Raw genomic sequence first — 72089 nt, 5'->3', positions numbered from 1 at the left:
CCCGATACTCAGCTCAACTTCTGGTAAGGAATTAACCTTGGAAGTCATCCAGGATATAAGCTCAAAAGTGTTTTATTTTGACTACAGGGTGACTGCTTTCTAGTCATCATCACCACCATCATTATCACAATCATCATCGTTACCACCATCACCATTCCCACTACCATCATCATCATCACAATCATCATCAACACCACCATCGTCATCATTATCACCTTCATCACCATCACAATTATCACAACCATCACTACCATCACCATCACCATCTTCATGATTATCACCATTATCTCCACCATCACCATCAGTATCATCATTGTTACCATCATCACTGCCATCATCATGACCTTCATCACCACCATTCTCACAACCATCACCATCATCACCATCATCTCCACCACCATCATCGCCATCGTTATCACCATCAGTATCATCATCACCAACATCATTGTCGTCAACGCCTCCACCATCTTTTGTCTGATCTTTGCTGTTGAGAAAGCATTTTCATGTGATTTCTTGTTAGATGTAAATGGCATGGCTGATTCCTGTCTTCAAGAATAGCAGGTAAAATGGGTGGGAAACTTGAGACTGATTAAAATGATCAAGAGTTAAGTGCTTGCATAATTACAATATATAAATACCCAGGAGTTTATAAGGGAAAGGGCCTTAGCGCTGAAGAAAAATGAAAGATGTTAGGAGCAAACTTCTTGGAGAAGTGAGAGAGTAAAATGCATTTTGGCTTCTTTTAGACATGTTGGCAGAAAAGAGCAATCACTAGAAAAGATTTCATGTTGGTAGAGGGTCAGCAGAAACAAGGGAAGCCCTCCATGAGATGGACTGACACGATAGCCACAAAAATGAGCTCAAACAACGATTGGCTCAAACATACAAACAGTCATGGAAATGACGTGGGATTGGCCATTTTGTTATTTTTGTTATATATAAGGTCTCTGTGAGTCTGAGCTGACTCAACAGCAACTACCAGCAACAGGATTCCCTTGAAAGCAGAAGGAATGTTTTGAGGGCAGGCCATTTATGTAAGAATATGATCCAAGGAAGCAAGAGTCTAAGACACAGGAAGTGAGATAGAGAAGGGGGAACAGCCAGTACAAAGATGCTTCGTGGGTGGCGCAAATATTTAAGCATTCAACTACTATCCGAAACAGCGTTTCAAACCCACCCAGAGGATTCCCAGAAGACAGACCTGGTGACCTGCTTCTGAAAGCTGACAGCCACTGAAAACCTTATGGAGCAGTTGTACTCTGCACACACACGGTCGCCATGAGTCAGGGTCCACTTTATGGTAAATAATAACAACAATGAAAGACTGATGCTCAGTCCACTGGGGACCTTCGTACCAACATTTTCAAATGCATCTCAGAACCGTCCACCTGCGGCACAAAGGGAGCAACAATGATCTCCTGACTCTTGTTGACCATCGGCCAAGAGAGACCTCATGCGTGTTTACAGCCGTATGACTTGAAGTTACATAACCCTGAGTACAAGGAAGGCTTTGTAGATGTCTCATTTTGAGATGTCATAGGAACCCCAAGGCAGGCAGAAGGAAAGGAACACTGTCCAATTGTACCCAAGCGAGTCACCGGGTGGTGCAAATGCTTAATGCACTCAGCTGCTAACTGGAAATTTGTTGGAGGTTCAAGTCCACCCAGAGGTGCCTCAAAAGAAAAGTCTGCAGGTCTACATGCAAAAAATCACCCACTGCAAACCCTATGGAGCACAGTTCTGCTCTGACACACGTGGGGTCCACATGAATTGGAGGCAACTCTACGGCAGCTGGTAAAGCACCGTAGCTGTGGTGGCTGGAGTTGACAGGATATTGAAGCAGTTCACACAAGATGCCTAACACGGCCACATTCTAGGGGTATCCATTCCATTCTTCATTAATGACACTATCTCAAAAAAATGCATACTCTTTGATAATGCCAATGATGCGAGAAATTTAACTTCCTTTTTTTCTTGACAGGCAACCTTAAGATAACTGCTCAGTCTCTTAAATGACAATGAAAAAGTTGTATTAATTGGAAGATTATAAATATAGCCAGACACTCATCTTATTTACATATCTACAGTCTACTTTTCAAATAAGCTAATGTATTTTTTATGACATACGGCCTTAACAAGGGTTTATACTGATTTTTAAATTTTTTTTTATTGTGCTTTAAGTGAAAATTTCCAAATCAAGTCAGTCTCTCACGCAAAAAAGTACACGCACCTCGCTATATACTCCCAAATGCCATCCCTCTAATGAGACAGCTCGCTCCCTCCTTCTACTCTCTCTTTTAGTGTCCATTTCGCCAGCTTCTAACCTCCTCTAACTTCTCACCTCCTCTCCAGACAGGAGATGCCAACATAGTCTCAAGAACCTCATTCCTCATCAGCATCTCTCTCCATCCCATTGTCCAGTCCAATCCCTGTCTGGAGAGTTGGCTTTAGGAATGGTTCCTCTTCTGGGCCAACAGACAGTCTGGGGGCTATGACCACCAGGGTCCCTCCAGTCTCAGTCAGACCATTAAGTCTTTGTTTTATGAAAATTTGGGATCTGTATCCCACTGCTCTCCTGCTCCCTCATGGGCTGTCTGTTGCATTCCCTGTTAGGGCAGTCATTAGTCGTAGCTGGGCACCGTCTAGTTCTTCTGGCCTCAGGATGATGTAGTCTCTGGTTTAGGTGTCCCTTTCTGTCTCTTAGGCTCGTAATTACTTTGTGTCCTTGGTGTTATTCATTCTCATTTGCTGCAGGCAGGATGAGACCAATTTATCCATTTTAGATGGTTGCTTGCTAGCATTTAGGACCCCAGATGCCACTCTCCAACGTGGGACGCAGGACATTTTCGTACTAGATTTTATCATGCCAATTGACTTAGAAGTTCCCTGAAATCTTGGTCCCCAAGCCCCCGCCCCTGCTACGCTGGCCTTCGAAGTATTCACTTTACTCAGGAAACTTCTTGCTTTTGGTTTACTTCAGCTCTGCTGATCTTGCCTGCATTGTGTGTGGTCATTCCCATCACCTAAAGTAATTCTTATCTACTGTCTAATTAGTGAATTCCCCTATCCCACTCTCCCTCCCTTCCCTGTCTTATAACAATCAAATAATATTTTCTTCTCTGTTTAAACTATTTCTGGAGTTCTTGTAATATTGGTCTTATGTGATATTTTTCCTTTTGCAACTGACCAATTTCACTCAGCATAATGCATTCAAGATTCCTCCATGTTATGAAATGTTTCACGGATTCATCACTGTTCTTTATTGATGCGTGGTATTCCACTTTGTGAATATACCATGAATTAGTAATCCATTCATCCCTTCATGGGCCCCTTGGTTGCTTCCATCTTTTTGCTATTGTAAACAGTGCTGCAAGGAACATGGGTGTGCATATATCTGTTGGTGTAAAGGCTCTTATTTCTCTAGGATATATTCTAAGGAGTGGGATTGCTGTATGGTATGGTAGTTCTATTTCTAGCTTTTTAAGGAAGTGCCAAATCGATTTCCAAAGTGGTTTTACCATTTGACATTCCCATCAGCAATGTAGAAGTGCTCCAATCTCTCCACAACCTCTCCAACTTTTATTTTGTGTTTTTTGGATTAATGCCAGCCTTGTTGGAGTGAGGTGAAATCTCATAGCAGTTTTGATTTGCATTTCTCTAATGATCGTGTGCATTTTCTTGTGTATCTCTTAGCTGCCTGAATGTCTTCTTTAGTTGTGTGCTACTGTGTTGGTTCCAGCTCATTGTGACACTATAGGACAGAGTAGAACTGCCCCATAGGGTTTCCTAGGCTGTAATCTTTACAGGAATACTTTGCCAGGTCTTTTCTCTTTGGAAAACCTATGGGGAGGTCCTACTCTGTTCTGTAATGTTGCTATGAGCTGGAATCAACTCGACAGCAATGGGTTTGTTTGGGGTTTTTCTCCTGTGGAGCTTCTGGGTGGGTTCAAACGCCTGGCCTTTTGGTTAACAGCTGATTGCTTAATCATTGCAGCACCAGGACTCCTTTGGTAAAGCAGAGGGCCAGCAAAAATGACAGAAACTCTGCCTGAGATGGGCTTACGTGGTAGCCTCAAAGGTGGGCTCAAACTTACCAATGTTTGTGAAGAGGGCACGGGACCAGGCAAGGAAAGATTCCTTCTGCTAAACATAAGGTCATCATAAGCCAGAGATGACTCAGTGGCAGCAAACAGCAATGGCAAAGACCATTCAATGGCAAAGGCATCTATTAAATGCAGACCTGGAAGCATACCTCCCTTTGAGGTGAAAAGAGAAGATTCTTATACGTGTATACGTTCTTATACATCTTACACATTCTTAGACTCTTTATGTAAGTGCCCCAGGAGGGAGGCTCAGACCTGTCTGCAAATCTGTGATCTGCTTAAAATGTGCCTGAGTGTATGGACAGAGCTCACGTCCTGTAAATACATTTGCCAAGCATGCAGACACACAGATATTTATCAGGCCATGGGCTGCCAGTTTTACATAGATCGGTGCTAACGATCTCTCCACCACCGCTCCCTCCTCTGCTTCTATTTAAGTAACTTTCATTTCTAGATGTCCATGGAGAATCCAAAGGGACCCTGGTGGTGCAACAGTTAAGCACTCAGTTGCTAACACAAAGGTCAAAGTTTGAACCCACCAGATACTCCACAGGAGAAAGGCCTGGGCATCTGTTCCTGTAAAGATTTCCTCCTAGGAAACTCTATGGGGCAGTTCTACTCTGTAACACACGGGGTCGCTATGAGTTGGAATTGACCGGGTGCACACAAGAACAACAAGAATCCATATAATGTCACCGTAAATCATCACCAGGACTTACACAAATATGTCAGTTGCTTCAAAGACCTCCCAAATTTAGAAACTCTTCTGGAATCTTGGTTGGGTAAAATGTACTGAAACATTTAATCGAATCCATAAATAAATTAACATGTAGGGTTTTATAGAGTCTCAAGGAGCCCTGGGGATGCCGTGGTTAAGCAGTCAGTTATTAAACCATACGTTGTAGGTTCGAGCCCACCAGTGGCTACACAGGAGAAAAGCCCTGGAGAGTTGCTTCCGTAAAAATTAAAAAAAAAAAAGGTTGCCTCCAAGTAGACTCAATTCTGACCCATAGAGATCCTACAGGACAAAATAGAACTGCCTCATAGAGTTTCCAAGAGACAACTGGTAGATTCAAACTGACGACCTTTTGGTTAGCGACCAAGTCTTAACCACTGCATGACCAGGGCTCCTCCATAAAGACTACAGCCTAGAAAACCAAGTGGGGAAGGACTACTCTGTCACATAGCGTCACTATAAGTCTGAGTCAACAGCAATACGTTTTATAGGGTGTCACCTAACCCAGTGCCATCGAGTTGATTCTGACTCATAGCGACCCTATAGGACAGAGTAGAACTGCCCCACAGAGTTTCCAAGAAGGGAGTGGTGGATTTGAACTGCCAACCCTTTGATTAGCGGCTGTAGCATTTAATCACTATACCACCAGGGTTTCCATAGGAACTCACAACTCCTTTTCATCTGGCAAATACATCCAAGCCCAAGACTATGGTAATAAACTCCAAATTATGGGTTTTGTTTTGTTTTTCATGTAAAAGCAGCGACTGTATCCACGTCAGAAGTTAATTTTCACAGTTCACCATCTCTTCCTTGAACTTTGTTTTGAAGAAAGAATGGATTGTAGAAACAGTGAACCAGAAGCAAAGAGTTGGACAGCCCACTGGGTATAATCCATCAGGAAGGAATGAAAGCAAGCATTACGTTTCTGGAAACCTTTCAGCGAGCTGAACCGAGTGCACTAAGCAGAAACGTATGTCGTCTAGCAATTTCCTTTCCTTGTTCCTTGACATCCTCAATATAAACTGCTGTCTTGGTTTCTTTAGCCCTGTGTTTAATAGATAATAATTCCTTTATAAATAAACTATCATAAATATCACTGTATTAAGAATCGGCATCCATACTATAATACCCTTTATCAGGTTACATGATCTCAAGGGAGCTCCATCATGGAAAATCATAGGATTACTGTCTAGACTGGTGCTGTCCGATAGAGCATTCTGGAATGATGGAAGTGTTCTATACCTGTGCCATCCAATATCAAAACCACTTGGCTCGAATGGTGCTTGAACTTGGGAAAGGTAGCTAGTATGCCTGAGGAGCTGAATTTTAAGTTTTATTTAATTTGAACAAATCTGAATTTAAGCTCAAACAGACACATGTAGCTAAATGTTTCAGGCAGTATATGGGGTCTCTACCAGTTGGTACTGAATTGGTTAATGAACAGGAATTATCCTGCTTGAAAATAATAATAATAATGTTTAGGTGAATTCTGTGTCTGCCAAGTGGCATAGATTGCATTATGGATTCTAAAATATGTGTTTGAATCCTAACCCCCATACATGTGGATGAGACCCTATTGGGAATAGGGTTTCCTTTGTTATGTTAATGAGGCCGTGTCAGTGTTGAGTATGTCCTGAACTTAATCGTTTCTGAGCCAGAGATAAGCCAACACAGAAGTGGAAAGATGCATGCCACAAGGAGATGGCCTAGGAACAAAGGGACTGAAGCTGAAGAGACAAGAATCTTCCCCCAGAGCCACCAGAGAGAGAGAGGGAGAGAGACTTTTCCTAGAAGTTGTCCCCTGAATTCAGACTTCTAGCCTCCAAAACTGTGAGAAAATAAATTTCTGTTCTTCAGGAAGGGACTATCCAATAAGCAATGTAAATACGTGCTTGGGGCATCAACAAAACAGGAGTACCACTTGTCCAAAGCAAAGACCCACAGATGACAAGCAGACAGGACACAAGGAAAATCGAGCGCCACAGTGGAAGGGGACTGGCAGGGCACTAAATGAAACTGATACTGCCTCCAGTGTGTGAGAATGTGATGGCCAGAAACAAAGTCCACGCAGGGTCATGAAGGCGCCCACGACCAGAGTGGTTTAAGCTATGAGGTACCTGCCACTTCTACACTTTTGTTGACTACTCAGTTCACTCCGGTGTAGTTGAAACTCCTTATCTCTGCAGGTCTCTTGGTCAATCTACTGTTTCATTCTAATACACAGGAGCCAGGGGTGGGGTGTCGAGTCTAACTCTGCTACATTCACCCCATATGCAACTGAATCCAACATGAGCTCTTTCTGGGCATGAATGGATTATGTTACAGATAACAGATCTTTGATCCATTTTGAGAGAACCATCTTGTACATCCATGTCTGCTGACCCAGTAACTCCAGCCAGGAGGGCCAGCAATGCTCTTTGCCATGATACAAACACAAGGTGTACCTGTGTGTGAGTCTGGGTAGATAACCAATGGGAACTGCAGTCCCACATGACACACAAGAGTGAGAGAACTCAAGTAAGTGAACCATTGCAATGAATTCAATCAAGTTACTTTTTAATTGCATAACATTTACATATAAAGTCATGTCCTAAGTTTAGGAAACAATAACATTCATAACTTTAAAATATGTTTGGCATACATACGGATGCAATGTAGCATACATTTAATATAATACCAACATGGGAAATAATTTAATAGTAACATAGCAAAAGTGAAAAAAGTACTGGAAATACTAAAACATATCTAACAAGGAAAATTTTAATTTATGTATCAAGTGAGTTTAGTTTTTTATTGTCTGTTGCACAGGACACAGTGCTTGATATTACTCTATATATGCTAATAATTGTGGTATTAGGACTATTCCTTTGAGCTGATCCCAATTCATACCTACCCTACAGGACAGAGTGGCACTGCCCTGTAGGGTTTCCGAGGAGCAGCTGGTGGATTTGAACTGCTGACCTTCTCATTACCAGCTGAGCTCTTAACCACTGCACCACCAGGGCTGCACTAGGCCCATTAAAAGGATGCAAAATGCGTTGTTTTATTTACCATACAAAATATGTTTCTGTTTTGCAACGAGTGTGTTTCTAAATTTTTCTCCCAAGAAAGCAACAAAAGGCAATTATCAGAGCTGTATAGTTTTATTTTAACAGAATATTTACATATCTCTTAAAGGAAAATGGGAGATTTCTTGAGGAAATAAATGAACATTTAGATAATAAAAAGTATATAAATGTATTTTATTTTCCATTTTCCTCATACTGACTCTTTCAAGAAACTGGTATCGTTATAACTCTGCAAAACAAACTTGCCAGTTGAGAGATACTACTATTGCTATATCCATTATGGGTGTTGAAGAATTTTGCAAGGAAATAAAATACACATTTTATAAATTTTGCATAAGATAATACTTACTGTTTCCTTTTCATTTCAGATCAATCAGGCATATATAGCCTCACATTCACCATGACTCATGACGTGGCTTGTCCAGTCCTGTGCAAAGTGAGCCAAAACACGTCTTAAGATCAAGCATACCCTTGTATTTGTGTCACGTTCTTTGCGATTGCTCTCACCACTGACAGGTATCGGCACTAGTCCAATTAACTTTGAAGACATGGCATCAAAGGACGGAACGAGAGTGCACAAGTTTTTAAGTATTTCAAGATGAAAAACACCTGCAGTGTTCTAGAAGGGCCTGCCGACAAACATCATAGGTCAAACTACTCAAATTATTTCTCATTACCTTGTAAGCACTATTGCTTTTGGCTATCTCAGACCTGAAGAACAAATTACATGGTCCAAATCAAATTTCTTTTTTTTTCCCTTTTTAAAAAAATTTTTTTATTGAGCTTCAAGTGAATGTTTACAAATCAAGACAGTCTGTCACATATAAGTTTATATACACCTTACTCCATACTCCCACTTGCTCTCCCCCTAATGAGTCAGCCCTTCCAGTCTCTCCCTTCATGACAATTTTGCCAGCTTCCAACCCTCTCTACCCTCCCATCCCCTCTCCAGACATGAGATGCCAACACAGTCTCAAGTGTCCACCTGATACAAACAGCTCACTCTTCATCAGCATCTCTCTCCTACCCAACATCCAGTCCCTTTCATGTCTGATGAGTTGTCTTCGGGAATGGTTCCTGTCCTGGGCCAACAGAAGGTTTGGGGACCATGACCGCCGGGATTCCTCTAGTCTCAGTCAGACCATTAAGTATGGTCTTTTTGTGAGAAGTTGGGGTCTGCATCCCACTAATCTCCTGCTCCCTCAGGGGTTCTATGTTGTGCTCCCTGTCAGGGCAGTCATCGGTTGTGGCCAGGCACCATCTAGTTCCTCTGGTCTCAGGATGATGTAAGTCTCTGGTTCATGTGGCCCTTTCTGTCTCTTGGGCTCATACTTATTGTGTGACCTTGGTGTTCTTCATTGTCCTTTGATCCAGGTGGATTGAGACCAATTAATGCATCTTAGATGGCCACTTCTTAGCATTTAAGACCCCAGACGCCACACTTCAAAGTGGGATGCAGAATGTTTTCATAACAGAATTATTTTGCCAAGTGACTTACAAGTCCCCTTAAACCATGGTCCCCAAACCCGCGCCCTTGCTCCGCTGATCTTTGAAGCATTCAGTTTATCCCGGAAGCTTCTTTGCTTTTGGTCCAGTCCAGTTGAGCTGACTTTCCATGTTTTGAGTATTGTCCTTCCCTTCACCTAAAGCAGTTCTTACCTACTAACTAATCAGTAAAAAACCCTCTCTCACCCTCCCTCCCTCCCCCCCCCATAACCGCTAAAGTATGTGTTCTTCTCAGTTTATACAATTTCTCAAGATCTTATAATAGTGGTCTTATACAACATTTGTCCTTTTGCCTCTGACTGATTTCACTCAGCATAATGCCTTCCAGGTTCCTCCATGTTATGAAATGTTTCACAGATTCGTCACTGTCCTTTATCGATGCGTAGTATTCCATTGTGTGAATATACCACAATTTATTTAACCATTCATCCGTTGATGGACACCTTGGTTGCTTCCAGCTTTTTGCTATTGTAAACAGAGCTGCAATAAACATGGGTGTGCATATATCTGTTTGTGTGAAGGCTCTTATTTCTCTAGGGTATATTCGGAGGAGTGGGATTTCTGGGTTGTATGGTAGTTCTATTTCTAACTGTTTAAGATAATGCCAGATAGATTTCCAAAGTGGTTGTACCATTTTATATTCCCACCAGCAGTGTAAAAGAGTTCCAATCTCTCTGCAGCCTTTCCAACATTTATTATTTTGTGTTTTTTTGGATGAATGCCAGCCTTGTTGGAGTGAGATGGAATCTCATCGTAGTTTTAATTTGCATTTCTCTAATGGCTAATGATCGAGAGCATTTTCTCATGTATCTGTTAGCTGCCTGAATATCCTCTTTAGTGAAGTGCGTGTTCATATCCTTTGCCCACTTCTTGATTGGATTGTTTGTTTGTTTGTGGTTGAGTTTTGACAGAATCATGTAGATTTTAGAGAGCAGGTGCTGGTTGGATGTGTCATAGCTGAAAATTCTTTCCCAGTCTGTAGGTGGTCTTTTTACTCTTTTGGTGAAGTCTTTAGATGAGCATAGGTGTTTGATTTTTAGGAGCTCCCAGTTATCTGGTTTCTCTTTATCATTTTTGGTGATGTTTTGTACTCTGTTTATGCCTTGTATTAGGGCTCCTAAGGTTGTCCCTATTTTTTCTTCCATGATCTTTATTGTTTTAGTCTTTATGTTTAGGTCTTGATCCACTTGGAGTTAGTTTTTGTGCATGGTGTGAGGTATGGGTCCTGTTTCATTTTTTTGCAAATGGATATCCAGCACCATTTGTTAAAAAGACTATCTTTTCCCCAATTAACTGACACTGGGCCTTTGTCAAATATCAGCTGCTCATATGTGGATGGATTTATATCTGGGTTGTCAATTCTGTTCCGTTGGTCTATGTGTCTGTTGTACCAGTACCAGGCTGTTTTGACTACTGTGGCTATATAATAGGTTCTGAAATCAGGTAGAGTGAGGCCTCCTACTTTCTTCTTCTTTTTCAGTAATGCTTTACTTATCCGAGGCTTCATTCACTTCCATATGAAGTTGGTGATTTGTTTCTCCATCACATTAAAAAATGACATTGGAATTTGGATTGGAAGTGCATTGTATGTATAGATGGCTTTCGGTAGGATAGACATTTTTACTATGTTAAGTCTTCCTATCCATGAGCAAGGTATGTTTTTCCACTTATGTAGGTCCTTTTTAGTTTCTTGTAGTAGTTCTTCGTAGTTTTCTTTATATAGGTCTTTTACATCTTTGGTAAGATTTATTCCTAAGTTTTTTATCTTCTTGGGGGCTACTATGAATGGTATTGATTTGGTCATTTCCTCTTCGATGTTCTTTCTGTTGATGTAGAGGAATCCAAGTGATTTTTGTATGTTTATCTTATAACCTGAGACTCTGCCAAACTCTTCTATTAGTTTCAGTAGTTTTCTGGAGGATTCCTTAGGGTTTTCTGTGTATAAGATCATGTCATCTGCAAATAGGGATAATTTTACTTCCTCCTTGCCAATCTGGATGCCCTTTATTTCTTTGTCTAGCCGAATTGCTCTGGCTACGACCTTTAGCACAATGTTGAATAAGAGCAGTGATAAAGGGCATCCTTGTCTGGTTCCTGTTCTTAAGGGAAATGCTTTCAGGCTCTCTCCATTTAGAGTGATGTTGGCTGTTGGCTTTGTATAGATGCCCTTTATTGTGTTAAGGAATTTTCCTTCAATTCCTATTTTGGTGAGAGTTTTTATCATAAATGGGTGTTGGACTTTGTCAAATGCCTTTTCTGCATCAATTGATAAGATCATGTGGTTTTTGTCTTTTGTTTTATTTATATGGTGGATTACATTAATGGTTTTTCTAATATTAAACCAGCCTTGCATACCTGGTATGAATCCCTCTTGGTCATAGTGCATTAATTTTTTGATATGTTGTTGAATTCTATCGGCTAGAATTTTGTTGAGGATTTTTGCATCTATGTTCATGAGGGATATAGGTCTGTAATTTTATTTTTTGTGGGATGTCTTTACCTGGTTTTGGTATCAGGGAAATGGTGGCTTCAGAGAATGAGTTAGGTAGTATTCTGTCATTTTCTATGCTTTGAAATACCTTTAGTAGTAGTGGTGTTAATTCTTCTCTGAAAGTTTGGTAGAACTCTGCAGTAAGGCCATCCGCGCCAGGGCTTTATTTTGTTGGGAGTTTTTTGATTACCGTTTCAATCTCTTTTTTTGTTATGGGTCTATTTAGTTGTTCTACTTCTGATTGTGTTAGTTTAGGTAGGTAGTGTTTTTCTAGGAATTCATCCATTTCTTCTAGGTTTGCAAATTTGTTAGAGTACAATTTCTCATAATAATCTGATATGATTCTTTTAATTTCAGTTGGGTCTGTTGTGATGTGGCCCATCTCGTTTCTTATTCGGGTTATTTGTTTCCTTTCCTGTATTTCTTTAGTCAGTCTGGTTTATCAATTTTGTTAATTTTTTCAAAGAACCAGCTTTTGGCTTTGTTAATTCTTTCAATTGTTTTTCTGTTCCTTAATTCATTTAATTCAGCTCTAATTTTTATTATTTGTTTTCTTCTGGTGCCTGATAGATTCTTTTGTTGCTCACTTTCTATTTGTTCAAGTTGTAGGGACAGTTCTCTGATTTTGGCTCTTTCTTCTTGCTGTATGTGTGCATTTATTGATATAAATTGACCTCTGAGCACTGCTTTTGCTGTGTCCCAGAGGTTTTGATAGCAAGTATTTTCATTCTCATTGTATTCCATGAATTTCTTTATTCCCTCCTTAATGCCTTGTATAAACCAGTTTTTTTTTCAGCAGGGTGTTGTTCAGTTTCCAAGTATTTGATTTCTTTTCCCTCGTTTTTCTGTTATTGATTTCCACTTTTATGGCCTTGTGGTCTGAGAAGAGGCTTTGTAATATTTCGATGTTTTGGATTCTGCAAAGGTTTGTTTTATGACCTAGTATGTGGTCTATTCTAGAGAATGTTCCATGTGCGCTAGAAAAAAAAGTATATTTTGCAGCAGTTGGGTGGAGAGTTCTGTATAAGTCAATGAGGTCAAGTTGGTTGATTGTTGTAATTAGGTCTTCCGTGTTTCTATTGAGCTTCTTACAGGAAGTCCTGTTCTTCTCTGAAAGTGGTGTGTTGAAGTCTCCTACTATAATTGTGGAAGTGTCTATCTCACTTTTCAGTTCCGTTAAAATTTGTTTTATGTATCTTGCAGCCCTGTCATTGGGTGCATAAATATTTAATATGTTTATATCTTCCTGGTCAATTGTCCCTTTTATCATTATGTAGTGTCCTTCTTTATACTTTTTGGTGGATTTAACTTTAAAGTCTTTTTTATCAGAAATTAATATTGCTACTCCTACTCTTTTTTGCTTATTGTTTGCTTGATATATTTTTTCCCATCCTTTGAGTTTTAGTTTGTCTCTGTCTCTGAGTCTAAGGTGTGTCTCTTGTAGACAGCATATAGGCAGATCGTGTTTCTTTATCCAGTCTGAGACTCTCTGTCTCTTTATTGGTGCGTATAGTCCATTTACGTTCAGCCTAATTATATATATATATGTGCTTAGTGTTGTCATTTTGATGCCTTTTTACGTGTCTTTTTTGAGAATTTCATTTTTCCACTTTATTTTTTGTGCTGAGACGTTTTTCTTTGTAAATTGTGTATTCCTCATTTTCATAGTATTTAACTTTATGTTTGCTGAGTTGTTACATTTTTCTTGGTTTTTACTTTGAGGTATGGAGTTGTTATACCTCTTTGTGGTTTCCTTAATATTTACTCCTATTTTTCTAAGTAAAAACCTAACTTGTATTGTCCTATATCGCCTTGTTTCCCTCTCCATATGGCAGTTCTATGCCACCTGTATTTAGTCCCTCTTTTTGATTATTGTGATCTTTTACGTATTGACTTCAATGATTCCGTTTTGAGTTTTTTTTTTTTAATTAAACTTAATATGTTTTTGTTATTTCCCTATTTGAGCTGATATCAGGATGTTCTGCTCTATGACCTTGTGTTGTGCTGGTATCTGATATTATTGGTTTTCTGACCAAATTTCTTTAGTATTTCTTGTAGCTTTGGTTTGGTTTTTGCAAATTCTCTAAGCTTGTGTTTCTCTGTAAATATCTTAGTTTTGCCTTCATATTTCAGAGAGAGTTTTGCTGGATATATGATCCTTGGCTGGCAGTTTTTCTCCTTCAGTGCTCTGTATATGTCATCCCATTGCCTTCTTGCCTGCTTGGTTTCTGTTGAATAGTCTGAACTTATTCTTATTGATTCTCCCTTGTAGGAGACCTTTCTTTTACCCCTGGCTGCTTTTAAAACTTTCTCTTTATCTTTGGTTTTGGCAAGTTTGATGATAATATGTCTTGGTGTTTTTCTTTTTGGATCAATCTTGAATGGGGCTCGATGAGCATCTTGGATAGATATCCTTTCGTCTTTCATGATGTCAGGGAAGTTTTCTGTCAGCAAATCTTCAACTATTCTCTCTGTGTTTTCTGTCATCTCTCCCTGTTCTGGGACTCCAATCGCATGCAAGTTATCCTTCTTGATAGAGTCCCACGTGATTCTTAGGGTTTCTTCATTTTTAAAAATTCTTTCATCTGATTTTTTTTCAGCTATATAAGTGTTAATTCCCTGGTCCTCCAGATTTCCCAGTCTGGATTCTAATTGCTCGATTCTGCTCCTCTGACTTCCTATTGCGTTGTCTAATTCTGTAATTTTATTGTTAATCATTTGGATTTCTGAATGCTGTCTCTCTATGGATTCTTGCAACTTATTAATTTTTCCACTGTGTTCTTGAATAATCTTTTTGAGTTCTTGAACTGCTTTATCAGTGTGTTCCTTGGCTTTTTCTATAGATTGCCTTATTTCATTTCTGAGGTCATCCCTGATGTCTTGAAGCATTCTGTAAATTAGCTTTTTATATTCTGTATCTGGTAATTCCGGGACTGTACCTTCATTTAGGAAAGATTTTGATTCTTTAGTTTGGGGGGGTTGTAGAAGCAGTCATGGTCTGCTCCTTTATGTGGTTTGACATTGACTGCTGTCTCCGAGCCATCACTAAGATATTGTAGTGATTTATTCTATATTTGCTTACTGAGTCTTATCTTGTTTTGTTTTCTTTCAATATACGTAGATGGGTACTAGATTGTGCTGTCTTGATTGTTGTAGCCCTTGACTCACTTATGACCTATTACCAGCTGGTTTGGGCTGTTACCAGGTATTTATGCCTGAGTCCATTCACTATTCTTGAGTAGAATCTGATTTTGGGTCATCAAGTGTGTGACGCACCCTATCACCTATCCACGGTGAGAAGTAGTGGTGATAGTTGTGAGCACCAGATTCTAGTAGCAGCTGGGGTTCACACTGCATTGGGGGCAGGATGCTGACAGGCTTCCCCCAAGTGTCAGTGAGGTAGGTGTGTCTCTATTCCTAAAGCACCTTGGTGGGAGGACTCTGCATTAGGCCCCCAATGCAAGTACCTCTACAGATTGGTAGGTGTCACCCTCCTTAGACCCCTAAGGCAGGAGGCTGGGTGGTCTGGGGGGAAGCTTCAGCCCTCAGTTCCCTGTTGTGGGTCAGTGAGGGCTCTGTTGAATATGCAGAGATATCAGACCGGGGAAACTTGTCTTTCCAGTAAATCCACTAAAACAAATGCAGTCAGATCCCTATCAGAAATGCCTTTGCTTTATAACGGCCACCTTGTTCCCTGTAGGGATGAAAGCCCAAGACTGTGGATCACATATGCTTGGCTGGAGCTGGTTCTGTGTTTTTAGTCCATTTAGGGAAGGATTTTTTGTCCCTGGGTTTTTTGTGGTTGCTTCTCTCAGGCCAGAAGAATGGGTTAGGAAAGACCAAAAAAAAAAGGAAAGGAAAACCGTAGAGCAGTTCTCCCTCTGGCTCAGGAAATTCCAACGTAAATGAAGCCGCCTGGGAATGGGAGGGGAGTGTTCAGAAAAACAAGAGAGAGTAGCACCCCAGGATATAGACAAAATTACTTATCTTGCTTGGGATGACTGTTTTATCTGAGATTCCTGAGGGGCACGTCCTCTGTGTGCACTGTCTGGGTAGAGATTGCCCCCGAGGGTCACGCCCATGACCCGTGCTTGTGCTGTCTCAGAAGCTACGGTTAGTTCCTCCGCTCCCAGTCCAAAGCCCAGCTTCAAGGTTCCCTGGCTGGGACGCTGCACTCCCGGATCCAAAAATAGTCTTTGCCTCCCGGTGACTTCTCCTGTCAGCCACAATGCTGCGCCACCTGTGTGCACTGGCTGGGCTTCCCCCGAGGTCAGTTCAGGGGGCTGGGGCTGTGCCCTGTGTTTGCACCATCACAGGATGTCGTGCTCAGCTCCCCTGCGCCCAGTCCAAAGCCCGGCGTCAAGGTTCCCCAGCTGGGACACTGCACTCCCGGCTCCAAAACCAGTTGCTGCCTCCTGGCAACTTCTCCCGACAGGCACGTCGCCGCACTGTCTGCGCACAAGCTGAGCCCTCTCCCGAGGTCACTTCAGGGGGGTAGTGCTGCGCCCCAGGTTTGCGCCCTCACAGGATGCCGTGCTCAGCTCCCCTGCACCCAGTCCAAAGCCCGGTGCCAAGGTTTCCTGACTGGGACGCTGGCTCCAGGCTCCGAAAACAGTCGCTGCTTCCCCATGGTTGTTCATTCTCCGTCTCTGTCACTCAGGTCAACTCTTTAAATCAGTGTTTGTTGGGCAGCATTCATAGATTGTCATGTATGTGATCAATTCACTTGTTTTCCCGAGTCTTTGTTGCAAGAGGGATCCGAGGTAGCGTCTACCTAGTCAGCCATCTTGGCCCCCTCGTTCTCAAATTTCTTTTTTACTTACTATTTTTCAAACATAAATTTTTGTGTTAACTTCCAAATTCGAATGTAAATTTTATTTTATAAATTTTACTGGTTTCGTAAATTTTCTTCATTTTCAGTTATTTAAATGTATTGGCTATGGACATGTTGTCAGGAGGGATCAGTCCCTGGAGAAGCATATCTTGCTTGGTAAAGTAGAGTGTCAGCAAAAAAGAGAAAGACCCTCAAGGATGTGGATTGACACAGTGGCTATAACAATGGGCTCAATTGTACAATGATTGTGAGGAGGGCACAGGATTGGGCAGCGTTTCGTTCTATTGTACTCAGGGTTCCTATGAGTCAGAACCTACTCGACGGCACCTAACAACAATAGTGGTAGAAACAAAATTTTTTTAAAAAAGTGCCGTAATGTGCATATACAATATAAAATGAAACAGCAACAATGAGTGCAAAAAATGAAAACCTGCAGAAGATATAAAGGATTTGTGAATCCCTAAAGACAATTCCAGAATTAACTTCCTTTTTAAAATATAATGAATGAGAAGAGACTTCTTCCCTTGAACACTCGAGTTTAGTGGGTACAGATCATTGTACTAGCACCAATAGTTCTGAAATTATGAATAGCAATACAAATATAACAGAATTTGTTCCAAATTCTGTGTCCATTCCTTGAGATAGTAAAAAAATAATAATGGTGTAGAAAGCGAAATGATATTAGCATCTGAAATTGTTGCGTCTGCAAACCTCGTAGATAACAGAAATGCAGATTCTACTTTGGGGAATAACTTTTCTTCTAATGATGTAAATTATTGGATTGAAAGAAGGCCAAGTGATTGTCAGCATCACAGTGGACCATCTGAAAATTCGTGTCAAAATTTTCTAGACGGCTAACAACCAAAATTCTGTAGTTAGAAGATGTTTCTATGGTGCAAAGCTAGAGGTGGGAATTATCAGAGAGAGTGGCTACCATCTTCTCTATCAGTGGACTCTGCATATTGTTTTGATTGACAACTATTTGCCCTAAATCATTTAATTTTTGATTTGCTAAGGGTGGGTTTAGGAACTAGCACAACTCAGATATGATCGATAAACATGAAAGCAGTTCAATTCACGAGATTGTATGTTGTCATATTTAAAATGAAGACCTGGTTTTGGTTTAACTCGTGAACTAGAAACAAATTAATGAAGATTGTCAATACTGGAAACTCATTTTGCAATGCATTATTGTTGTCATTCTAACAATCACTGAATGTGGACTACCATTTTGAGGAAGAAATGAAGTGTTTGGTTTCCCACAAAACGGAAAATTTGGGGGTTTACTTGAACTTGTTGCTCAGTTCGATCCACTTTTAGCAGGTCACATCTCAAAATATGATAACACAGGAAAGCAACCCATCGTATGTCTACAAAACCGTGTGAGAAACGAATAAACGTAAAAAGTGATAAAGTTTGATCAACTATTTTCAGCAAAATACGTATAGCTCAATCTTTCAGTTTATCTGTAGATTCCACTCATGACCCTTCTAATATAGAGCAGCTAAGTATTGTTTTAAGATACATATCTACAACAGATGGAAAACCCTGTTGAGAGATTTGTCACTATTACTAGCTTAAAAATTCATACCAGTGAAGGAGCTGCAAATCAAATACTTCATTATGTATGTGAAGTTTACAAAATCAGTTTTTCTAAGTGTTCAGGCCAGTCGTATGACAATGCTGCTAGTATGTCAAGGTGTTATAGAGACATGCAACAGAAAGTTTTAGAACATAATAAATATGCCATTTTCATGGCACATGCTATTCATTTGCTTAATCATGAAGGACATAGCTCAGTTGATTGTTGTCTAGAAACAGTTGAGTTTTTTCCACTGTTTAGTTACTCTACACATTTTTTGCCACCTCTACTCACCAATGGGCAGTTTTGAAAACATATTTAGGCAATAACTGAGTATTAAAATGTCTTTCTAATACATGTTGGAATACGCACATTGTAGCAACAAGCACAATTCTGAAATCCTACACTAAGTTTCTAAATGCCTTAGAAAGTATTGCTGAAGACCAGACACAAAAAAAGGATTCCAAAAGAGAAGGTGAAAACATTGTTAACAAAATGCAAATACTAGAGTATGTATTTATGATGGTTATGTAGGATAATATATTGAAATGCCATGGCTTGGGTCAGGCATACCTTAGTCCTCAAAGTGACGTCTTTGCTTTTGAACACTTTGAAGAGATCTTTTGTAGCAGATTTTCCCACTGTAATGCATCATTTGATAGTTTGATTTCTGGACTGCTGCTTCCATGTGTGTTGATTGTGGTGTTCCCCCAAAATATGTGTCAACTTGGCTAGGCCATGGTTCTCAGTATTATGTGATTGTCCACCATTTTGTCATCTGATGTGATTCTCCCAAGTGTTGTAAATTCTACCTCTATGATGTTAATGTGGCAGGATTAGAGGCAGTTATAATAATGAGGGTTGACTCACTCAAGATGATGTTGTGTCTTGAGTCGATCTCCTTTGAGATATAAAAGAGAGAAGTGAACAGAGAGTAAGGGAGACCTCACACCACCAAGAAAGCAGAGCTTGGAGCACAGTGCGTCCTCTGGGCCTGGGGTTCCTGTGATGAGATGCTCCTAGACCAGGAAAAGATTGATGAGAAGGACCTTCCCCCAGAGCCTACAGAGAGAAAAAACCTTCCCCTGGAGCTGATGTCCTGAATTTGAACTTATACTGTACCAGACTGCGAGAGAATTAACTTCTCTTCATTAAAGCCTTCTTCTTGTAGTATTTCTCTTATAGCAGCACTAGATAACTAAGGTAACCTCCAAAAACAAAAAGAAACCAGTGCCCTGGAGTCGAGCCTGACTCATGGTAAACCCATGTGTGTCAGAATACAACTGGGCTCTGTAGGGTTTTCAGTGGCTGATTTTTCAGAAGTAGATTACGAGTCTTTGTTTCTACGTTCCTCTGGGTGGACTCAAATCTCCAACCTTTGGCTTAGCATCTGACTTCCTTAGCATCCAGGGACTCCACAGCCATCAGGAATCAAAAAAAAAAAAAAATCAAAACTCATTGCTTTCTAGTGGATTTTGACTCATGGCTCCCCATGTGTGTCAGAGTAGAACTCTGCTCCATACAGTTTTCAATGGCTGGCTTTTCAGAAGTAGATCGCCAAGCCGTTATTTCATGGCATCTCTGAGTAGGCTTGAATTTCCCACCTTTGTGTTACAAGCTGCATGCTTAACCATTTGGTCCACTTGAGGACTCTACTTCGAGCCACTAAGTGGGTGGTCATTTGTTATGACAGCAATAGAGAATAATAATACCCAGCATGCACAGTTAATGAAGCCCTTTATGTTGTTAGTTGCCATCGGACCAGTCTGAATCATGGCGAAGAACTGGGCTCCAGAGGGTTTTCAATGGCTGTGACCTTTTAGAGCAGATTGCTGGGTCTCCTTCCAAGGCACTTCTGGGTTGGTTTGAAACACCAACCTTTCAGCCACTAGTCAAGAATTTAACCGTTTTCACCACCCGGGAACTCCTATGAAGTCCTTGACATAACGAATTAATTGGTAAAGTATGGAGGGAGCTGAGATTCTCTTAGTTCAATGCTGGAAATGTCGACATTTCCTCCTGGAACTTTAATCAGGTAGGAAGGTTATAAAAAGCCAATTTAGAGAACTGACCTGGAGTTATTTCAAATGGTTTTTATTGCCCTTGTAAGCAACTCTTCAGGTTAAAATGCTACTTTAGTCAAAGACCCAACTCAAAACCAGCCAGGGTGATGTCCAAGGACAATTTCCAGACCTAATTTACTCACAGAGCCTTCACCTTAGAGAATGTTATAAATCTCCCCCATCCCCAAAGGTCCAAGACTCTAGTGGAAGTTCTTTGTTCTTACTGTTGCTCTTGTAATTCACAGTATCACTTACAGAAAATTAGTTGTACCTCTATAGACTAGAGGGTTGATTTTTACTCCCTCCTGGGGTTGCCATGTGCTTCTTTCAGCACATCCTCTTCTGCCTACTTAGCCTCAGCCATTTAACACCCCATCAACATTTAAATTTCATTGTATTTTTCTGCTTTTGTTGTCAACAGAATCATTTAGCCCCAAAGAAATATGTTCAATTTTTGACTGCCAAGCTGTTGTTCTTGGGCATGGTGGAGTCTATTCCGACTCATGGCAACCCCATTTGACAGAATACGACTGCCCCATAGGGTTTCCTAGGCTGTCATTTTTCCTTTGGACATGTTATCCAGAGGGGCTTGTGCCTGGAGGAGGACATGTTTGATAAGGTAGAAGGTCAGTGAAAGAGAGGAAAGCCCTCAATGAGATGGATTGACACAGTGGCTACAACAATGGGCTCAAGCATGACAATGAATGTGAGGATGGCACAGGATTGGGCAGTGTTTCTTTCTGTTCCACATAGGGTTGTTATGAGTTGAAAGTGCTTTGACGGCACCCGATAACAACCGTCTTCACAGGAGCAGATTGCCAGGCCTTTCTCCCTTGGAGCCACAGGGTGAGTTTGAACTGCCAACCTTTCTGTTAGAAGCCAAGTGCTTAACCATTATGCCATCAGAGGTCCTTCATCAGTCTGCTATTTAATTTGTGTTCTACATTCTACAAATTCTACAAATGTTGTCTCAGTGCCTACCATATTCTGGGATGCACTAGAAGACTGTATAGAAATAAAGAGGAAGGAGTAACAGTCGAGTAGGGAGCTAGGCTTTCCAAAAGTACAGTGCATGCTACCTGGAATACAGGTGTGCCACCCACAATGCCGCTAAATCTTCTGGGGATGGTCAGAAAGGTGTTCTGGAAGGGGGAACATGTAATGGGTGTAGACAAGAAAGCAAGAGGTTCCCAAGAACATGCCAAGAGGAAGAACAAAACCACTCAGAGAGACTAACAAAGGAAATGCTGGAAGGTTTGTGAATAGGTAGTGTAGTTTGAGGCCTGATGTGTGTAGAGAACAATCCACTACCTGTCCATCAGTCTGTCCTACTGTGGTGGCTTTGGTGTTACTGAGATGCTGGAAGCTATGCCACCAGTATTTCAAATACCAGCAGGGCCACCCATGGTGGATAGATTTCGGCAGAGCTTCCAGACTAAGACAGACCAGGAAGAAAGGGCTGGCCATCTTCTTCCAAAAATCAGCCAGTGAAAAGTGTATAGATCAACACAGAACATTGTCCAGTTTGCTTGCCTTGGACACATCATCAGGAGGGGTCAGTTGTTGGAGAAGGACATCATGTTTGGTGAAGTAGAGGGCCAGCAAGGGCAGGGGAGACTACATTTTGTTTATCCATTCTTCTGTTGATGAACACTTAGGTGGTTTCCATCTTTTGGCTATTATGAAAAGCACTGTAATGAACATTGGTGTACAGGGTTCTGTTTGCATTCCTGTTTTCACTTCTTCTGGATGTATACCTAGGACTGGGTTTGCTGGATCTGGGGGTCATCGTATGTTTAACTTTTCAAGGCACAGCCAAAACTGTTCTGCATGGCAGCTGTAGCATTTTACACTTCCGCCAGCAATGGAGGGACGTGTGTTTGCTTTAGAATCTGCTAGAGCCTTCTACACAGGGGAAGCAAGATTCAAAGGCTTTGAAAACGTCTGACCAATAAGGAAGCTTATTTGTAAGTCTGGAGTGTGTGTCTGTCTGTCTGTCTGTCTGTCTGTGCGTATAGAGAGGGAGAGAGAGAGGCAGAGAAAAGAGACAGAGGCTGGGTTTATTCATGTTGGAAAAATTAAACATGATCTGCGGGGTCATTTTAATTCTAAGTGAGGAAATTCAATTTCCTGCAAAAAAATTTCTACAGCCAAAATTAAGAAAAGCATATCACCTGCTGCAGACATGTTTTGCGAGATTTTCCATTATGATGGGCTTCACAGTTACAGGTCTTGTTCCTGAGAGGTGAAATAAAAATGTTGCCGTTAGGAACAGCATATCTAGGAGACTTTTTGAGAAAAGAGGAAAGTAAATGTCTGTAAAAAAAAACAGACAGTTCTCATACAGACTTAAATATAATCGTGGCCCCCGCCTCCCCGGCCACCCGAGAGGGCTGCTTGTTCACTGTATTCCTGTGGTTGTAGACAGGACATTCTCTCACCTTCTCGTCCCACCTTGCTCAGAAGAACAATAATCAGAATAGACCCTACATTCTCAAGACGCTTTTATCAATACAATTCTTTGTTTCTAAAGAAATTTTTTGTCTAGTAACAATAAAATTACGTTAATTTTTTTTTTAATGCAAGTTTGGATTAATGTTTCAAAGTTTCCTTCTGGCACAACCTAAAGGTTCGTGGTCAAGCCCACCCAGCAGTGCTGTGGAATAAAGTCTCGGCACTCTGCTTCCAAGAAGATAACAGCCAAGAAAACACTGTGGGGCAGTTCTACTCTAAAATATATGGGGTTGCCAAGAGTCAAAGTCAACTGGCAACTGTTTTTGTTTTTTTAGGTGATGTAGGTGGAGTTCCTGCATGATACAACAGGATATACGTTTGTATGTATGTATATTTTATGTACATGTTTATGTATATATATATATATATATATATAAATATGTATAAGGAGCCCTGATGGCACAGTGGTTAAAACATGCTACTGCTAAATGAAAGGTCGGCAGTTTGAAAGCACTAGTAGCTCCATGGGAGAAAGGCATGGCAGCCTGCTTCCGTAAAGATTTACATCCTCGGAAATCCTCTGGAGTCACTACGAGTTAGAATCGACTCAACAGTGGTGGGCTTTTTTGTCTTTTCTGTATATGTGTGTATATACGTATAAAAATCTATCTATGTGTGTGTATGTGTGTCATTGTTGTTAGATGCCGTTTGGTCAGGTTGAACTCATAGCAGCCCTATAGGACAGAGTAGAACTGCCCGATAGGGTTTCCAAGGAGGGACTGGTGGATGTGAACAGCCCACCTTTTCGTTAGCAGCCCAGTGCTTAACCGCAGCCCCACCAAGGCTCTGTATATAAGCATATGCAAATGCTTGGCTTCCCCCACGTGTCTGTCAGTTTGTCATACTGTGGGGGCTTGTGTGTTGCTTTGATGCTGGAAGCCATGCCACTGGTATTCAGATACCAGCACGGTCACCCTTAGAGTACACGTTTCAGCTGAGCTTCCAGACTAAGACAGACTAGGAAGAAGGACCTGGCAGTTGACTTATGAAAAGCATTAGCCAGTGAAAACCTTATGAATAGCAGCGGAACGCTGTTTGATATAGTGCTGGAAGATGAACCCCCCAGGTTGGAAGGCACTCAAAAGATGACCGGGGAAGAGTTGCCTCCTCAAATTAGAGTTGACCTTAATGACGTGGATGGAGTAAGCTTTTGGGACCCTCATTTGCTGATGTGGCATGACTCAAAATGAGAAGAAACAGATGCAAACATCCATGAATAATCAGAACCTGGAATGTATGAAGTATGAATCTAGGAAAATTGGAAATCGTCAAAGATGAAATGGAACACATAAACATCAATATCCTTGGCATTAGTGAGCTGAAATGGACTGGTATGGGCCATTTTGAATCAGATAATCATATAGTCTACTATGCTGGGAATGACAACTCGAAGAGGAATGCTATTGCGTTCATCATCAAAAAGAATGTTTCAGGATCTATCCTGAAGTACAACGCTGTCAGTGATAGGCTAATATCTGTACGCCTACAAGGAAGATCACTTAATACAACTATTATTCAAATTTATGCACCAACCACTAGGCCAAAGATGAAGAAATAGAAGATTTTTATCAGCTGCTGCAGTCTGAAATTGATCAAACATGCAATCAAGATGCATTGCTAATTACTGGCAATTGGAATGCGAAAGGTGGAAATAAAGAAGAAGGATCAGTAGTTGGAAAATATGGCCTTGATGATAGAAACAATGCTGGAGATCGAATGATACAATTTTGCAAGACCAATGACTTCTTCATTACAAATACCTTCTTTCACCAACATAAACGGTGATTATACACATGACCTCGCCAGATAGAACACACAGAAATCAAACTGAATACAACTGTGGAAAAAGACAATGGAAAAGCTCAATATCATCAGTCAGAACAAGGCCAGGGGCCGACTGTGGAACAGACTATCAATTGCTTACATGCAAGTTCAAGCTGAAACTGAAGAAAATCAGAGCAAGTCCACAAGAGCCAAAATACGACCTTGAATATATCCTGCCTGAATTTAGAGACCATCTCAAAAATAGATTTGACGCACTGAACACTAGTGACTGAAGACCAGATGAGTTGTGGAATGACATCGAGGACATCATCCATGAAGAAAGCAAGAGCTCACTGAAAAGACAGGAAAGAAAGAAAAGACCAAGGTGGATGTCAGAGAAGACTCTGAAACTTGCTCTTGAGCATCAAGCAGCTAAAGCAAAAGGAAGAATTGATGAAGTAAAAGAACTCAACAGAAATTTTCAAAGGGCCTCTCGAGAAGACAAAATAAAGTATTATAATGACATATGCAAAGAGCTGGAGATGGAAAACCAAAAGGGAAGAACACGCTCAGCATTTCTCAAGCTGAAAGAACTGAAGAAAAAATTCAAGACTCGAGTTGCAATAGTTAAGGATTCCATGGGCAAAATATTAAATGACGCAGGAAGCATCAAAAGAAGATGGAAGGAATACACAGAGTCATTGTACCAAAAACAATTAGTCAATATACAATCATTTCAAGAGGTGGCATATGATCAGGAACCTATGGTTCTGAAGGAAGAAGTCCAAGCTGCTCTGAAGGCATTGGTGAAAAACAAGGCTCCAGGAATTGATGGAATATCAATTGAAATGTTTCAACAAACAGATGCAGCACAGGAGGTGCTCACTCGTCCATGCCAAGAAATATGGAAGACAGCTTCCTGGCCATCTGATTGGAAGAGACCCATATTTATGCCTATTCCCAAGAAAGGTGATCCAACCTAATGTGGAAATTATAGAACAATATCCTTAATATCACCTGGAAGCAAAATTTTCCTGCAGGTCGTACAAAAATGGCTGCAGCAATATATCAACTGGGAGCCGCCCAAAATTCAGGCCAGTTTCCAATGAAGATGTGGAACCAGGGATATCACTGCTGATGTCAGACGGATCCTGGCTGAAAGCAGAGAATACCAGAAGGATGTTTACCTGTGTTTCATTGATTATGCAAAGGCATTTGACTGTGTGGATCATAACAAACTATGGATAACACTGCAAGGAATGGGAATTCCAGAACACTTAATTGTGCTCATTAGGAACTTTTAACATAGCTCAAGAGTCAGTTGTTCGGACAGAACAAGGGGATACTGATTGGTTTAAAGTCAGGACAGGTGTGTGTCAGGGTTGTATTCTTTCACCATACCGATTTAATCTGTATGCTGAACAAATAATACAAGAAGCTGGACTATATGAAGAAGAACGGGGCATCAGGATTGGAGGAAGACTCATTAACAACCTGCCTTATACAGATGACACAACCTTGCCTGCTGAAAGTGAAAAGGATTTAAAGCACTTACTAATGAAATCAAAGACCGCAGCCTTCGGTATGGATTACACCTCAACATAAAGATAACGAAAATCCTCACAACTGGACCAAAGAGCAACATCATGATAATTGGAGAAGAGATTGAAGTTGTCAAGGATTTCATTTTACTTCGATCCACAACCAACAACCATGGAATCAGCACTCAAGAAATCAAAAGAGGCATTGCATCAGGCAAATCTGCTGCAAAGGACCTCTTCGGTGTTGAAGAGCAAAGATGTCTCCCTGAAGACTAAGGTGCACCTGACCCAAGCCATGGTATTTTCAATGTCATCATATGCATGTGAAAGCTGGACAATTAATAAGAAAGACTGAAGAAGAGTTGACGCCTTTGAATTGTGGTGTTGGCAAAGAATATTGAATATACCGCCAAAAGAATGAACAAATCTGTCTTAGAAGTACAACCAGAATGCTCCTTAGAGGCAAGGATGGCGAGACTGCATCTTACATACTTTGTACATGTATCAGGAGAGAAGGGTCCCTGGAGAAGGACAACATCCTTGGCAGAGTACAGGGTCAGTGGAAAAGAGGAAGACCCTCAAAAAGGCGGATTTGGATTTTCTTTTTGTTTGTTTATATGTATACACACACACACAGAAGTTTATATGTATACACATAGATTTATTTCTACATAGTATTTACATATATGAAAAAATATATATCTGCGTGTATATATAAAAAAAAAAAAACACACAACGCGCTGATGTCAAGTTGATTCCAATTAATAATGTCCCTACAGGACAGAGTAGAAATTCCCTATAGGGTTTCCAAGGCTGTAATCTTTCTTCAGCTGAGCTGCTGGTGGTTTCGTACTGGCTTTTCAGTTAGCAGTTGAGTGCTTTAACCACTGCACCACCAGAGCTCCTCATATACATCCATCTATCCATACATAAATATGTCTACTCAAATTTAGGACTGGAGTTTCAAACACCAGGTCAACACACCAGAAACAGACTCATTTTAAAGACAAGGAGCCTGAAAGCCAGTTATTCAGGGTTAAGTGATGATTAGGTCGGTTAGAACAGGTTTCTCCCCAAGTATTTCCTGGAAATCCTTGCTTTAGGAAGACATTTCAAATACCCTGAAAGCCTTTGATTCAAACATGTGGATACTGAGGTTAAAAGAAGTTTGTACCTGCCTCCCGTGTATTCCAACTTCCAATTCTCACATTTATTAAAGCAGCCATATTGCTTTTCATGAATTGACCTTAAAAGAACAAAAAACCCCAAACCAGTGGCTGCTGTGTCAATGCCAACCCACGAGGACCCCACGTGTGCAGAGCACAGCTCCCTAGGGTTTCCAATGTGTGTGAGATTTTGGGAGTAGACTCCCAGGCCTCGTCACCCCTGGGTGGGCTTGAACCACCAATCTTTTGGTTAGTAATTGAACACTTTAACTGTGTGCTCCACTCAGAGGCTCTATGACATTATAAGAAACAGCTACAAATTTAAATTAAAAAAAAAATCACATACCACATTTACTATTTCATATACTGAATTTGGGAGCCCTGGCAGAGCAATGGATAAGTGCTCGGCTGCTAATCAAAAGGCTATTGGTTTGAACCCAGCCAGCAGCACCGTGTAATAAAGACCTGGTGACCTGCTCCCATGAAGATTACAGCCGGGAAACCCCCCTGGGGCACTTCTGCTATGTAACACGTGGGGTCAGAATTGACTCCGCAGCACCCAGCAATAACAAACTACTTTCCGTCTCCATAAATTTGCCTATTCTGGAGGTTTCATATACATGGAAACAGACCATATGTGGTATTCTGTGACTGCCTTCCTTCAGTTAATACTATGTTTTCAAGGTTCTTCTATGTTGTGTATGTTTCAGTATTGTGGTCTTTTTATGGCAAGGTAATACTCTATTGTATGGCTAGACCACATTTTGTTTATCCATTTATCCGCTGACAGACGTCTGTGTGGTTTCCCCTTTAACGATGTATTCTATTTAGTAGAAATTACTCTTTGTTGACTTTGAAGCCCTGGTGGCACAGTGGTTAAGTGCGCAGCTGCTAACCAAAAAGTCTGCAGTTCAAAATCATCAGCACCTCCATGACAGAAAGGTGCGACAGCCTGCTTCCTTAAAGATTTGCAGCCTTGGAAACCCCATGGATTCAGTATGAGTCAGAATTGACTCCATGGCAGTGGGTTGGTTTGTTTGTTTGTTTGGGCTGACTTGAATCGAGGAGTCCCTGAATGGTTCAAAATCTTGGGGCTGCTATCCAAAAGGTTGGAAGTTTGAGTCCACCCAGGGGCACCTCAGAAGAAAGGCCTGGTGATTTACTTCCAAAAAGTCAGCCACTGAAAACCCTATGGAGCACCTTTCTACTCAGACACACACAGGGGTGCAATGAGTTGGAATGGGATCGACAGTAACTGGTTTAGATTTTTATCTGCTTTTAATGCCATGGCTTTCAGCAGTCCCCCAGGCAAGCAACACAGAGGGGCTTGGTGGGTGGAGGACTTTCATGCAACAGAGTGAATTAAGGCCAGGTCCCCATCCATCAGGCCATCATACTGCTTAGAATCCTCTCACTAAAGGAAGTCACCATCAGAGCCGTGGGGGCCAGGGAGTTCTTTGGAAGTAGGGACCAGTTAACACCAAACCAGATGCTGGGGAGGACTTGGGGACTGTCACACCCAGGAGCCAGCACTTGGGTAAAGCGTGATGTTACAGAAGGGAAAAGTTAACAAAATATGTTGTTACAGCTTCACAGATATTGATTGACAAGAGTGAAGGTAGGGGGGTGGTTTTGAAAATTAAAATGTAATTGACAATGCAGAGAGATTACGGTTGGTGGGTCTGTAGCTCAGCGCTTGGTTGCTAAGCAAATATTTGGCGGTCTGAACCCACCAGCTGTTCCATGGAAGAAAAATGTGGCAGTCTGCTTCTGTAAAGATGACAGCCTTGGAAACCCTATGGAGCAGTTGTACTCTGTCCTGTAGAGTCACTGTGAGTCAGAATCTACTCCCTGGTGATGGGTCTGGTTTGGTCTTTCATATCTCAAGAAAATAAAAGTTAATCCTTTAAGTTCCTGAGCCTCATGGATAGAGGTATTAATGGTGGTTCTAGCAAAATAACTCTCGGAAAAGCAACTCATTAATGAAGATGACAGTTGTATTAGTGCAAGTAGTTAAGCATTTGGCTGTTCACCAAAAGGTTAATAGTTCTAACCCACCTAGTGCCGTCAAGGGGGAAAAGATCTGGCGATCTCCTCCTGTAAAGATTACAGCCTATGAAACCATATGGGGCAATTTTCCTCCATCATATTTATAGTTCCTGTAAGTCGGGACCAACTTGATGGCACCTAACAACAGCAAAAGTGATTTTTTTTTTTTCTTTCAGTGTTCTTGATTGTTGAGCCTGCCAGTTCTCATGAATAGTTTCCATGGACCAATTTCCATTTTAAATTCCATCATCTGCCTGAATCTGTCAGCTAGAAATTACACTTTCATTTTACACCAGATGAATCAGAATTTGCCCTTATTTTATCTCATTCCTTTTCTTGAACATATCTCGGTTTATTGCAGTTTTTAGAATATCATTTGATGCTTATCACTGTGTTCCTAACCGCATATGAACACACAAATGTAATCCTACATAAATGCCTGTTACCTGTTTCATTAGTTAATACAGCGCTTTTAAATTGATGGATGTAAGCTAAAAATCCAACTGTTATTCCACAATGTTAAGGTTATCACTCAAACTATTTCTTAAACTTCTTTGGTAGAAATTGTTTTGAAAAGATAATATATAACCTACAAAAAAATAATCAGCCTTATAGCTTTAAAATGTCTAGATTTTAACAAAGACAGTATTTCCCACTTTGCTACTATATGTCACGCCTATCAACTGTATGAGTCCCTAGGGGTACAAACGATTAACAAGTTCGGCTGCAACCCAGGAGGTTGGCGTCTACCCTGAGGTCCCTTGGAAGAAAGGCCTGGCAACCTACTTCTGAAAAATCAGCCATTGAACACCCTAGGGAGCACAGCTGTGCTCTGACACACGTGGGGGCGCCATGATTGTGGCTGTCTGAGTTAGACCAGAACTCACGGGCTCTGTCTGGTATTGCAACTCACTTCCTATTCTGTCTCACTGTGATGCCCACCTCATTCACAGGAGTTGGCTCTGCATAAATTTAGTAATTTCCTGGGCTGAAAGCCACTGTCAGAGATTTAAAAACTGTATCACATCATTGATACAGGAAAAAAAAATGAGTTGTCTCTCAAAGAAATTTCAATGATATTAAAATGCAGAAACCAAATGGGAGAAGCAAAACACAGGGGATAGTTGATGGCTGGATGGTGAAATATTGCTACTTACTAACTTTTACTCATATTTTCCTCCTTTAGCGTCAGGCCTTTTTCACTTCTCTCTCAAAAGCCCATTAAAAAAAGATTCAAACCTAGAGAAAAATAGAATAATACCATGAACACCTGTATGCCCTTCATGGAGATTCACTAATTATTAATATTTTACCTTTTTTGTCTCCTTTATTAGTTTGTTGTACCATAGTGCCTTGTATGCTGCTGAGATGCTGCAAGCAATCCCATGGGCCTTTCAAATACCAGCAGGGTCACCCATGGTGGAGAGGTTTCAGTACAGCTGCCAGGCTAAGACTAGCAAGAAAGACCTGGCAATTTACTTCCGAAAGGCAGCCAATGAAAACCCTGTGGATCCCAACAGCATGTTCTCCTATACAGTACTGGATGATGAGCCCATTGGGCTGGAAGCCGACCAGAATACACGGTGGTCACAGCAATGGACTCAAGCCAACCAACAATCATGAAGATGGTGCAGGGCCGGGCAGTGTGCATAGGGTTGTCGTGAGTCAGAGCTGACTAGACAGCAACTAAGAACAAGGAGGTTCACTTGTGTTCTCTCTCTCTCCCCATTCACAAATACACACACACACATTGTTGTTGTGAGTGCTGTCCAGATCCTCTGACTCATAGCAATCCCCTGTGACTTAGGAGAACTGCCGCATAGGGTATCCTAGGCTGTAGTCTTTACAGCAGCAGATTGCCAGGTCTTTCTCCCACAGAGCCTCTTGTGTGGGTTCTGACTGCTAACCTTTCACTTAGCAGCCAAGGCCTTAACTATTGCACTACCAGAGCGCATATATCATGTATACATATATATTTTGTTTTTGTTCTTGTTAGATGCTGTAGAGTTGATTCCAACTCAAAGGGACCCTATGTAGAAGAGAATGAAACACTGCCCAGTCCAGAGCCATCCTCACAATCATTGTTTTGCTTGAGCCCATTGTTGCAGCCACTGTGTCAATCCATCTCATTGAAGGGCTCCCTCTTTTTCACTGCCCCCCTACTTTACCAAGCATGATGTCCTTCTCCAGGGACTAGTCCTTCCTGATAACATGTCTGAAGTAGTTGGGACGAAGTCTCACCACCCTCTCTTCTAAGGAGCATTGTTCCTATACTTATTCCAAGACATGTATATATATGTGTGTGTGTATATATCCTATACTTATTCTAAGATATGTATATATATATGTGTGTGTGTGTGTATACGTACGTACATACACATATATAGTGGTATAGGAACGCTGGTAGTGTGGAGGTTAACAGCTACGGCTGCTAACTAAAAGTCTGCCAGTTCAAATCCACCAGACACTCCTCGGGAATCCTGCCAGGCAGTTGCTCTGTCCTATAGGGTCACTAGCATTTGGAACAGAATTGATGGCAATGGGTTTTATATGCACTTTTGAATGATTTAAAAGTAATGCACCAATTCATGTTAAATACTGAATCCTTCAGGGTGAATCTCCTCATAACAAAGATGTTCTCCTACATAAACATAGTAAAATTATCACTGTCATGTCTAAGATATTTAAAAATTGACACAATAATGTCCTCTGATGTACCGTTCCATATTAAATTTTTTCTGTTGTGTCAAAATTGTTTTTTATATAAACTCAGGCTCCATTAATGATTGTGCCTGTCTTTTGGTTGTCACGTCTTCTTATTCTCTTTTAATCTGGAGCTCTCCCTCTGCCTTTTGGGTTTGTTTGTTTCACAGATTTGACAAGTGTAAAGAGTTCATGCTGGCTATTGCATAGAGCGCCCTTCACCCTGAATTTGTTTAATGGCTTTCTCATGAGTGGATTCCATTTAAGCTTTTTTGGAAAGGACATCATGTAGGTGATTTTGAGCACATCATTTCAGAAGTCAGATAATGTAAATTTCTGCCTTTGCTAATTGAATCTCTTTAATCTACCCAAAGCAAACCCGTTGCCACGGAATGGGTTCTGACTGAACAGGTATGTATATATTCAGAGAGCTCTGGTGGCACGATGGTTAAGTGCTCCACTGCTAAGTGACAGGTTGGTGGTTTGAACCCATCCTGTGGCTCTGCTGGAGAAAGATCTGGGGATCTGCTCCTGTAAAGATTACAGCCTAGAAAACCCTACAGGGCAGTTCTTCTCTGTCACATGGGATCACCTTGAGTCAACATGGACTAGACTGTGCCTAACAAAAACAACGTGTGTACATTCACCATATGAAAAGACATACTGGGAAAAGTAGGCTCCAATAAAACCACTTGTTCTTTTTTTTCCTTTTTTTATTGTACTTTAGATGAGTTTTAATAGAACAAACTAGCTTCTAACTAAACAATTAGTACACGTATTGTTTTGTGACACTGTTTACCGACCCCATGACATGTCAACACTCTCCCATTTTCCACCTTGGGTTCCCTGTTGCCAGCTTTCCTGTTCCCCCCGACTTTGAGTCCTTGCCCCAGGGCAGCTGCGCCCCTTTATTCTCATTTTGTTTTATGGGCCTGCCCACTCTTTGGCTGAAGGGTAAACCTCAGGAGTGATTTTATTACTAAGTGAATGGGTATCTGGGGTCCATACTCTTAGAGTTGTTCCAGTCTCTATCAGGCCAGTAAATCTGGTCCTTTTTTTCTGAGCTAGAATTTTGTTTTAGAGCTGATGGGGCAGTGGTTAAGCATTTGGCTGCCAACCAAAAAGATGGTAGTTTGAATCCACCAGCTGCTCCTTGTAACCACTATGGGGCAGTTCTACTCTAACCTATAGCATTACTCTGAGTCGGGATCAACTCAATGGCCATGGTTTTTTTTTTTTTTTTTTTTTGTATAGTATACTCCTTCCCTTTTTCAGTGTTATTTGATTTTTCCAACGGAATTGTGGTACTGGGATTTTTCATTCTTTGCTGGAGGTCATCTTCATTTTAAAATTAAATATCCAAAGATTTTCTTACTACTTCTGTTTTAATGAAGAACACTATTTCTTAAGTCACAAGATCGGAATTAGCTTTTGATATTTAACCCATGGGTCTTCATCAATATCAACTACAAAAAATAAACAGTCGCCATGGTGTCAGCTCTAACCCATGTGTGTCAGAGTAGAACTGTGCTCCACTGGGTTTTCAATGGCTGATTTTTTCAAAAGTAGATCTCCAGGCCTTTCTTCTGAGGCACCTGTGGGTGGACTCGAACTTCCAACCTTTAGGCTAGCAGCCAAGCATGTTAACCATTTTTACCACCCCGGGACTCCCATATGTACCCAAAAAACCAAACCTGTTACCATGAGTCAATTCCGACTCATATATAACCAGGTTATTAATGGCTGTACTTATCCAGCTTTGAATCTTTCCTGGGACGAAAACGCATCTATGGGGGAAATGCATTCTTTTAGTGTGCATAAGCCTTTGTTGCCACAATTAGTTTGTCTGCACATTGGACTTATTTTCAATGCATTTCGATAGAAATTTTTCATCATTTTAGTCTTCATGTTTGTGTTCCTAAGAATTTTTCATCAAGTGAGATAAAAATCCCTCCTTTATCTGAAATGAAACATCTTCAATTGCTAATTCAAAGATTTTGATGTTTCAGAATAGATATTTTATTCCTATACCATTAGTACCGATTGGTTTTGCACAAAAATAAAATTTTCTGTTAACTGAAATATACACTTTAAAACCAAAACCTGCTGCCATCGAGTGGATTCTGACTCATAGCAACCCTATAGGACAGAGTACAACTGCCCCATAGGGTTTCCAAGGAGCGGCTGTTGGATTTGAACTGCTGACCTTTTGGTTAGTAGCCATAGCTCTTAACCACTATGCCACTAGGGTTTCCTTTAGAGACTTTTTTTTTTTTTTTGCTGTGGTGTCAACTCCAAGTAGAACTGTGTTGCATAGTTTTTAAATGGTTGAGTTTTTGGAAGTATCTTGCCAGGCCTTTCTTCCAAGGTACCTCTGGGTAGACTCGAGCCTCCAAGCTTTTGATTAGCAGCCAAGCATGTTAACCATTTGCACCAACCCGGGACTCCTTAAAATTCTTATTGAAACATTCAGCTGTGTTTTTGATAATTTCTCCCAATATTATCTTTATCTAAAACCTAATTTGCTATACTCTTAACATTCAAATCCCTTTACGCCTCTAGCCTATCCTCTGATTACACTCAACACAGATCTTGGATCCAGCCACTCTGACTGGTTTCCAGAACTTTCCATATGCTTTGGGTTTTCCCACCCCCCCCATTTAATTCCCACATTCCTGATACCCACTGTTCATCTGTTACATGGAATCATCTCAGTATTGATGTCTCCCTATCTTTCACTGAGTGCCATTTCAAATAGCAACACCTCCACAACCCACCTGTTATGGACAGAATTGTGTCCACCTATAAACTTGGCTGGGCCATGATTCCCAGTATTGTGTCATTGTCTACCATTTTGTCATCTAATATGATTTTCCTATGTGTTGTAAATCCTACCTCTGTGATGTTAATGAGGTGGAAGAGGCGGAAGTTATGTTGATAAGGCAGGACTCAATCTACAACCTATATTTCTCTTTTGAGATATAAAAGAGAGAAGTGAGCAGAGAGACATGGGGACCTCGTATCACCGAGAAGGCAATGCCCAGGAGAAAAGCACGCCCTTTAGACCTGGAGTTCTTGCGTGGAGAACTTCCTAGTCCAGGGGAAGATTGATGACAAGGACCTTCCTACAGAGACGAGAAGAGAAAGCCTTGCCCTGGAGCTGGCACCATGAATTTGGACTTCTCGCCTACTAGAGTGTGAGAAAATAAATTTCTCTTTGTTAAAGCATCCACTTGTGGTGTTTCTGTTACAGCAGCTCTGGATGACTAAGACACCACCCAGCTGACAGCCGGTCTCTTGTGCTTGGTATTTGTGCGTGTGTGTATGTGTGTGTGCAGTGTACATGTCCACCATATACGCGTGCACACACACTCACACACACATTTTCCTGTTTACCTTGAAGGCATGTGGTATAGTGCAAGGCACGTGGATTCTGGAGTTAGGCAAACCTAACCTGAATCGTTACTCTGTTACCATGGGGTAATTAGCGCCTTCATCTCTTTTGCTTTCTTGTCTCTGTTAACACTGGGTCTGTATAACTGACCTTAAGGGGGCAGTGGTGGGTCAGCGGTAGACTCCTCACCTTCCATGTGGGAGACTGGGGGTCCGTTCCCACCCAAGGCACCTCATGTGCACCCACTACCCGTCTGTCAGCGGACGCTTCTGTACTGCTGTGATGCCGAACAGGCTTCAGCGGAGCTTCCAGACTAAGACTGACTAGTAAGAAAGGCCTGGCAATCTATTCTGAAAATCAGCCATTGAGAACCTTGTAGATCACAACAATCTGATCTCCACCTGTCTTAGTCATCTAGTGCTGCTATAACAGAAATACCACAAGGGGGTGGATTTAACAAAGAGAAATTTATTTCTTCACAGTAATATAGGGTTAAAGTCCAAATTCACGGTGTCAGCTCCAGGGGAAGGATTTCTCTCTCTGTTGGCCTTCTCATCAATCTTCCCCTGTACTACAAGCTTCTTGGTGCAGGGACCCTGGATCCAAAGGATCTCTTCTGCTCCCACCACTGCCTTCTTGGTGGTATGTGGTCCCCCGTCTGTCTGCTTGCTTCTCTCTTTTATATCTCAAGAGATTGCCTCAAGACACAATCCAAACTTGTAGATTGAGTACTGCCTCACTAACACAACTACCACCCATTCTCCCTCATAAACATTGTAGAGGCAGGATTTACAACACATAGGAAAATTGCACAATACCGGGAATCATAGCCCAGCCCAACTGATACACACATTTTTGTGGGAACATAATTCAATCCATAACACCAACCAATCATTGGAATGACACAGGATCAGGTAGTGTTTCATTCCATTGTGTCACCATGAGTCTAGGCTACCTCCATAGAAGGTAACAACAGTTCTCATAACTCATATATAAACTATATGGTGGAGTAGAACTGCCTCATAAGGTTTCCTAGGCTGTACTCATGACGGAAGCAGACTGCCATATCCTTCTCTTGCAGAGCAGAAGGTGGCTCCAAACCGCCGACCTTTTGGTTTAGCAGCCAAGACCTAACCATTGTGCCACCAGAGCTTCTTAATAACATTACCTTCCTAATATCGTTGCTGTTGAATGAATAACACGTGTAAGGGACATCTCAGTGCACAAAGCATGGGCCATCCCAGTTCTTCCTCTTTCAGGGGATAAGCTGCACCCTCCCTGTGTTTTGCACAGTGCTATATAGATAGAAGGAGCTCAATTATATGTTGTTGTTGCACTCATTTGATTTTAAAATTATGCCTCATCAACTTTCAAATTGCATGAAATGAAATATCAGACTCATCTCCTTTGTCGATGGTGAGACCCAGGTTTAGAGCAGAACACAATAGACTGTTTATGCCATCTTGTCTTTTATTTTTTAAATAGTTTATTTTATTTTTGCTGTTGTTGAGAATATACACAGAAGAACTTTCACCAATTCATCAGTTTTTGCACATACCATTCAGTGACATTGATGACATTCTTTGACTGGTGCAGCCATTCTCACCCTCCTTTTCTGAGTTGTTTTTCTAGCCCCACTAGCAAACTTACTGCCCCCTAAGCTTCCAATCCAACCTTTCTAGTGGCTGTGGTCAAGGTGACCCCATATTAAAAACAAAACAAAACAAAACAAAAATCTGCTGCTGTTGAGTTGATTCCAACTCATAGCCACCCTATAGGATAGAGTAGAACTGCCCCATAAGGATTTCAAGAATGTGAACTCCCGACTTTTTGCTAGCAGCTGAGTACTTAAACACCATGCCATCAGGGCTCCATCTAGACAGTTCTTAAAAGAGCATAATGGTCAAGGCAGACAGCCTTTACTAGTTAACTATTGTTTGTTTGCTTTTTGTAATGAAATTTATTTTATTTTTTGTTGTTATTGAGAGTATACACAGTAAAATATACACCAATTCAATGGTTTCTGGAAGCACAATTCAGTGACATTTTTTATGTTCTTGAAGCTGTGCAGCCACTCTCACCATCCTCTCCTGAGTTGTTCCTCCCCCATGAACACAGACTCAATGCCCCCTAAGCTTCCTATCTCATCTTTCAACAGTTGCTCTTGTCAGTTTGATCTCATATAGAGAGCTCCTTAAAAAAGCACAAGGCTCAAGGCAGACATACTTTACTAATTAAGCTATTATTAGTTTAAAGAAGATTTCAGGGGATAAATTTATTTAAGATTTAAACATGATCTCACGCTAACAGTTTCAGGGGTTCTTACACCAACTTTTGACACTTTCTTTAATAATGCTTTAAATCATTTCAAGGCCAAAATGTGTCATTTCTCCTTTTCTGTAACCAGCCCTGGAATTGCTCATTCCTTCTTACCTTGCTTGAGATCACTCTGATTCCCATCTCCTCCCTGGCTACCTCCCCTCCCAGTTTGTCCGTAAGGCACATTGTCCCTTTAAGTAAAAGCTTCTCAAGTGAGGAAAGAGAAGCTGGTTTCTCTGCCAAGGAAACCCCCTGGGCACTAGAAAAGCTGTCGGAGTCTCCCAAGTGTGTGCAAATAAATTAATTCACTTTACAGGTATAGAAGACAGTCTGGGAGGCTTGTTTTTTTTGCCAGCCCTGAGAGGCACTTAATGTCAGTTCACTGAATTGAGGGTTGGATCTTGCTAAATGGTGAAGAGCAGCTCACCCTCGAGGCTTTTCTGAACAAATAACTCTTCTACAGAAACTACAGGTAATTGGAAGGAATGGATTTAGCCTGACTGCCTCTTTGGCCCTGAAAGCAGGGGAAGCCCCCGAGAAGGCATTCTGGACTCCCTGCTCCTTGCCCCGAAAGGCACTCGGAGCAAAAAGGGAGTGACAGGCTACACAGATCCATTATGGACACAGTGCCAGGGCGCAGCCCCACAAAGACTCCGCAGAGACAGACATTGTGTTTGTGAAGGCAATTTTTAATTCGCGGTTCGTTTGTGCATCAAGGCAAGGAGGAGAGAGCCGTGGGGGTGCACAACTGGTATCTGCTCCTTTCCCCAACTCGAAGCGAGTAAGTCTTGTCACTGCTAAGAGAGGTGGAGGGGTGGCTGGAGGTGTTCCGGATCTGCATGCATAGGCCATCCACCAGGGAAGGGTCCAAGGGGGAGAGGACGGCCTACGTGGAGGGATGGCTACTGAAGCCTTGCTCCTGGTGACATCAGGGGCTGCGGTCCCTGCCCCTGCGCCTCTGTAGCCCTGCGGCGGGACCTGGAGGGTATAGCCGAGAAGCCAGGTGGACCACTCCGCGCTGGTGCTGATCAGAGGCCGTGTATATTCGGCCCTGGCGGGGCTGCCGCCCAGCTGTCAGGTTTGTTTCCTCACCATATCTAGCGTGCCCCGCGTAGGGGTCGCCAGAGCATGGCTGGTGCTGCAGGGATTGGTCCCAGGGTAAAGTGGAGCCATGGCAGCACCATGGGAAGCACCTGGGAACCTGGGGTAGGGAAACAGGGGTTCTCCGTCACTGAGGCATAGGGAGCGCAGGCCTAGTTGGGCGCGAAGGCTACGGATTCACCTCCGTAGCGCTTGGGCAGCCTGTACCTCGCAGGCCTTCTGAGAGGGCTCCCAGGGCCTTCCCAGAGCCACCTGCCCACCGGGTCATCGCAGGGCAGGTCCACGCCCCAGGCATCGGCCAGGTGGGCCAGCAGCAGCTGCGAGAGCCTTCGGTGAGCGTGTTGGTTCCAGTGCACGCCATCTGGCTGCCAGTGCTGCCAGGAGTGCCGGAAGTGGAAATGCAAGTCCAGCACGTCGAAGCCGAGCCTGCTGGCCTCAGCGGCGCTGTAGAAGTTGGCCTCCACCACATCATCCCGCAGGCACGTGGTCGGGGGCATGCCCTCAGGCGGGAGGAAACCCCCCGCGACCATCTTAGCCACTGGCATGGCAGTGTTCCACACCACGAGGCAGGACTCGGGCAGCACCTGGCGAAGGCGCCAGAACAGGGTCTCCAGCTTCCTCCTGTAGCTCCACGTGGAATCCTGGCCATACCTGAACAGGTCCCAGAGGCAGGAGTTCATGACGACCACGTCTGGGCCGTGCTCGCCCCTCAGCAGCTCCAGCAGGACTTTCTCCACCTACCGGGGGTAGGCGCGCGTGAGGAAGTAGAAGCGCACAAGGTGGTGTGTGGAGCAGAACTCGCGGACTTCGCGGTAGTGGGTCCCGTTGTGCATACGGCCTCACCAGCCGCCGTGCAGCAGCCTGTCCTGCTCGAAGCTCATCTCGCCCTTGGCCTTCAGCTGACTGCTTGAGAGCAGGCAGTCCTTCTGCAGCAGAAGCACCAGGTCCTTGTACACGGCCCTCTGCACCGAGTCCCCCGTGACGACCACGAACTTGTTGTGCAGCAGCTGCCGGACTTCGGACGCCCTCAGGTGGACCATGGTGGCTGGGCGAAGGTGGCCTAGCTCCTGCCTTCCCTCAGGGCGGGTCCCGAAACAGCTCTGGACCAAGGACTGAGCGGCTGCAGGAGGCCTGGCCACCACACAGCTCCTCCGCATTTACCCAGCGTTGCCCTTTGGAGAATCTGATGCAAAGGAACCCTACGGTATGTAATGTAGGTGGGCGGTTTACCCTTCCTGGGCACCTTCTTCTGGGCAGTCATTCTGCTTCTCTGTGGATTCCCCTGGGTGTCCAGTGTAGAACTCCTTTTTGCACTAAGAAATCACCTCTGCAGTGGTTCAAACAGGGTAAGCTGCAAACATCCATTAGTAATAGGAACATATAATATATGGAAGTATGAATCTAGAAAAATTGGAAGTTGTTAAAATGAAGTGAAACACGTAAAGATCCACGTCTTAGGAATTAATGAGCTGAAACAGACTGGTATCAGCCATTTTCGACTGGAAGATCATGTGGCCTACTATGTGGGAATTACAAATTGAAGAGGAATGGTGTGATACTCAACATAAAACAACATTTCAGTGTCCATCCTGAGATGCAACACTGTCAGTGAAAGGATACTATATATACACCTACATGGAAGATGGTTAATACAACTGTTTTCAGAGTGGACAATGATAAACTACTAATGATAAAGATGAATACATTGGAGACTTGTACCAACTTCTGCATTCTGAAATTGATCAAACATGCAACCAAGATGCATGGATATTAATGGTGATTGGTATGTAAAATTTGGCAACAAAGAAGAAGGGTCAGTTGTTGGAAAATACGGCTTTGGCGGTAGAAACGATGCTGAAGATCACATGACATAATTTTGCTACACTAATGACATAGTCATAGCAAATACCTTTTTCAACAACAAAAATGGTGACTATACATGTGAACCCAACAAAATGGAATAAAAAGGAACCAAATCGTCTACATCTGGGTATAAAAAAAACAAACCCAAACCAAACCTGTTGCCTTCAAGCTGTATATAACTCATAGTGACTCTATAGGACCGAGTAGATCTACCCCATAGGGTTTCTACAAAGCAGTGATAGATTTGAACTGCCAGGCTTTTGGTTAGAAGCCAAATGCTTCAATCACTGTGCCACCAGCACCCCACATCTGTGTATACAGACTGTAAGAAAACTCATTATCATCAGAACAAGGCCAAGAGCTGACTGCGGACAAGACCACCAATTACCCATATACAAGTTCAGGTTCAAGCTGAAGAATATTAAAACAAGCCACAAAAGGCAAAATACGACCTTGACTGTATCCCGCCTGAACTTAGAGACCATCTCAAGAAATCATTTGATACACTGAACATTAATGACAGAAGACCAGATGAGCTGTGGGATGATATCAAGGACAATATAATGAAGGAAGTAAAAGGTCATTAAAAAGACAGGAAATAAAGAAAAGATCGAAATAGTGCCCAAAGAGACTCTAAAGCTTGCGTTTTAATGTAGCGCAGATAAAGAGAAGTAATGATGAAGTAAAAGAGCTGCACAAAATGTTTCATAAGGTGCCTTGAGAAGGCATATTAATGTGTTATCATGAAATGTGCAAAGACCAGAAGTTGGAAAATCAAAAGAGAAGTACACATGCACAAGTTTTCAAGCTGACAGAACTGAAGAAAATCTTGAAACCTTAAGTTGCAGTTATGAATTATTCTATGGGAAAACTATTAAACATTAGAGGTATCATCAAAAGAAAATGGAAGGAATACACTGTACAAAAAATAACTGGTTTGACATTCAACCATTTTAGTAAGTAGCATGTGGTCATGAACTGACTGTCTTATGGAAGAAGTGCAAGCTACACTGAAGGTATTGGCAGAAAACAAAACTCCAGGAATTGACAAAATGCCAATTTAGATGATTCCACAAGCAAATGAAATGCTGGAAGTGCTCACTTGTTTATGAGAAGAAATTTGGAAGAATGCTACTGGGCCAATTACCTAGATGAGATCTTTATTTGTGCCCATTCCAAAGAAAGTTATGCAACAGAATGTGAAAATTATCAAACTATATCATTAATATCGCACACAAGTAAAATTTTGCTGAAAAGAATTCAAAACGAATTGTAGTGGAACAGTGAGAGGGGCATGCAAAAAAATTCAAGCCATATTGAGAAGAGGGTGTAGAATGAGGCATATCACTGATGATGTCAGAATGATCTTGGCTAAGCAGACAATATCACAAAAATGTGTACCTGTTTTTTTTATCGACTGTGCAAAGGCATTCCACTCTGTGGATCATAATTAATGATGGATAATGCTGTGAAGAATGGGAATTCCAGGACACTAATCGCGCTCATGCAGAACTGGTATATAGAGTGAAGATCAGTTGTTAGAACAGAACAGGTGGATATTGAGTGGGTTAAAATCAGGACACTTGTGGGCCAGCAGTGTATTCTTTCACCATATTTGTTAAATTTGTATGCTGAACTAATAATTCCGTAAGCTGGACTTAGGAAGAATGTAGCAACAGTACTGAAGGAAGATTTATTAACATTTTGAATATGCATGGCACAACCTTGCTTGACGAAAGCATAGAGGTCTTTAAGCACTTACTAATAAAGACCAAAGACTACAGCATTCAGTAGGGATTACACTTCACCATAGAGAAAACAAAAGTCCTCACAACTGGACCGATAAGCAACATCAGGAGAAATGGAGAAAATATTGATGTTGTCAAGGATTTCATATTACTCAAACCCACAATCAATGCCATGGAAGCAGCCGTCAAGAAGTCAATTGCATTGGGCAAATCTGAAGCAAAAGACCTCTTCAAAGTGTTAACAGGCAAAGATGTTGCTTAGAGAACTAAAGTGTGCCTGACCCAACCCATGGCATTTTCAATCACCTCTTCACATGGGAAAGCTGGAAATGATTAAGAAAGACAGAAGGAGAATTGATGTCTTTACCCTATGGTGTTGGTGAAGAACATTGAACATACCACGTACTTCCAGAAGAATGAGCAAACCTGTCTTAAGAAATACAGTTAGAAAACTGGATTTCATAACTAAAATTTTAAGTGTGTTCAGTATCAAAAGACTGAAAAGAAAAAAAAACCACAGAAACTAGGTGCCAAAATGTGCATGTTATATACTTGATAAGTGATTAATATCCAGAATATACAAAGAACTAGTACAAACAAAACAATGACAGCAACAACAAAAATTAAAAAACAAAGATCTCATTTAAAAATTGGCAGTGGACTTAGGAGGACTTTCTAAAAGAAGATATGCAAATGACCATTAACCACAAAAAGAGATGCTCAACACCATAAGTCATTAGACAAATTCAAATGAGATGCATGAGATACTACTCTATCTCTATTAGTCTATTATAAACACAAAACAACACCCACCTCTTAAAAACAAAAACAAAACAATGTTTATAGAAGTGGAGAAACAGAGCATCTCTGCTTTGCTGCTGAGAAGAGCAAATAATGCAACTTCTATGAAAAACAGTTTGGTAAATCTTCAGAAAGTTAAACATAGAATTATTTGTTGTTCTTAGGTGCCATCAGATTGGTTCTGACTCACACTGACTCTATGAACAACAGCAAAAAAAGGGCCTGGGTGAGGCCAGTCCTAAGAACTGTTGCCATGTTTGAGTCCATATTTGCAATTGAGGTGTCAATACATTAGACTAAGGGTCTTCTATTTTTTGTTGTTTCTCTATCTTAATAATCATGATGTCATTTTCCAGGGACTGGTACCACCTGAAATCACATCCAAAGTAGATGAGACAAGCTCTCTCTATCTTTGCTTTCAAGGAACATTCAGTCTGTATTTCTTCCAAGACAGATTTGTTCAATCTTGTAGCCATCCACGTAATAGTCTATATTCCTTGCCAACCGTATGGCAAAGTTATTGATTCTTCTTCCATCTTCTTTATTCATTGTACAGTGTTCTCATGCATATGAGGCAAGTAAAAACATCATGGCTTGGTTCAGGTGCACCTCAGTCCTCAAAAATGACATCTGCTTTTCAAAATTTTAAGAGGACTTTTGCAGCAGATTTTCCCAAGGCAATAAGCCACTTGATTTCTTCACTGCTGCTTCCATGGGTGTTGATTGTAGTTTAAAATCAGAAATGCATGCATCAAGGGTGTATCCTTTCATCATATGTTTTTAATTTATGATGACTAAGCTGAGAGGATGGACTGTGTGAAGAAGAATGTGTCAACAGGATTGAAGGGAGACCCATTAACAACCTGCAATAATGGGAGTACATAAGCCAGCTTGATGAAAGCAAAGATGACTGGAAGGACTTGCTGATGAAAATCAAAACTACAGCTTTCAGTATGAGCTACACATGAACATAAAGAAAACAAAAATCCTCACATCTGAATTAGTAAGTAACAACATCGTAAATGCACAAAACACAATTACCATAGCAAGCAGCAATAAAACACCTAAGCATACACTCCAAAGAAATGAACTGAAGGACTAAAACAGGTATTTGTACACCAATGTTTATAGAAACATGATTCACGAGAGCCAAAGCGTGGAAATATTTAAGTGGTCATCAACAGATGAACTGATACACAAAATATGATACTTACACACAGTGGAATATTAGTCAGCCATCAAAAATAACGGAGTTTAATGCATGTTATGACATGGATGAATCACAAAAACATAATGTAAGCAAAGAAGCCACACAAAATCTGACAACTATTTTGCACTTCCACTTATACGAGGTATCTAGACTAGCCCAATGAGTTATTGTTTAATGGGTACAGAGATGAGGAAAACATCCTGGAAATACATATTTGTAATTGTTATCACAGTATTGTGAGTGCAGTTATCATCTGTTAATTGTACATTAAAAAAAAAGCTGAAGTGGTAACAACTACATTCTGTATATTTTACCAAAATAAAATTAAAACAAAACAAAAACACACAGAAAAATTTGCTGAGCACTCTAGCCAACAACTCCAGCCTTTGACTAGTTTTCAATAAGCTCTTTACATAATGCATCCATAAAGAGTTTGTTCTCATTACCCACTCTACTTTGCTGTATGTATTTTTTTTTTTTTAAGAACAAGAGTAGTTTATTTATTTATCTTTTCGAGGGTGGAGGAGAAGGAAATTCTGATGCACCTCTGACCTTTCTGAGGCTTCATTTAGTCCCAATTTTCTTGCTATTTTTGCTGTTTTTAATCATTTTTATTGAGCTTTAAGTGAACGTTTACAAATCAAGTCAGTCTGTCACATATAAGCTTATATACACCGTACTCCATACTCCCACTTACTCTCCCCCTAATGAGTCAGCCCTTCCAGTCTCTCCTTTCGTGACAATTTTGCCAGTTTCTAACCCTCTCCACCCTCCTATCTCCCCTCTAGACAGGAGATGCCAATACAGTCTCAAGAGTCCACCTGATACAAGTAGCTCACTCTTCATCAGCATCTCTCTCCAACCCATTGTCCAGTCCCTTCCAAGTCTGATAAGTTGTCTTCGGGAATGGTTCCTGTGCTGGGCCAACAGAAGGTTTGGGGACCATGACCGCTGGGATTCCTCTAGTCTCAGTCAGACCATGAAGTCTGGCCTTTTTATGAGAATTTGGAGTCTGCACCCCACTGATCTCCTGCTCCCTCAGGGGTTCTATGTTGTGCTCCCTGTCAGGGCAGTCATCGATTGTAGGCGGGCAGCATCTAGTTCTTCTGGTCTCAGGATGCTGTAAGTCTCTGGTTCATGTGGTCCTTTCTGTCTCTCGGGCTCATAGATATCGTGTGACCTTGGTGTTCTTCACTCTCCATTGATCCAGGTGGGTTGAGACCAATTGATGCAACTAAGATGGCCACTTGTTAGCATTTAAGACCCCAGACGCCACACTTCAAAGTGGGATGCAGAATGTTTTCATAATAGAATTATTTTGCCAATTGACTTAGAAGTTCCCTTAAGCCATAGTCCCCAAAGCCCTGCCCTTGCTCCGCTGACCTTTGAAGCATTCAGTTTATCCCGGAAACTTCTTTCCTTTTGGTCCAGTCCAGTTGAGCTGACCTTCCCTGTATTGAGTATTGTCCTTCCCTTCACCTAAAATAGTTCTTATCTACTAATTATACAGTAAATAACCCTCTCCCACCCTACCTCCCTCCCCCCACCATAACAACAAAAGTATGTGTTCTTCTCAGTTTATACTATTCCTCAAGATCTTATAATAGTGGGTCTTATACAATATTTGTCCTTTTGCCTCTGACTAATTTCGCTCAGCAGAAAGGCCTTCCAGGTTCCTCCATGTTATGAAATGTTTCACAGACTCCTCACTATTCTTTATCAGTGCGTAGTATTCCATTGTGTGAATATACCACAATTTATTTAACCATTCATCCGTTGATGGACACCTTGGTTGCTTCCAGCTTTTTGCTATTGTAAACAGACCTGCAATAAACATGGGTGTGCATATATCTGTTCGTGTGAAGGATCTTATTTCTCTAAGATATATTCGGAGGAGTGGGATTTCTGGGTTGTATGGTAGTTCTATTTCTAACTTTTTAAGAAAACGCCAGATAGATTTCTAAAGTGGTTGTACCATTTTGTATTTCCACCAGCAGTGTATAAGAGTTCCAATCTCTCCGCAGCCTCCCCAACATTTATTATTTTGTGTTTTTTTGGATTAATGCCAGCCTTGTTGGAGTGAGACGGAATCTCATCGTAATTTTAATTTGCATTTCTCTAATGGCTAATGATCAAGAGCATTTTCTCATGTATCTGTTAGCTGCCTGAATATCTTCTTTAGTGAAGTGCCTGTTCATATCCTTTGCCCACTTCTTGATTGGGTTGTTTGTCTTTTTGTGGTTGAGTTTTAACAGAATCATATAGATTTTAGAGATCAGGTGCTGGTCGGAGATGTCATAGCTGAAAATTCTTCCCCAGTCTGTAGTTGGTCTTTTTACTCTTTTGGTGAAGTCTTTAGATGAGCATAGGTGTTTGATTTTTAGGAGCTCCCAGTTATCCGGTTTCTCTTTATCATTTTTGGTGATGTTTTGTACTCTGTTTATGCCTTGTATTAGGGCTCCTAAGGTTGTCCCTATTTTTTCTTCCATGATCTTTATTGTTTTAGTCTTTGTGTTTAGGTCTTTGATCCACTTGGAGTTAGTTTTTGTGCAGGGTGTGAGGTATGGGTCCTGTTTCATTTTTATTCAAATGGATATCCAGTTATGCCAGCACCGTTTGTTAAAAAGACTATCTTTTCCCCAATTAACTGACACTGGTCCTTTGTGAAATATCAGCTGCTCATATGTGGGTGGATTTATATCTGGGTTCTCAATTGTGTTCCATTTGTCTGTGTGCCTGTTGTTGTACCAGTACCAGGCTGTTTTGACTACTGTGGCTGTATAATAGGTTCTAAAATCAGATAGAGTGAGGCCTCCTACTTTCTTCTTCTTTTTCAGTAGTGCTTTACTTATCCGAGGCTTCTTCCCCTTCCGTATGAAGTTGGTGATTTGTTTCTCCATCACATTTAAAAATGTCATTGGAATTTAGATCTGAAGTGCATTGTATGTACCGATGGCTTTTGGTAGAATAGACATTTTTACTATGTTAAGTCTTCCCATCCATGAGCAAGGTATGTTTTTCCACTTAAGTAGGTCCTTTTTAGTTTCTTGTAGTAGTACTTCGTAGTTTTCTTTATATAGGTCTTTTACATCTTTGATAAGATTTATTCCTAAGTATTTTATCTTTTTGCGGGCTACTATGAATGGTATTGATTTGATGATTTCCTCTTCGATGTTCTTTTTGTTGATGTAGAGGAATCCAAGTTTTTTTTTTGTATGTGTATCTTATAACGTGAGACTCTGCCAAACTCTTCTATTAGTTTCAGTAGTTTTCTGGAGGATTCCTTAGGGTTTTCTGTGTATAAGATCATGTCATCTGGAAATAGGGATGATTTTACTTCTTCCTTGCCAATCTGGATACCCTTTATTTCTTTGACTAGCCTAATTGCTATGGCTAGGACCTCTAGCACAATGTTGAATAAGAGCGGTGATAAAGGGCATCCTTGTCTGGTTCCCGTTCTCAAGGGAAATGCATTCAGGCTCTCTCCATTTAGAGTGATGTTGGCTGTTGGCTTTGTATAAATGCCCTTTATTATGTTAAGGAATTTTCCTTCAATTCCTATTTTGGTGAGAGTTTTTATCATAAATGGGTGTTGGACTTTGTTAAATGCCTTTTCTGCGTCAATTGATAAGATCATGTGGTTTTTGTCTTTTGTTTTATTTATATGGTGGATAACATTAATAGTTTTTCTAATATTAAACCAGCCTTGCATACCTTGTATAAATCCCACTTGGTCGTGGTGGATTATTTTTTTGATATGTTGTTGAATTCTATTGGCTAGAATTTTGTTGAGGATTTTTGCATCTATGTTCATGAGGGATATAGGTCTGTAATTTTCTTTTTTTGTGATGTCTTTACGTGGTTTTGGTATCAGGGATATGGTGGCTTCATAGAATGAGTTAGGTAGTATTCCATCATTTTCTATGCTTTGAAATACCTTTAGTAGTAGTGGTGTTAACTCTTCTCTGAAGGTTCAGTAGAACTCTGCAGTCAATCCATCCAGGCCAGGGCTTTTTTTTGTTGGGAGTTTTTTGATTACCTTTTCAATCTCTTTTTTTGTTATGGTCTATTTAGTTGTTCTACTTCTGATCGTGTTAGTTTAGGTAGGTAGTGTTTTTCTAGGAATTCATCCATTTCTTCTAAGTTTGCAATTTTGTTAGAGTACAATTTCTCATAATAATCTGATATGATTCTTTTAATTTCAGTTGGGTCTGTTGTGATGTGGCCCATCTTGTTTCTTTTTCGGGTTATTTGTTTCCTTTCCTGTATGTCTTTAGTCAGTGTGGCCAATAGTTTATCAATTTTGTTAATTTTTTCAAAGAAACAGCTTTTGGCTTTCTTAATTCTTTCTATTTTTTTTTTTTTTTTGTTCTCTAATTCCTTTAGTTCAGCTGTAATTTTTATTAGTTGTTTTCTTCTGGTGCCTGATGGATTCTTTTGTTGCTCATTTTCTATTTGTTCAAGTTGTAGGGACAGTTCTTTGATTTTGGCTCTTTCTTCTTTATGTATGTGTGCATTTATCGATATGAATTGACCTCTGAGCACTGCTTTTGCTGTGTCCCAGAGGTTTTCATAGGAAGTATTTTCATTCTCGTTGCATTCTATGAATTTCTTTATTCCCTCCTTAATGTCTTCTATAACCCAATCTTTTTTGAGCAGGGTATTGTTCAGTTTCCAAGTATTTGATTTCTTTTCCCTGATTTTTCTGTTATTGATTTCCACTTTTATGGCCTTGTGGTCTGAGAAGAGGCTTTGTAACATTTCGATGTTTTGGATTCCGCAAAGGTTTGTTTTATGACCTAATATGTGGTCTGTTTTAGAGAATGTTCCATGTGCGCTAGAAACAAAACTATACTTTGCAGCAGTTGGGTGGAGTGTTCTGTATAAGTCAATGAGGTCAATTTGGTTGATTGTAGCTATAGCTCTTCCATGTCTCTATTGAGCTTCTTACTGGATATGCTGTCTTTCTCCAAAAGTGGTGTGTTGAAGTCTCCTACTATAATTGTGGAGGTGTCTATCTCACTTTTCAGTTCTGTTCAGGTTTCTTTTATGTATCTTGTAGCCCTGTCATTGGGTGCATAAATATTTAATATGGTTATATCTTCCTGGTCAATTGTCCCTTTTATCATTATGTAGTGTCCCTCTTTATCCTTTTTGGTGGATTTAACTTTATAGTCTATTTTGTCAGAAATTAATACTGCTACTCCTGCTCTTTTTTGATTGTTGTTTGCTTGATACATTTTTTCCATCCTTTAAGTTTTAGTTTGTTTGTGTTTCTAAGTCTAAGTTGTGTCTCTTGTAGGCAGCATATAGATGGATCGTGTTTCTTTATCCAGTCTGAGACTCTCTGTCTCTTTATTGGTGCGTTTAGTCCATTTTCATTCAGCATAATTATAGATAAGTATGTATTTAGTGCTGTCATTTTAATGCCTTTTTATGTGTGGTGTTGACAATTTCATTTTTCCACTTCCTTTTTTGTGCTGAGATGTTTTTCTTTGTAAATTGTGTGTTCCTCATTTTCATGGTATTTGCCTTTATGTTTGCTGAGTCATTATGTTTTTCTTGGTTTTTATTTTGAGTTATGGAGTTGTTATACCTCTTTGTGGTTACCTTAATATTTACCCCATTTTTCTAAGTAAAAACCTAACTTGTATTGTCCTATATCACCTTGTTTCCCTCTCCACATGGCAGTTCTATGCCACCTGTATTTAGTCCCTCTTTTTGATTATTATCATCTTTTACATATTGACTTCAATGATTCCCTGTTTTCAGCGTTTTTTTTTTAATTAATCTTAATTTGTTTTTGTGATTTCCCTATTTGAGTTGATATCAGGATGCTCTGTTCTGTGACCTCCTGTTGTGCTGGTATCTGATATTATTGGTTTCTGACCAAACAATTTCCTTTAGCATTTCTTGTGGCTTTGGTTTGGTTTTTGCAAATTCTCTAGGCTTGTGTTTATCTGTAAATGTCTTAATTTCGCCTTCTTATTTCAGAGAGAGTTTTGCTGGATATATGATCCTTGGCCGGCAGTTTTTCTCCTTCAGTGCTCTATATATATCATCCCATTGCCTTCTTGACTGCGTTGTTTCTGCTGAGTAGTCTGAACTTATTCTTATTGATTCTCCTTTTTAGGAGATCTTTCTTTTATCCCTGGCTGCTTTTAAAATTTTCTCTTTATCTTTGGTTTTGGCAAGTTTGATGACAATATGTCTTGGTGATTTTCTTTTTGGATCAGTCTTAATTGGAGTTCGATCAGCATCTTGGATAGATATCCTTTCATCTTTCTTGATGTGAGGGAAGTTTCCTGCCAACAGATCTTCAACTATTCTCTCTGTGTTTTCTGTTATTCCTCCCTGTTCTGGAACTCCAATCACACGCAAGTTATTCTTCTTGATAGAGTCCCACATGATTCTTAGGGTTTCTTCACTTTTTTTAAATTCTCTTATCTGATTTTTTTTCAGCTATGTTGGTGTCAATTTCCTGGTCCTCCAGTTCTCCCACTCTGCACTCTAATTGCTGGAGTCTGCTCCTCTGACTTCCTATTGCATTGTCTAATTCTGTAATTTTATTGTTAATCATTTGGATTTCTGAATGCTGTCTCTTTATGGATTCTTGCAACTTATTAATTTTTCCACTGTGTTCTTGAATAATCTTTTTGAGTTCTTGAACTGCTTTATCAGTGTGTTCCTTGGCTTTTTCTGTAGATTGCCTTATTTCATTTCTGAGGTCATCCCTGATGTCTTGAAGCATTCTGTAAATTAGTTTTTTTATTCTGTATCTGGCAATTCCAGGATTGTATCTTCATTTGGGAAAGATTTTGATTCTTTAATTTGGGGGGTTGTAGAAGCAATCATGGTCTGCTTCTTTATGTGGTTTGATATCGACCACTGTCTCCAAGCCATCACTAAGATATTGTAGTGATTAATTCTATATTTTCTCACACAGTCTTATCTTGTTTTGTTTTCTTTCAATATATGTAGATGGGCTACTAGATTGTGCTGTCTTGGTTGTTGTAGCCCTTGACTTACTTATGTCCTATTACCAGCTGGTTTGGGCTGTAACCAGATATACAAGCCTAAGTCCATTCACTATTCTTGAGTAGAATCTGATTTTGAGTCATCAAGTGTGTGCTGCAGACTCTCACCTATCCACCTCGAGAAGTATTGGTGATAGTTGTGAGCACCAGATTCTAGTAGCAGCTGGGGTTCACACTGCATTGAGGGCAGGATGCCGACAGGCTTCCCACAAGTGTCAGTGAGGAAGATGTGTCTCTATTCCTAAAGCACTTTGTTGGGTGGGCTCTGCAGCTGTACCCTAGGCCCCCAATGCAAGTACCTCTACAGATTGGTAGGTGTCAGCCTCCTTTTATCCCTAAGGCAGGAGGCTAGGTAGTCTGGGGGAGCTTCAGCCCTCAGTTCCCTGTTGTGGGTCAGTGAGGGCTCTGTGGAATATGCAGATATCAGACCTGGGAAACTTGTCTTTCCAGTAATCTGCTAAAACAATTACAGTCAGATCCCTATCAGGAATGCCTTTGCATTATAATAGCCACCTTGTTCCCTGTAGCGATGAAAGACCAAGACTGTGATCACATATGTTTGGGTGGAGCTGGTTCTGTATTTTTAGTCCAATTAGGGAAGGATTTTTGGTCCCTGGGTTTTTTGTAGCTGCTTCTCTCAGGCCAGGAGAATGGCTTAGGAAAAGACCAAAAGAAAGAAACAAAAACCGCAGGGCAGTTCACCCTCTGGCTCAGGAAATTCCAATGTTAATGAAGCTGCCTGAGAAGGCGAGGTGAAGGTTCAGATAAATAGGAGAGAGTAGCACCCTGGAATATAGACAAAGTTACTCATCTTGCTTGGGATGACTGTTTTATCTGAGATTCTGGAGGGGCGTGTGGACTGTGTGCACAGGCTGGGTAGAGATTGCCTCCGAGGTTCAGGCCCAAGGCCCAAGCTTGCGCTATCTCAGAAGCCTCGGTTAGTTCCTCCGCTCCCAGTCCAAAGTCCAGCACCAAGGTTCCCTGGCTGGGACGCTGCACTCCCAGCTCCAAAACCAGTCGCTGCCTCCAGGTGACTTCTCTGGTCAGCTGCGTCCCTGCGCTGCTTGCGTGCACTGGCTGGGCTTCCCCAGAGGTCATTTCAGGGGGCTAGGGCTGTGCCCATGTTTGCGCCGTCTCAGGATGCTGTGCTTAGCTCCCCTGTGCCCAGTCCAAAGCCCAGTGCCAAGGTTTCCTGACTGGGACGCTGGCTCCAGGCTCTGAAAACAGTCGCTGCTTCCCCGTGGTTGTTCGTTCTCAGTCTCTGTCACTCAGGTCAACTCTTTAGATCTGTGTTTGATGATCAGAGTTCGTAGATCGTCATGTATGTGATCGATTCACTTGTTTTTCCGAGTCTTTGTTGCAAAAGGGATCCGAGGTAGCTTCTACCTAGTCAGCCATCTTGGCTCTGTCCTCTGCTGTATGTATTTTTACATAAACTTTTTATCTCTACATTTGCCATACTAGAGGGTCCAGGATTGTGCAGATGCCCATAATGCTTGGCTATTAACAAAAAGTTTGGGGGATCACTTAGAAGCACCTTGGAAGAAAGGTCTGGCACTCTACTTCCAAAAAAATCTTCCATTCAAAACTCTATGGAGCAGGTCTACTCTGACACACGTGAGGTCACCACGAGTCAAAAGTGACTGGGAGGTAATTTTTTTCCTTTAAGTGGGTGGGCAAACGGCTTGAGAATGTCCAAAAGGACGTCATGAGTATGACACGAGGGATCAAAGTGTTATGCGCAGTTACTTTGGCTTCCCCTTGGCTATTTCTCTGTTCAGTGAAAGTCAGAGAGAATGGCAGAGGTTGGGAAGGAATCTGTGCAACTAACCATGCCTACACCCTGCTTTCGAAAATATAGAGATTAAGCAGGAACTTGTGGAACATGACTTTATAGTCTTCCTATTACTCAGCAATAAAAAAAAGGGAAGAAGAAAAGAAAGATAAATGAACTCAGACAAGAAAAGAAAATGAAAAGGTAAGACAGAGAAAACGAACAAGCATTTTAAATGCTTATGTGGAAAGCTAAGTCCTTCTAATGTGACAAAAGACACTGTTGAAAAAATGGTCTCCAAATTTAATGCAGAATCCTCTGGAGAGACTAATACCAGTATATTACTGCCCGTGTTCCAAGAAACAGTTGGAAATTTTAGTAATAAGTTTTAAGTAGGGACTAGGGGAAGTGAGAAAGAGGGGTAGGAGGAGGTGGTAAAGCTGGGTCTTTTATGATATCATTTAATATGAGAGAATGACAGCCATGGCCATTGCCGTATTTAAATGGTCATAAGGCAATCACACAACCCCTCCACATCAAGGACCCTGGACTACACACGGACAAGGGCATAGGAGGGCAGAAACCAGAGGGCTTAACTAAGGGACGGGGGCAGCTGACCTTTGTATCCTGGAGAAATTGTTTTCTAAACCAGAGATAGTCAAGCTTTCTCCATTTTCTCCTCCTTAGAAAGCAAAATTCTCTCTAACAAAAGCCGGGCAGCCATCCCCTACAAGAAGGATACCTCTGCTATCTCTGGACCCTGAATAATGCATTCTCCATTTGTTGTTGTTAGGTTGTTAGGTGCCCATAAGTCGGTTCTCACTCAGAGGGTCCCCAGAGGACACAGGAGGACTGCTCCACAGTGTTTCCAAGGAGCAACTGGTGCTTTCAAACTGCTGACCTTTGGGTTAGCAGCCCAATGTTTAACCACTCCCATTCAGGGCTCCACTCAGTTCATTATGCCCCACATAAAGCCCCACATATTCTCCACGAAACCCACTTTTCATGTAAACATAGAGGCCATTTTTCCTGTTTTTTCTAAAGTTCAACGTCATACAACGTGCAGTATTCCTGTCTGGTAGTGGGACTGTCCTTCAAATACTTCTGCAAACACCCGGAGCCACTGTACCACCTCAGAAGTGGAAGGTGGTGGTTTTTGACAGATGCATACACCCATTCTGGTCATGATACACCTTGTTGTCAGATCGTGCCCAAGATTACTCAGGGCTTTTGGTCAACATCCACCAGCCCCACGCATTACTTTTGTATCTGGGAGAACAAACAGCTTCTTGGATTACCCACTGAGACTTGATCCTGCCCAATTCCAGGTAAGCTCTAAGTGTCTTGATACTCACTAGCCTGACGGTGACCAAAGAATAGGGAGTGCCACCAAGGACTTCAGGAATATGCCACAATGCAGCCAATGGTGTAAATGGTTACTTGGACTCCCTTCTGAACTTTTTATCATACGACAGCACCGAGGCTCAAACAGGACTGAGAGAGAGAGTTGGCCGTGCACACAATAGGACTTTCCTAGCAGTTCCCACTCCCAGGCCAACAAGTATATGAGAAGGGGTCCGTTATGGGCCTCCTTTAACCTTCCCTGGCATTATTAGATAGGGCAACAGAGGAAGAAAGGCAAACAGAGACTCAGGCAAGAAAGTAATGAGAAGAGAAATACACAGAGGGACACAGGGAAGGAACAAGGATGTGAAATGACCAGCCTAGTGTGGGACCCGAATTCCCTGCCAATGATTTGGTCAGAGGACAGCAAAGCTCCTCCCTGGGCTACTTTTGCTGAGGAGCGGTAGCATGGCCTGGCGACTGAATCCTCTGAATTGCTGCAGTTAGGTTGTCAGATCAGGTGAGTCACTGGGACCAAGGTCCTGTCAGGTCTGACATTTCGTTGATTGCTTCTTTCTCTCTTTTTTCTTGGTTTTCTTCTTTGCCACCCCCACCCCAAGAGCCACACCTCACCTGTCCCTTTCTGTCTCACTCTTTTTCTTTATCCCATGCATTCTTTCTTTCTTCCTTGTTTTCCAATGCCTCCTAGTCCTTTTCATCTCACTGTCTCCCTTCTTTCTTTGCTGCCATTTCTGTTTAAGATTCGGTCTGTTGGAGCCAGGACCTTCAGGGTGGCCTTAGGAGGACCCACGGAGAAGTGCGTGGGAAAAGTAGGGAGAGAAGGAGGCTTCTAGGAGCAAGCACTTCTCCTGTGCCACAGTCACAACAGGAAAGTTTCTGGCTGGGTGGGGTGAGAAAGGGCAAGGTGTCGGCTGCCTGTGGGGGGCACCGATTTCAGCCATGTGACGGCTTGTCTGCAACTGAGGACTGAGCGACAAGTGGTGGCAGGAACAGTAGAGAGGCGCCACCACGTGCCTGCAGGAGCAGCCTGGACTTGCTGCAGCCCTAATGACAAGGGTCCAGCCACCTTGTATCTGGAGAGCCAGGGCGACGGCCTCTGTCCTTGGCGGGGCGCCCTCTGCAGGCTGGGGCCCGGTAGTGCAGAGGCAGCTCTGAGTGGGAGGCGGGATTGGTTCCCTTCAGAACAACCGCCTGGGGCAGGGCAAAGCCGGTTCCCGCCGGAGGTGTGCAGACTGTGCATAGCCAGGGTTAGGCGCCCGCGCTCTGTATCCACCAGGGGGCGCTTCTGAGAAGAGCGGCTGACCCGGGCCAGGTCGGTCTACCGTCCCCGTGACACCTGCCCCAGCGGCCACTAGACCCCATGGTGAGTGAGGCGCGGCCTGGGGAAGGCCGGGCTGCCCCGGGACCTTGGGAGGACAGCGGCCTGCGAAGTGGCCCTTTAGCGGGACAATGTGCAGGGTGTCCCGGGGAGCAGCCCCCGGGGAGCTGTAGCGCCAAGCCGGAGCAGGTCGCAGCAGGTGCGCAGGGAAGGACGAGGCGCCTGAAGAGGCCGCCGTCTTCTGTGGGGTGCTGGTAGAGGAGAGCGGGGCCGGGAGGGGGAGAGTGGAGAACGCAGGAGGAGGTGGTGGTGGCGGGGGATGGAACGCCGGAGGTGGAGGTTGTGGCCATGGGGGACGCGCAGGAGCAGGAACAGGCTAAGTGGCAGGAGCACCGCGAAGAACCCGAGCCCAAGCTGGCCCAGCCTTGGCCTGCACCCTGCAGCCTCGGGCGCTCCCGGGAGGTTGTTCAATAGAGCTGAACGCCTGGAACGCCAGAGCCAGCAGGGCCTACTTCCGCCTGCGGTGTAAGCTGTTGCAGACTTGCAAGCCATACCTGGACCGGAGAAGACTGATCACCCAGTGCAACCCCGGCTTCTGGGTCCAAGCAGTATACATTCTGTGGCTGAGTCCCAAGGGCCTCCAAGGGGTGCAGAGTGGGAGAGAGAGCTAAGGGATAGGAAAGGGGGGTGGGGCTGGTGCGAAGAGACTTGGAAGGGCACACGTCAGGGCAAAGAGCCAAGACAAGTGGCCAAGAGACACTGGCCAGGGACTGCTAGTGAATCTTTAGGGTCTGTACTGAGCAGGGAAAAAGTTCCCGGGGGAAGTAGGTGCACAGTCCACAGAAAGCAGAAGAATTGCTCAAAGACCCGGACACTGGCAGCAGCAGGAGTTCCTCGACAGGCCAGAGATGCACACAGTAGGAGTTTTTGGCCAGCCTACAGCACAGAGGAGACAGAGCTCAGGAGTCTCAGGAGAGAGACTGCTTGTAAGCCTTCGGAGAGCTTCAGATGAGCACGAAGGCCAACTTCAATGCCCCAAGGGACATGTGAGGAATAACCATTGTTGTGGGGTCATGGGGGTGGGTGTGGCAATGATAGGAGGTATGGGAGACTGTCTATCCCAGCCACTGATTGCTGGCCAGGTGGGCTTTGACTGCTGCTAGCCCTTCTCTCCCTGGCTTCTGAAAGCTCCTTGACCCCATGCAGATTATGAACCACCCCTAGATGTCAGCCCTTATCAGAGGAAGGGTAAGATATGCTCAGCTAGGTGATCAGTTTCGGATCAGGCCAGAGGTCATGTGGAGAGGGGAGTGGGAAAGGATTCGTCAGTGAAAACAGAAAGGGACAGGGCTCCCTGAAAGGCAGGTCACCTAAAAAGATGCTTTTGCTGTCCCCATCTACTCCTTTCTCCCAAGTGGAAAAGCTCATCTATCCTAATAACCAATGCAAAAGACACATTTCTCTTTCAGAACAACCCCTATTTTTGGAATGAAGTCATCATCAAAGAGTATGACCTTAACATCACTGGTAAGAAGTGGCTTCCTTGATGGATAGGGGAGAGTGTCAGTATGACCCATCCCCTTCCCTACATTCTCCTTTTTCACCAAAGTGTACACCATTTCATTCCACTCTAACCCAATAGTTCCAGACTGAACATGAGGCTCAGAGCTGCAGGCATCATGACAGCAGCCTTCACTTCTTCTACTGGTTTTCCGGTCTGAACTTCTCAGGGTATATCAGGATTGCTGAGGTGGGCCTCTGTAGGTAGGGTCAGACATGGCTTTGGTATGTTCCTGGCTGTGTTTTGAAATGAGGGCTGAATCTGGCAGAATCTGTCCTGTTTCTACTATCAGATCATCAGTGAGGACCTATGCATTAATTCCCTAAAGTACCACCTGAGGGAGGAAGGAAGCAGGAGAGGTACTGGAGAGAACAGGTGATGAACAGGTGAGAATTTCATTCCGTTGTGCATGGAGTTTCCCTGAGGTGGAAGGGACACGAAGCCATCTATTGATAACAACATGGAAAGTGGAGATTGAGTCACTAATCAAAAACTGATCCACAAACAAAAGCCCATGACCATGTGGCTTCACGAATAGATTCTAGCAAACACTTAAGGAATTAGCACCAATCCTTCTAACATGTTTCAGAAAACTGAAGAAGAGGGATCCCTTGTCACCTCATTCCATGAGGCCAGCATTCCTCTGAAAAAAGAGCATAGAAAGACATTGCTACTAACTTAGTGACCAGTTTGTTTTATGCTTATGTAAATATAAAGTTATTTTGTATTAAACTTTGAATCAGTTTTAAATGCAAATGTTTTAATGATTTCCTTTCAGAATGCATATTTCTGGTGCAGAGAAATACACTGGACTTAGTTCATTTTGATATTGTGTCCTACAATTTTAACTTATTTACTATCTCTGATGCTCTTTGTTTTCTTTTTCATATATTTTATAGAGTTTTTTTTATCATAAGTTTATGTTATATGTGAAAGGAGATAGTTTTAATTTTTCACTACTGATTTGATGCCATCTATGTTTTGCTAAATTTCTCTGGCTAGAGCTTTGCCCATACTGTTGAATACAAATGGCAAAAGCAGACATCCTAGTTTTGTTCTTGGTACTAGTGGGGTGCTTCTAGTATTTCTCTGTTGAATGCCATGTTAGTTTGGGGTTTTTAATAAATTTCCTTTTGAGGTTAAGCATCCTTCTAATTCTAGTTCGAGGGTTTTCATCATGAAAGGCTGTTGGGTTGTGTCCAGTTTGCTTCTGCACTGAGATGATGTAATTTGCTCTTCATTATCTCAATGTGCTGTATTATGTGTATGAATTTTTATATATTCAGCCAGCTTGTATGATGGGAATACCTTCTGTTTGAACATGGAGTATAATCCTTGTAATTATCTGCTGGATTTTGCTAGCATTCTCTTCAGGATTTTTGCAGGCATATCCATAAAACGTGTTTCTCTGTAGTTGTTTTGTTGTTTCCCTACTGGCGTATTTTTCTAGCTTTGATATCAGAGTAACGTTAGACTCGTACAATGAGATAGAAAGTGTTCTCTAAGGTAGTGCTTTTGGAAGACCTTTACTTTGCTTGCTCTCTTGGTGTTTTACTGACTTTATCGCACTGCAACTTTTTAATTTTGCTCTAACTTTTTTCTGCATTTTTTCATTTTCCTTCTTGATGGTTTCCCTTCAAATTATGTTAACACCTTAAGTTCAGAAAACATTCATTGTACCCTCATACTAATTTAGTTTTAGTACTATACAGTTGTCCATCTTTTGGTTATGTTGTTATTGTCACACATTACATCTGAACATAGTGCAAGTCTAATACCATATGCATAATAATTGTTTTGTACAGTTTTCCTTAAATAATACAGGAATCAAAGAGTCATTTCAAAGGAACTACAACAAAATGGTTTTGTATCTTAATTCTACTTATTTTATATAATTTATGCATACATATGTGTACTACATGTGTACATACATGTATTGTTATTGTTATAAATATACTCCTATAATTATACTTCAATATCCTCATTTTTTAGCAGTTATAATCTTTTCCCCACTCATTTCCTTTGTGCTGTCTTCATCCAAATGTTACACAGGTCTTAATTTTCTATAAACTATAGGTTCAACAACGCATATCATTTCACATGATTTGTTTTAAAAAAACAGGATAAAGAAGGTAGCACATGCATTTTTAAAATATGCATTTTTAAAGTGATCTGTGTCTGTATTGAGTTACTCTTTTAGTCTTTCTCATGAGAGATGAGCTGGAGACAAATTCTCTCCATCTTTCTTTACCTGGAAATTTTTTAATTTGCAATAATCCTATTAATTATACCTTTACCGCATAAACGGTCCTTGGTTGACATTTTTGTTTCCTTTGATAACTTCTAGCCTCATGTCTTTCTGCTTATAGATCATCTTTTAATCCTACTGTGTTTCTGTTGTCGATGATGTATTTTTTCTTGCTGCATTAGAGATTTTCAGCTTGTATTTAGTGTTTAGCATATTTATTATGATACATTTATTTGTAGATCCCTGTGTTTTACCAACTTGGAAATATTGGAGCTTCCTAGGACTTTGCATCTTTTGGAGCCCTGGTGGCTCCGTGGTTAAGACTCTGCTGCTAACCCAAAGGTTGGCATTTCGAATCCACCAGCCACTCCGTGGAAAACATATGGAGCAGTTCTCGTCTATCCTGTATGAGCCAGAATTTACTCCAAGGCAACAGGTTCGCAACTTTCATTACACAGGAAAACCTGCAAAAGCCAGAACCTGGGAAAGACAGAAACTGTCAGAGAAGGAACACTCATATTTTCCACTAAGATGAGCAAGAGAAAAGTGGTAAGACTGCACCTCACTGATAGTCATAGTGGTCATCCTGTTCTCATTCCTCTTCTCAAGTGGGAGACTCTCAGCCTTCTCCATTCTAACGCTGGCTGTTGGTTTTTTATAAAATCACCCTATACATTGTCAAGAATTTCCCTTCTACACATATACTGTTGACAATTTTTATTAGGAAAAGGAGTTGAATCTTATCAAACGTCTTTTCTCCATCTATTGAGACGATCATGTAGCTCTGTTACTTTGCTCTGTCATTGTAGTGTATTACATTGATAAATTATACAATGTTGAATCATCATTGTGTACCTGCAATAAATCCAAATTGTTCATGGTGTATAATTCTTTTAATATGTTTCTGTTTTCTGCTGACCAGTATTTTATAAGAATTTTTTTAATATATTCATGAGGGATACAGGTCTGTTTTTTGTTTTGTTTTGTTTTGTTTTGTTGTTTTCTTGTCTGGCTTTGAAATCTGGGAAATGTTTCCTTTATAGAGTGACTTATGGAGTATTGCTATCTGTTCTATAGTTTAGAAGAGTTTGAGGAAAAAGGTTTTGCTTTTTCTCAGAATATTTGGTAAAGTCCCCCAGTTAATTAATTTGGTCCCATGATTTCTTGTTGCTGAAAGGTTTTAGATTCAATCTCTTCTCTTATGAGTTTTTTGAGATTTTCTATGTCTTTTGTGTTACCTTAGGTAGGTTACATGTTGCTAGGAATCAACCCATTTTATTTACGTTTTCAAATTTGTTGGAATACAACTTTTTATGGTATTCTGTTGCCCTTTTTTATTTCTCTTATATCTGTTGTAATGTCTTCTGTTTCATTTCTTATTTTTGTTATTTGCACTCTCTGACTTTTGTCAGTTTAGCTGAAGATTTGCAACTTTACTGATGTTTTCAATCAACCAACTTTTGACTTTGTTGATTTTCTCTGTTGTTCCTTTGTTCTTCAGTCATTTATTTCTGATTTGATCTCTATTTACCTCAGCTGAAATGCTTTTTCAATTCTGTCAAAAATTATTATTCTCGGGCAGTGCAAAGATGGTGAATAGACAGATGCTTCTTGCGAGCCCCCTGAAAAAAATTAATCAAACGAATATATTTATGACAAGCTGGGAGCCCTGAGCTTCAAAGGCAAGCTTAGAACACGAGCTGAGGGGTAGGGAAAGGAAGAGACCAATCAGAAGCGGAGAGGAGTTACTGGACCTGAATTGCGAGGAGCCCTCAGGCACCATTCCCAGAGTGGCAGCAGGCTGATACTTGCGGTCGGCTGCAGTTTCCTCAGGGAGAAGCAGCCAGCCACACAGCTTACTCACGGCTCTGGAACCTGAGAACATACTTGCTTATATTTTAATGCGCCCCGCCCCCTCCAACGGCAAACCGTCTTCAGCGGCTGAATTCCCTGGGCCTTAAATAGGCACTGTTGCGCACCTAGAGCCATCCTCCTGGCCTTGGGGAAGGAAAAAAATTTGCATTTGGGGGAAAAGATAATTTGCTAGCTTCACTAACCAGAGAAGCTCAGGACAGAAGCGGCTCCTGTCCAGGCATAAACTGTCCGTGGACTTTGAGCACCTTTCCCTTCTGCATGGACCCTTGTGGGCCTATTCGGGAGAATAGGCCCTTGCTGGCAGACTCCGACCATTTTAGCTGTGCAGTGGAGAGGTGGGTGTTTGATGTTTGACATTCCATTGCTATTAAACAAGGGCCTCACCTACCGGCATCACGGGCCTACGGACTGGTACCTCCACTCAGGTCACCCAGGCACCCGTGACAGGGGTCCAAAGATGACTGGTACTTCCCAGATCACGAAATGGTCTTATTATTGGAGTCATTTTAAATAATTTTGTGTTTTTATTTCAGCTTTCATTAGTTCAGTTAATATCATTAATTGATGTTTATAACTTGACTATGTGACCTGATCAACTTATTGATAATGTCTGGAAATTTCTTCCTTCCCAAAATGTATGCTTTTGTTTTTCTTAAGTTACTTCTCTGGCAAAGCCTTCCAGTACTACAGGCAATAAGAATGGTGAGATTGTACCTTGTTGCCCTGTTTCTGCTTTTATTGGGAAAGGATTCAGTATATAACTGCCAAGTATAATTTTTACATATTTTTAATTGGCTGAGACCTTATTTTATTCAGAAATGTATGTTGGATTTTTTTTCCAAATGTTTTTCTTCTTCATTAATTGATAAAATAAGATGATTTTGTTTCACTAATGAGCATGTGGATTACATTGGTGGGCTTTCAATATGGCGCTATACTTGCATTCTTGGGATTCAATGTTTATCATGTCAGGGTTCTTAAAATAAATGGAGAAGTATTCGTTTCTATTTTCTGAAAGAGCTTGGACAGAATAGGTGTTGGTAGAGTTTCCTATGGAAATCAGCTGGACCTGTGTATTTTCTTCTTTGAAGATTTACATTATGAATTTAACATTGTCCAGAATTATATAACAATTCCTATTTTGGGTGTCATGTTAGGTGATCTTTGGTAATGTTTCATTTAATTACGTTTTGTTGTTTGTTTCAATGAATTAGTCACTTATTTAAACAGCTAAATGTGTATGTATAGACACACTTGTACCCCATGCCATTAAGTTGATTCCAAATCATAGCGACCCTGTAGAATAGACTAGAACTTCCCCACAGGGTTTCCAAAGAGTGGCTGGAATGGAAGAGATGATGAAGTAAAAGAGCTGCACGAAAGATTTCAAAGGGCAGCTTGAGCAGACAAGCTAAAGCAGTGTAATGAAATGACCAAAGACCAGGAGTTAGAAACCAAAAAAGAACATATTGCATTTCTCAGGGTGAAACAACTAACTGAGGAAAAAATTCAAGCCTGGAAGTGCAATATATAAGAATTATACTGTAGCCTTGATGGCACAGTGGTTAAGTGGCTGGTTGCTAACCAAAGTTTGGCAGTTTGAATCCATCAGCTGGTCCTTGGAAATCCTATTGGGTAGTTTTATCCTGTCTTACAGAGTCATTATGGCTCAGAAGTGACAGAGTTTGGCAGAGTTTTCATTTATTTATTTACTTGTTTGTTAAAGCCACTGTTTTGTGGTATTTCTGTTATAGCAGCACTAGATAACTAAAAGACACTCCTTAAGAAAAGACATCCCTCTCCTCATAACAAAAAATATATTTGCTTATTTCATATAGGTGAGATCATACAGTATGCGTACTTTTAAGAGAGACTTATTTCACTCAGCATGGTTTTATGGTATATTCATGTTGTGTCATTCGTCAGTTTCATTTTTCTTTACGGCTTAATAATATCCCACTGTATGTGTATCCCACGTTTTGTTCATACATTCACCTGTTGATGGACATTTTAATTGTTTCCACATGTTTCAGTCTCCAGAATCTCTCCAATACCTGTTTTCTGGGTCAAAGCAATATCCTTTCTGTGTTTGTCTCCCGGAGGCCTCTGACTGGTGGGAGGTGGGTGAGAGAAGAGAGTTAAAAGAGCAGAAAGGTGGGCGGGGAGGGTGCATGGTGTCCACAGGGGACAGGTAGGGGAATAGAGCCAGGCCAGCACCCCCAATTTGTAAAAATTGCTGTAAAAAATATTGGAATGCAAAATTGTCTTCTCTTTACACTTCTTTTGAGTGCGTACATACAATTGGAATTGCTGGGTTGTATGCTAGCACTATTTTCAACTTTTTTGAGGAGCCATCAATCTGTTAGTGTTTGTACTGTTTACATCCCTAGAAGCAATACCTGAGGGATCTTGTGTCCAAAACCTCATCAACACCTGCTTTCCTTTTTTTTCTTAATTGCCATCGTAGTGGGATTAGGTGTTATCACACTGTGATATTGCTTTCCCATACTAGTGTGTGATACCACCTCACTCCCACAAGAATGACAGTTGAGGAAAAAAAGGAAAACAGGTGTTGGAGAGACTTCGGAGACTGAAACCCTGAGCTGTTGCTACTAGGAATGTCACTTTAAGAATGTAATTTGTGGGACTATTCTGTGCCTGACTCTAACCATGATATTTTCAATTGCCTCATATACATGTGAAGGCTGGACATTGAATAAGGATGACCAAAGAAGAATCAATGCATTCAAGGCCCTTTCCCGCCAAAGTGCCCGGATTGTCTCCGCACGGCTTCAATTGTCTCCGCACAGCTTCAATTGTCTCCTCACAGTTTCGCATCAGCGCCCGCCCTCCCTGTTCACCAGCAGACGGTTCTGAGAAGAGGGACTGACCAGGGCCCGGTGCGTCTACCGTTCCCGGGAGGTCTTCACCCCCACAGCCCCCGTCCAGCCCCCATGACGAGTGAGGCGCGGCCTGGGGAAGGCAGGGCTGCCCGGGGAGGTTGGGAGGACAGCGGCCTGCGAAGTGGCCCTTTAAAAAGACGGTACCCGGGGTGTCCCGGGGAGCAGCCCCCGGAGAGCTGTAGCGCCAAGATGGAGCAGGCCGCAGCGGGTGCGCAGGCGCAGGACGAGACGCCTGAGGAGGCGGCCATTTTCTGTAGGGTGCTGGTAGAGGAGAGCGGGGCCTGGGGGGGGAGAGCGGAGGCGCAGAAGCAGGAGGTGGTCGTGGTGGAGGACATAACTGAGGAGGTGGAGGTCGTGACCGTGGGGGACGAGGAAGAACAGGAACAGGCGGAGGAGCAGGAGCAGCGCGAACAGCCCCAGGCCGAGCAGGCCCTGTCTTCACCGGGACCCTCCAGCACCCAGCGCTTCCTGGAGGCCTTGGAGGCCCTGGAGGCCCTTCAAATGGAGATAGGGCTTATGAACGCCAAGGCCAACAGGGACTACTTTCGCGTGAGGAGTAAGCTGGTGCAGAGTTGCAAGCCACACCTGGACGGCAGAAGCGCCATCATCCAGGGCATCCCACGATTCTGGGTCAAAGCAGTATCCTTTCAGTGGGAGCTCCCAAGGGCCTCCAACTGGTGGGAGGTGGGTGAGGGAAGAGGGTTAAAAGAGCGGAAAGGTGGGCGGGGAGGGTGCATGGTGTCCAGAGGGGACACAGGTGGGGGAATAGAGCCAGGCCAGCATCCCCACTAAGAGAATCCTGAGGCGGGAACTACAGGTGAATGTTTTGGCCCTGTCCTGAGCAGGGCAAACCTTCCCAGCGACTAGGAGCAGAGGCCACAGGCAGCATAAGAATAGCTCCGAGGACCTGAATGTCCGTGCCAGTCAGTCACTAAAAAAAAAAGAAAAAACCCGAACAAAACAACCCAGTGCAGTCAAGTGGATTCGGACTCATAGCGACCCTAGAGGGCAGAGTAGAACTGCTGCATAGAGTTTCCAAGGAGCTGCTGGTGGATTGGAACTGCCAACCCTTTGGTTAGCAGCCCTAGCGCTTAACCACTATGCCACCAGGGTTTCTAGTCAGTCACTACCAGTACCTCATCTCCAAAAGGCAAGGTTCTCCTTGCAAGTTTTCTTTGCTGAGTAGCCATTGTCCTTTACACAGCCCCAGCACCCCACCCCCAGAATACACCAGGCAGCTCCAGCCTCTGCATCCACAGCCCCCTCTCCCCACCCCCCACATATATGCCCTCTCATTGCCTCATAGAAAACCGTTAGAGCTCCAAACAGAGACAGGCACCCACGTGAAGTGACTGGGGCTCATCTAGGACACATGGCATCAAGGCTTCGCCCCCAGCACGCTGACTGAGGACCAGAGGCAACCACAGGAGAGCCAGGACACCCCACATGCAGACGGTAGCAGTGTTGGGATAGACCACAGCACACAAAGAATACAGGCATCAGGAGTCTCAGAATAGACTGCATGTGTGCCTGCAGGTGGTTTCACATGAGCACAGAGACCACTAGGCTGCAAGATGCATATGATGATGGACCATGGTTGAGGGGGCATGTGGGTGGTTGTCTCAATGACAGGAGGTCTGGGAGACTGCCTGTCTCAGCCATTGGTTGCTGGCCAGCTGTGTTCCGTGTGCTTCTAGCCCTCCTCTGCCTGGCCTCTGAAGGCTCCTTGACCCCACGCAGATTGTGAACCACCCCCAGATGTCAGCCATGGTCAGGGTGGAGGAAAAGACATGCTCTGCTACTTGAACAATCTGAAGGTCAGGTCAGAGGTCAGGTGGGAGAGGGGAATAGGAAAGGATTCATCCATGGAAATAGGCAAGGGCTTGTCTCCCCAAAAGGCCAGGTCTCTTGAATAGACGTTTCACTCTACCCATCTTCTACTTTCTGCCAGGTGGAGAAGCTCAACCATCCTAATAACCGATGCAAAATCACATTTTTCTTTTGGAGGAACCCCTATTTTCAGAATGAAGTGATCTTCAAGGAATATGACATTACCATCAGTGGTAAGAAGTGGCTCCCTTGATGGATGGGGAGAGTGTCACAGGTGTGTCATAGGCCAACATGATCTAGCCCTCTTCCTCCATTCCTATATTTCCCCAGGGTATATAGCATCTTCTTCCACTCCAGTCCAGTGGCTCAAGGATTACGGATGTGAGACTTAAAAGCGCAGGCATCGTTATATCAGAGTTAATTTCTTCAACTGGTTCTCTGGTCCCAGCTTCCCAGCATACAACAGGATTGCTGAGGTGGGCCTCTGTAGATAGTCAGAAATGGCCTTGGTGTGTTCCCATCTGCTTCAGAAATGAGTGCTGAACCTAGCATGATCTTTCTGTTCGCACTACCGGATCATCAGTGAAGACCTGTGGATTCATCCCCTGCAGTACTACCTGGGGGAGGACGGAACCAGGACAAGAAGGTGGAGAGAAAAACAGGTGGGGACCATGGGTGCAGGGCATTGACATGAGTGTACCTTCTAGAGTCAGTCTGAGACAGTAACATTGGAGAAATGTAATGCAAAATAGGCTATAGCTAGGGAAACTTAACCTCAGTGAGAAGTATGACTGGCCATGGACACTCAGATAGAAGTAAGGATGCATTATTGATACATGTTCTCTGGACTATCATTTCATGCATATGCAAGCATCCTCAGCCCCTCCTACCACCCCCGAATGTCTGGCTCATGTTCAGGTCCTCCTAGCATCCTCGCACAAATATCCATAAGTCTTGATCAATGAGTCATCCTTAAAATTTACATTTCCATGAGGCAGTTGTGCAAGATTGTGGAGGATCATTTTGAATTTATGTGGGAGGAAATGTAATAGATCACAAATATGGAATGGAAAGTCCATGAGGAGTTAACACAGTATTTAATACATTTCAGTGAATATATCTTGTGTGTCTTTGTGTGTGTGTGTGTGTGTATGTGTCATCAGGGCCACTCCCAGCACTTGGCATGAACATGATGCAACATCAAACTTCACCTAAAGGAGTGAAAAAAGAAAATCCAAGAAACTGCTTTAGATCTGGAAATGAATAATCAGCACGTATCCTGTGAACAGGAGAGAAATGAAGAAGCAGTTGGGTGGTAGAAGATAAAAACGGACTGAGATGCTGATAAACCTTGAAGGAACTTGAAAAATAAAACACTTCCAAGTGTCTGTCTGTGTCTAAATGTGAGTTCACATGCTAAGTAGATGGTGACTTGAAGGAATAAAACGACTCCTGACATTGGACTTTTGAAATAACTGCTCAGGGAGTCTCAGTGTACAAGGGGAGCAAGGACTATAAAGCTAGAGGGAAGGGATTCAGCAGGCTTTAGGATACAAGATGAGGATACAGGTCTTTCCATAGGACAGTAGCTGGGAGCAGGAGGAGAAAGAGATGCCCGTTTACTGGGGACTCAAGGCTTTTAATTGAAAAAGGAAGGATGGGCTTAATGAGCAGGGTCTGGCAGCCTGGTAACATTTCAGTGGTACCTCTTGGATATATTCACTCACATTAGTGTGACAAAAGACAGAGGAACCTTTAAAGTTGAGTTCACTGTTGAACAAAATGGTCTCCAAATTAAATGCAGAATCATCTGGAGGGACTAAAAGTGTATTACTGCCAGTGTTCCAAGAAACAGTTGGAAATTTTTGGAATAAGTTTTATGTAAGGACTAGAGTGGTGAGAGCAGGTGGTACAGCTGTTGCTGGGTTTCTGACTCTGTTGACTGCAAAAGTGGGGACCTGCAGGGCAAGCAGCAGATTTACTCATAACTCATGTGAGAGTTTACTGTTTCTCCCAGCATGTTCTTCTATATTTACACATGAAAAGGCTCCCTCTTGAGCAAGTCCCTCAGTGAAACTCTTATGCTACATTCCTGACCCTGCTCAAGCCCTTCTTCTCGGGGTCATGTCTTTGCTGCTGCACCCAGCAGATCCTTCAGGAATGAGGTTTAGACAATGAGAGTCAAATAAATCCTCCCAAGCACTCTTCTGCCATGGCCCCAGTGCAGTCTCGCCCTGTAACGAGCATTACACACCATCTGCTGTGTGTCAGGTGTTTGGTCTGAGGTCCTGTGACCCAGTTCTTGGGTGGAAGGGAGCTGAGCCTGTACAAAGCAAGATTTGACCCTCTGTTTACTCTTCCCACAGACCACCCCCACAGACAGAACAGAAAAAGCCTTCGCAGCTCCTTAAGCTTTAAACTTAAAGGGGGTTTTAGGGTTTCACATGACTGTGCCCAGGACTTGTGGGTACTGGCAAAAGGAAAAATACAGTAATTCTGCGGGCATGTATGGGACAGCAGATTGTGGTCTGGTAATAGGGGAACTGAAGCTGGGGCACAGCAAATTTTAAATACCTTTTTGAGACTAAAGCGATACTTCTAATCAGGTCTTTGTTCTTTCCAAGGATTTAAAAATTCAAAAAAAAAAAAGACGCTTAATATTTCACGTCAGCACATGGGTGTCATGGCTGGGTTTAGGGCTGGCATATCCTAAAAATGAGTTAAGGGGGTGGGACTTTGCTAGGTCCAGGTAGCAATACCCTGAACTACTGTCTGTGACAAGAGCGCATTGGCTGGACACTTAGCCATGTTTTCCTTCCCCAGAGAATACAACTTTCATCCTGGACAGCAATACTTTCACTAGGATATAATTCAGTCTTTCTCGTGCTTTCACACTGGCCCTAAATTTTGTGTCAGCCAAAGTGAGTGCCAAATTGCAGAATTCCACAACGTAGTCTTTTTTTTTTTTTTTTTGTAGAGAAATTACCTGGTCAGCTTATGTGTATTTTGGGTCAGTGTCTCAGGAACTCATTTTTTTTTCCTGGTCTGTAAGTAGGAGCACTTTCTTGAATACCAACTGAAAGGACAACCCTGACTGTAAGAAACAGCATCAAGCTGGTTCCTATGAAGTGGAAGGCAAATAAGCTCCCTTCTTCAGGTTCTCCACCATGTCTGGCACCAGCTGTTCCCTGTATGACACTCATGCTTTTAGGTTGGATAATTTATGGGAACAGTCACAGAGAACTCGTGGGAACAACATGTTTGCAGTAGCAACTTTAATAACTGAAGGGCGTAAAGAATTTAAACTGAAATGAAGATAATGCAACAGGCAAGGTTTAGGAAGAATCCCTGCATGGTCCCTCAACATCTAACAGGAAACCAGCTTATGCTTTTTTGAAAACCAGTGTTCATTGTCACCCATCAGGAAACTTTCCAAACTGGAAATGCCATGACACCACTTGGCCAGGCTAAAGCCATTAGCCACTCCTCTCAGCATTCAGCTGAGGTTCAGATTTTACACTCTGCTGTCCAGGTCAGCTTCTTGTTTCTACCATGGTAGGCACTGCTTCCATCACTCACCAGAGCAGATTTAATAGCTGTGGGAGGGTCCTAGAGCAGGGCAGCAGTATTCAAATACCTGTTCCTCTCCTAGCTCTCCTAGACCAGGAAGCCATGTCTTTGCCTCCGTGTTGCAGGGTTTTTGTCAGTCACCTGTGGGGGAGGATGGGGGGTGGGAGGTAAGGGGTGACACAGCCCTGGGGTTAAAGTGGAGGGCTGTCAATCCGTGTAAAACTCAGCGGTGGGGTGGGGTCCTCTAGATAATCCCAGTAAAGGTCAGACTCAGTGGGACCCACTAACCAATCCCAGCAAAGTCACCTACTAGGTAAGGCTTTGGAACCAGAAGGAACAAATTTCTTTCTTTTTTTTTTCTTAAAGTAACTTGAAGCCACACCATACACCACCGTTTAAAGTGAGGTTTCTGGGTCTCTATTTGCTTGTGTTCTCAGTTTTGTTTTGTTTTCGTAATTTTTTAAATTTTATTTTCTCTTCTTTCTCCAAAGATTTAAGCAAACTGAAAACAGTAGTTATCACATAGTTATCTAAACATTAGTTGCCAATATTTCAGTCACCATATTCAGAAAATAATTCTAATATTACAAATACAGGTTACAAAAGTCACTAAAAAAGGCGAAAACTACAACCCACTATCATTACCAGGGAGCAGACAGAATCTGATTTCCTGAATACCAACATTGTAATATTCCAAATATCCAATTTTCTATAAAAAAATAAGATTAAACTTGAAGGAAATATAAAAGTAAGAACTGGTTATATCCAAGCTAGCTTAGGAAGAAATTTATAAGGATTAGCATAAAACAGGGGATAGAAATACAATGAAGTTAACAAATCAAAAACTTGGTTATTGGGAAAGAGTAGGAAAAGTGACAAGCTTGATCTAGTACAAGAAAGAGAGAAAACAAAATGAGAAATGACAATCGGATATTACTATCAAACTTATAGAAACAAAAATGATTCATAAGGAAAATAGTATGAATGCTCTATGCTAGCTGCTGAGATGATAAAGAAAAAATGGACAAATTCCTAGAAACATTTGTTGTTGTTACTTGTGTCAAGTCTATTCCAATTTACTCGAGACCGTGGGACCCCAGGTGTGCTCTGTAGACCTGCTACCCCCAGTTTTTAAGACAGTGAACTTGTAGGAGCAAATCTCTTGGCCTTCCTTACATCTGAGACTCCCCCGCTTGGGTTAGAACCACCAGCCTTTCAGCTGATAGTCCAGTACTTAACCATCTGCATCACCCTGGGAATCCTTGAAACACAGGAACTACTGAAGAAGGCATAGATAATTTGAATTAACCTATAGGAACGTCTCTGACTTTGTTGTGTTGTTGTGATTCTGGAAACTATAGCTCTGTATTAGAAATACCAGCAGGGTCTCTCATGGTGGACAGATTTCACTGGAGCTTCCAGACTAAGACTGACTAGGAAAAAACACCTGACAATCTACTTCGGAAAACTAGCCAATGAAAGCCCTATGGGTCACAGAATGTTGTATGATAGGGTGATGGAAGATGAGCCCCCTCATGGCCACAAAAATGGGCCTGAGCATTTCATTCTGTTGTGTGTGGGGTTGCCACCCTAAGGTGGAATGGATTTAAAGGAGTCTAACAACAACAACATAAAAAGTAGAGACTGAGTCACTAATTAAAAACTTACCAACAAAAAAAAAAACCCAAGACCATATGGCATCACAGATGCAGTCTATCAAACATTTAGAGAATTAGCACAGATCCTTCTTAAAACCTTTGCTAAAAATTGAAGAAGACACTGGTCTCACCCCTTTGGGATCAAGGGAGAATGAAGAAAAGAAAAGATACAAGGGAAAGATTAGTCCAAAGGACTAATGGACCACAACTAACGTGGCTTCCACCAGACTGAGTCCAGTACAACTAGATGATGCCTGGCTACCACCACTGACTACCTGACAGGGATCATAACAGAGGATCCCAGACAGAGCTGGAGAAAAATGTAGAACAAAATTCGAACTCACAAAAAAAGACCAGACTTACTGGCCTGACAGACATGGAAGAAACCCTGGGA

At 42.1% G+C, this 72089-nt stretch overlaps 2 protein-coding genes across 2 annotated transcripts; both read right to left on the bottom strand.

Annotated features, from left to right (window-relative positions):
• Positions 1-39086: 39086 nt before the first annotated feature.
• Positions 39087-39974, bottom strand: LOC126069899 (PC-esterase domain-containing protein 1B-like). Its single transcript, XM_049873543.1, is given in 1 exon segment — positions 39087-39974. A coding segment is annotated over 1 exon segment (888 nt).
• A 15936-nt stretch (positions 39975-55910) lies between these two features.
• Positions 55911-60492, bottom strand: LOC126069898 (WAS/WASL-interacting protein family member 3-like). The gene is made up of 3 exons (XM_049873542.1): positions 60426-60492; positions 56605-56717; positions 55911-56426 (listed from the first exon to the last, which is right to left on the bottom strand). The coding sequence occupies exons 1-3, from the start codon at positions 60490-60492 to the stop codon at positions 55911-55913; spliced, it is 696 nt and encodes a 231-aa protein (XP_049729499.1).
• Between the last annotated feature and the right edge of the window lie 11597 nt (positions 60493-72089).

The sequence above is a fragment of the Elephas maximus genome, assembly GCF_024166365.1.
Source record: "Elephas maximus indicus isolate mEleMax1 chromosome Y unlocalized genomic scaffold, mEleMax1 primary haplotype SUPER_Y_unloc_1, whole genome shotgun sequence".
Classification (NCBI taxonomy): Eukaryota; Metazoa; Chordata; class Mammalia; order Proboscidea; family Elephantidae; genus Elephas; species Elephas maximus.
Note: the sequence above shows the minus strand (reverse complement) of the source record. Positions and strands in the feature narration are given on the sequence as shown.

What these genes read in the sequence shown, in the direction of transcription:
- LOC126069898 (XM_049873542.1), bottom strand. Translation starts at nt 60,492, where the DNA reads ATGGAGAAGGCTGAGAGTCTCCCACTTGAGAAGAGGAATGAGAACAGG. An exon ending in GATGACCACTATGACTATCA is followed by an intron (nt 56,718 to 60,425) that starts GTGAGGTGCAGT and finishes CCTATCCCTTAG; the next exon opens with CTCTCTCTCCCACTCTGCAC. An exon ending in ATCAGTCTTCTCCGGTCCAG is followed by an intron (nt 56,427 to 56,604) that starts GTATGGCTTGCA and finishes CCTGCCACTTAG; the next exon opens with CCTGTTCCTGCTCCTGCGCG.